General features: G+C 34.8%; 6 protein-coding genes and 1 non-coding gene across 13 annotated transcripts in view; 4 read left to right on the forward strand and 3 right to left on the reverse strand.

The window, feature by feature from the left end:
* Positions 1 to 3,243: 3,243 nt before the first annotated feature.
* LOC110825754 (serine/threonine-protein kinase STY13) lies at positions 3,244 to 7,264 on the forward strand. Of its 2 annotated transcripts, XM_022056254.2 has the most exons (7): positions 3,244 to 4,048; positions 4,508 to 4,640; positions 4,823 to 5,018; positions 5,966 to 6,090; positions 6,190 to 6,348; positions 6,437 to 6,781; positions 7,125 to 7,264. In XM_022056254.2, the coding sequence occupies exons 1-6, from the start codon at positions 3,918 to 3,920 to the stop codon at positions 6,749 to 6,751; spliced, it is 1,059 nt and encodes a 352-aa protein (XP_021911946.1). In that variant the 5' UTR covers positions 3,244 to 3,917; the 3' UTR covers positions 6,752 to 6,781; positions 7,125 to 7,264. The 2 variants fall into 2 exon arrangements, with proteins under 2 accessions (XP_021911946.1, XP_021911945.1); XM_022056253.2 differs by having other exon boundaries at positions 6,437 to 7,264.
* A 764-nt stretch (positions 7,265 to 8,028) lies between these two features.
* On the reverse strand, positions 8,029 to 8,100 carry TRNAD-GUC (transfer RNA aspartic acid (anticodon GUC)). The gene has a single exon. It is a non-coding gene; the product is annotated as a tRNA-Asp (tRNA).
* A 494-nt stretch (positions 8,101 to 8,594) lies between these two features.
* On the forward strand, positions 8,595 to 13,580 carry LOC110826428 (SUPPRESSOR OF GAMMA RESPONSE 1-like). Of its 2 annotated transcripts, none has more exons than XM_088214390.1 (6): positions 8,595 to 8,753; positions 10,096 to 10,228; positions 10,552 to 10,738; positions 11,322 to 11,803; positions 12,194 to 12,517; positions 12,971 to 13,580. In XM_088214390.1, the coding sequence occupies exons 1-6, from the start codon at positions 8,746 to 8,748 to the stop codon at positions 13,022 to 13,024; spliced, it is 1,188 nt and encodes a 395-aa protein (XP_088070516.1). In that variant the 5' UTR covers positions 8,595 to 8,745; the 3' UTR covers positions 13,025 to 13,580. The 2 variants fall into 2 exon arrangements, with proteins under 2 accessions (XP_088070516.1, XP_088070510.1); XM_088214384.1 differs by having other exon boundaries at positions 8,615 to 8,753; positions 10,090 to 10,228.
* Positions 13,581 to 13,724: 144 nt separating this feature from the next.
* Positions 13,725 to 15,441, reverse strand: LOC110806313 (uncharacterized). Of its 2 annotated transcripts, XR_015817373.1 has the most exons (3): positions 15,055 to 15,441; positions 14,655 to 14,915; positions 13,725 to 14,175 (listed from the first exon to the last, which is right to left on the reverse strand). XR_015817373.1 is itself a non-coding variant. In XM_022031133.2 (2 exons), the coding sequence occupies exons 1-2, from the start codon at positions 15,439 to 15,441 to the stop codon at positions 14,760 to 14,762; spliced, it is 543 nt and encodes a 180-aa protein (XP_021886825.1). In that variant the 3' UTR covers positions 14,566 to 14,759. The 2 variants fall into 2 exon arrangements, 1 of the variants encoding a protein (XP_021886825.1); XM_022031133.2 differs by lacking the exon at positions 13,725 to 14,175 and having other exon boundaries at positions 14,566 to 14,915.
* Positions 15,442 to 15,714: 273 nt separating this feature from the next.
* Positions 15,715 to 19,814, forward strand: LOC110826437 (RNA-binding CRS1 / YhbY (CRM) domain protein). Its single transcript, XM_088214380.1, has 4 exons — positions 15,715 to 16,041; positions 16,476 to 16,767; positions 17,114 to 17,515; positions 18,314 to 19,814. The coding sequence occupies exons 1-4, from the start codon at positions 15,968 to 15,970 to the stop codon at positions 19,472 to 19,474; spliced, it is 1,929 nt and encodes a 642-aa protein (XP_088070506.1). The 5' UTR covers positions 15,715 to 15,967; the 3' UTR covers positions 19,475 to 19,814.
* A 5,591-nt stretch (positions 19,815 to 25,405) lies between these two features.
* On the reverse strand, positions 25,406 to 28,102 carry LOC110816842 (uncharacterized). Of its 2 annotated transcripts, none has more exons than XM_022045186.2 (2): positions 27,684 to 28,102; positions 25,406 to 26,972 (listed from the first exon to the last, which is right to left on the reverse strand). In XM_022045186.2, the coding sequence occupies exons 1-2, from the start codon at positions 27,744 to 27,746 to the stop codon at positions 25,875 to 25,877; spliced, it is 1,161 nt and encodes a 386-aa protein (XP_021900878.1). In that variant the 5' UTR covers positions 27,747 to 28,102; the 3' UTR covers positions 25,406 to 25,874. The 2 variants fall into 2 exon arrangements, with proteins under 2 accessions (XP_021900878.1, XP_021900868.1); XM_022045176.2 differs by having other exon boundaries at positions 25,406 to 26,975.
* Positions 28,103 to 54,604: 26,502 nt separating this feature from the next.
* The window catches only part of GC6 (golgin Putative 6), an 8,533-nt gene continuing 3,968 nt past the window's right edge, over positions 54,605 to 59,169 (forward strand). Inside the window, exons 1-14 of one of the 3 annotated variants that reach the window (XM_088214430.1) lie at positions 54,605 to 54,866; positions 54,964 to 55,024; positions 55,481 to 55,533; positions 55,655 to 55,782; positions 55,901 to 55,953; positions 56,603 to 56,749; positions 56,844 to 56,917; positions 57,006 to 57,075; positions 57,354 to 57,407; positions 57,545 to 57,640; positions 57,926 to 57,976; positions 58,052 to 58,138; positions 58,271 to 58,384; positions 58,474 to 58,545. In XM_088214430.1, coding sequence (XP_088070556.1) covers positions 55,001 to 55,024; positions 55,481 to 55,533; positions 55,655 to 55,782; positions 55,901 to 55,953; positions 56,603 to 56,749; positions 56,844 to 56,917; positions 57,006 to 57,075; positions 57,354 to 57,407; positions 57,545 to 57,640; positions 57,926 to 57,976; positions 58,052 to 58,138; positions 58,271 to 58,384; positions 58,474 to 58,545 — 1,023 coding nt within the window. In that variant the 5' untranslated portion in view covers positions 54,605 to 54,866; positions 54,964 to 55,000. Of the gene's footprint in view, positions 54,867 to 54,963; positions 55,025 to 55,480; positions 55,534 to 55,654; positions 55,783 to 55,900; positions 55,954 to 56,602; positions 56,750 to 56,837; positions 56,918 to 57,005; positions 57,076 to 57,353; positions 57,408 to 57,544; positions 57,641 to 57,925; positions 57,977 to 58,051; positions 58,139 to 58,270; positions 58,385 to 58,473; positions 58,546 to 59,169 lie in introns of those variants that run through there. The other 2 variants (XM_088214422.1, XM_088214433.1) reach the window with 2 other exon arrangements.

Below are 59,169 nucleotides of genomic sequence, written 5' to 3' on the forward strand. Positions count from 1 at the left end.
ACGGTAGGGTTCCTTATGTACCAGGCCCGTCCGTCCTTTCTCGGGTACCCAGTAAGTCTTTTCTATATAGATTTCCATCAGCATAACAATCAATCATATAATAACCATATCTCATTTTATATTCACAGTTCACTTAAACAGTAATACAGTTCAATACAATAAAATAACTAATGACTAAGATACCGACATGCAATACAGGGAAAACAAATAACAAAATAACAAAAAAGATCATAAAAATTATTAATTAAGTTATACACAGTATAACAGTAACTAAATATAGACAATATAGAAAAATAAACAAGAAATTGAAACAACTGTGAACTAATCGGTTCTGCTTATACTAGTGACCTGTAATTATTTTTAAGGTTCTCTAATTTTTTATAAAACACACAATTATTAATTATTAAGTCTTAAATTGCCGTAACAGAAAAAAATGTGAGGAATCCTTACCCGAATCGGTGTTTTGGAACGTCGTACTGTCTATTACGTTTTTTAATAGGTACCAGGTTTCTTGAATTATCTATGCGAAATTCAAAACACTTTTCATGTATCTAAAAATACCATAGGAATCCAAAATCGATGTAAAAAATCATTTCCGACCAATTTTCTGGTTCCAGCACGGTGGTAATGTCGTGTTCTAGTGACGACATCACCGCCTGCAGCAGCAGTTTTTCTCAATCTGGTTGGTTTTGACCGGCTTTATACATCTAATTGCGAAAAAATACGTTATGGGACCTCAATTGGTCGAAAAAAAAAATCAAAAAACATAAACCTACCAGTGGTGGAGTTTTATGGGTGCGGCGGCTTCGCTGGCTCACATTCACGGCTGGGATGTTTTATTCGGTCAATTAAAACAGAACGATGAATACAACGGTAAAAAAATCACGTGAAACGAGAATTGGGAAGAGGCTCGTCGGATGAGTTTTGGGACTTTGGCCGCCATGACTTCGTCAAGCTTCACTCGTAGTTTTCGACTTATTCGCTGTCCCTTTTACTCCGATTTGGCTATGGGGGTGCTCGAAATCAAATTTCAAGCAGGTATGAGAATTTTTACTTTTTTTAGCAGTCGGAGGTGGCTCCGGTGCGGTGGCGGTCGGCAGTCGACTCCCTTCTCCGGCGAGAGATTAACTGTTAAGATTTGAGTTCAGTATGATGTAAAATATTTATACTCATATTGCGTTAATCTGGGTTATTCATCACGTTTGATCTCTACCGTTCGATTGCGTATAAGAAGGAAACGAATCTAGACTGTTCATCGTATTTGATATCGACTGTCTTATTACGTTTAAGGAATAAATGAATCTGAACCATTCATCGCGATTTAATTTTTACCGTCCGATTGCGTTTAAAATGGAAACAAATCCGGACAGTTCACGCGTGCGATATTGATCCTTGACCGTTCGATCGCGCGGCACACAGACCGTCTGCGTGGCAACGACATCAGCATGTCTTGCCACGCAGTGTGCTTCGGTTCGTCGGAATTGCTGACTGAAAAGTCCTACGTGGTAAAATTTTACTTATTGCACTCTGACTCATAGTTTTTAATTTTTCTTTTAAAAACATCTCCTAAATTTATTTTTTTCAAAATTATTTTTAATTTTATTAATAATCTATTTTTTCAATAAACTCAACAAAATTTGAAATAAATTAAATTTAAAATACATTTTTTATATATTTAAAATATTAAAATTAATTTTAAACTAAATTCAGATCCGGATATTATATATTATATATACATATTTATTTTCGGGGTCCTAATTTAATTTTTTATTTATTTATTTACATTAAACAAAAAAGAGAGAGAGGGTGGAGGCTGGTTGACTCGATCGAGCTTAATGAGGCTGTCGGTGGTGTGGAGGTGGAGGAAGAGTAGAAAGATGCCTCAAAACCCTTTAAACATACGCCGACTCAAAAGTCAACGCTATGACGTCACGCCAAAATTAATAGAAAAATAATAAAAATAACAAAATTATTAAATTAGTTTAATATTTTTATATTTATTACAATTTTATCTTTAATAATTTTTGTTTAAAATTTAATCAATAACACCTTCTATCATATTAAGTTTTTTAAAATATTAATTTAATTAATTAATTTATAATTATAATTAAAATTTTAACATTATTTTGACTAATTGATCTTTCAGTACGTTAGTTTCAATAACTCTCATTTTTTACTTTTCTTCTTAGATACTCCGAGTTGTAATACATATCTAGTCTACTGCTTTAGGTATTGATATTATGACTTTTAATTTAAATAGTTTTAATTTCAACTAGTCTGTAATTAATATTTAAAATTATATAATTAATATTTTAACTGTTATTATTAACTGTATTGACTTTGATATGAAAATCATATATGAATGTAATACTCACAATTTTTCTCTATACATAACTTATTTAAGACTAATATATAAATTGATAAGATAATTAAAGTATTATAGCAAATTTTTATTCAAAAAAATAAATAAAACAAAAAGATTTATCGAAATTGTAGCATTACAAAGAATAATCTTATGTCATCGAGTCTGTTCATATAAAATAATATAATTTGTAAATACGATTTTACTCTTATTCGAATAAAAACAAATAAATTACTTTCATAAAAATTATTATAAAATGGATAATAAATTATATAATTTATAAATAATACATTTTGTTTGTTTGGTATAAAATAAAATATATTAGAGAGCATGATTGATTAAAAAAAAATGAGACAATTATTATTATACAACATTAAATTAATAGTATTAATGAGAGTAGAATCATGGATGTATACATCTCCTCCATGACATGTTAGATTCTCACAATCCTTTCATATTTATATATATATATATATATGTATGCATATGATTTTTAGATATACAAATAAGTTTTATAATACAGAGTAAGTTGGCATCAAATGCCCACATCATAATTATTTTTTTATTCATCAATATATGCATAATTAAAAGAAAATAGAAAATTTAATTTAAAATAAATTATATTTATTATATAAATCAATTAAATCATTTGAATTTAAAAATGTATTAGATAAATTAATAAAATTTTAATTGAATAATTGATATATTTATTTATTTTTATAAAAGATTGTAAGGTGGAATGAAAAAAGAAAATATTAACAAAAATTATATTATGATAAATCGGTGTCTAATTAAAAAAATTTATAATTTTAAATTATATTTTATTTTTATTTTTGTTGAAAAAGACACTATGGCTGATGGAGACTTAGTTCCTTCCGCGGCTTTATCTGCAGCAGATCGGCAGAACGAATAGAGACTTGCAGAAGCCATACGCGGAAAGAAGAAAAAGAAGAAGAAGAAGAAGAAGAAGAAGAAGACGAAGAAGAAGCTTTAATTAATCTCTCAAACAAACTCCAAATCCCTCACCACTCCATTTCTCTGTCTGTCTCCATTAGTTCTAGTACTGTCAGCTTCTTCAACACCTCCTCTGTTGCTTTCTTCTGTTATATATATATATATACACACACATATATATATTCTATTCATTTCCCTTTGCCAATATCTCATTTAAAATTCAATCTGCTACTGACACGGCCTGGTTGGGTTCAGTCCATTTCCCCCATTTTTTTAATTCTCGTCTTGTTGGGTTGTGTCTCAAGAAGAACATGTGGGTCTTTATCTTTTGCCTCCCATTAATGGACACTCCTTGATTGCTTTGGATCTGCAGAGCGTGATTTTGGGTGATAAAAAACTCTTTGTTTACATACCTTTATTGGGTTCAAAATGGAGCATGTTGTTAATCTGCTATCATTCTCTTATGGGTACCATTTTGAATTTTTTCTTTAGTTTTACTAAACTAAGCTAGGGTTTTGCCATTCTACTTGCTTGTCAAACTTAGTTTTTTTTCACTAAATTAGATGTGTTACTAGTTTGGTTGTTGAGGAGGGGGAATAAAATGGGATCTGGGAATGGATTCTACTCAGCTGAAGAGTTCAATTTGGAAGAAAAATGGCTGATTGATCCTAAGTTGCTCTTTGTTGGACCAAAGATTGGTGAAGGCGCTCATGCCAAGGTTTATGAGGGAAAGTAAGTTAAATTTTTTGGATTTCTAGCTTTTCATTTCTGGAATATCTTTATTCTTGCCCCCTGAATTTTGAGAGCTTGCTCAATTTGGGGTTTTTTCTTGCTGATTCAAGAAAAAAGGTTATGGGTTATCTTCTGATTTTTTGATTGGTGGGAAGGAGTTGTTGGGTTAGATTTCCAAAAGTGGTGCTGCCCTTCTGATCTTTTTTAATATGGGACTCTCTGCGGATATGAAAGTGAAAAAAATTTCAGTTTTGGGAATGATTTGGTTGTTTATGAGGGTAGAAAGTAACTGTTACACTCCTATTCTATCTGTATGGGATTTCCAATGTTTAGCAAATGCTTTGTTTGATCGATGATTGGTGTTTAACTTTCTGGACATATATGTAAATAGATGTATCTATGTGTATAAATATAAATAGAAAGGGTATTTGATCGTTTATGGTTTTGCTTCTCCTTCAGATACAATAATCAAACTGTTGCTGTTAAGGTTGTATATAGAGGAGAAACACCAGAAGAGATTGACAAGAGGGAAAAAAGATTTGCAAGAGAAGTTGCCATGTTATCTAGAGTTCAGCACAAAAATCTAGTGAAGGTAATTCAATTAGCACACCCACAAACACATACATACATATATATATATATATGTATATAATCACTAGCTTTTCTGTCTGATGATTGGCCATATTAGTTTTTTTCGGATGTCATAGTTGCATATGCAATATGATAAAAGAGAAAGATAAGAGGTCATTGATAAACCTCTTTGTGTACTGCCAGTTCATTGGAGCTTGCAAGGAACCGTATATGGTGATCGTAACTGAGCTCCTATTGGGTGGGACATTGCGAAAATACTTGCTGAATTTGAGGCCAAGGTGCTTGGACATGCGTGTGGCAGTTGGGTTTGCGCTTGATATTGCTCGGGCTATGGAGTGTTTACACTCCCATGGTATCATCCATCGTGACCTGAAACCCGGTATGATTTTGCTCGTGTACTGGTGTTTCTCTATATTGGAGCTAGGTTTGGTGTAAACTTCATGATTTAGTTGTTCGCTAAACCTGTAATCTTTGAGATTGTGGAAACATTCTTTAATTTTGTTGGGTATAGATCATCAAAGCCATTGCTTTACTCTCTGCTAGTTCTTGCCTACATGGTTGTTTCTGGTTCCCATCCCTTAGCATGGTTGGAGAGGGATTGCCACCGTGAATATAGTGTAAATAATTGTTCTAGATTGTTTTAACTGCATTCTCTCAAGTTCCATATCTGCTGCTAAAAGTGGCTTAGAAAGGAGGATGAAGTTCTAATATTCTTAACTGTCTGGGAATGTCTGGCTACAATTTTGGATTAGACTGATACTGGATGCAGATTTCAGTAACAGTTCCGCAGCTTCCATTTTTTTGGAAAAAAATCTTTGATTGATCCTTATATGATGCATAATTCATCTTCTTCAAGACACAGCTATGACATTATTAGTATATAAGCAATCGATTAGAACATTTCCCATGAGTTTAAATTTTTGGGGTAATTAGTCTCAATTAATTATCTATATGATATCTAGAGCCGGAAGTCCAGTTAGCCTGTGCATGATTCAGGCTTTTAGCCTGGTAGACTTTCTCGGGAGGGGGCATATTAAGATAAGATATAAATAGAAAATTAGGTCTTTTCTTATCATCTAAATTTTTTTGAAAAACTGATTGAAATCTATTATTTACTTACAAACATACCTGAAACTAGACCTCTCTGTATATCTTGTTTAATGATTTTAGCCTAGAATTTTTATGTACATGTTGAGTTAAATAGTGACATGGGCATATGATATTTGATACTTCTTACTGAACCATACAAAAGGATGTCCGTATTTGATACTTCTTGCGAGGAAGAATCAAGGATAAGTCTGATATTCATTCTGTTTTCCTGGGCAGAAAACTTGATCTTAACTGCAGACCACAGAACAGTTAAACTAGCAGATTTTGGTTTAGCCCGAGAAGAGACGTTGACAGAAATGATGACTGCTGAGACTGGGACATACCGTTGGATGGCCCCAGAGGTAAATTTAAAAAAAAAATTATGGAGTTCAAGAATTTAGTTTTTATGGTAGCTGGTCATGTTATAGTATTTAATGTTCAACTTGCATTTTGCGGGCCAGCTTTACAGTACGGTAACACTTAGGCGAGGAGACAAAAAACATTACAATAATAAGGTGGATGCCTACAGCTTTGCAATCGTATTGTGGGAGCTCATCCACAATAAGTTACCTTTTGAAGGCATGTCAAATCTACAAGCAGCATATGCAGCTGCTTTTAAGGTATAGCGTATATCATTATACCAGCTTCTCTTCTTCTATACAGTTATTAAGCAAATAATATCTGAGAGGTGTTTTAATGTCTGTTTAGAATGTGAGGCCCAGTGCTGATAATCTCCCAGAGGATTTAGCTTTGATTGTGACTTCGTGTTGGAAAGAAGATCCAAATGATAGACCCAACTTCACGCAGATTATACATATGCTGCTTCACTACCTCTCTACTATATCACCACAACAGCCTGTCATCCCTGCCCGGATATTCTCTTCCGAGAATGCTGTGTTTCCGCCAGAGTCTCCTGGTACAAGTTCGTTAATGGCTGCAAGAGACGGGTCAGAGGAGATCCCGAAAACCAGCATGGAAGGCAAACCGGGAGGCTTCTTCTCGTGCTTTAACCAATGTTATTAACTCCTCCAAAGGCAGAATGCACCCTTGGAGGTACCCAAATATACTTTTTCTTTTTCCCTAAACAGGAATAAAATGGTTAGTTGCAAATATTACAGAATATATATTGGTAAGAAAATGTTCAGTGTACTTAGATTTAGATTTAGGCAGTCAGTCCAGGTGCTATATAGTAAGCTTCCTAGTCTAGTGTCTTATTTTGCTTTAGTCTGCTCTAACTAACATGGAACCTTTAGAATTTTTGGAGATGGGGTTTCTGTGATGTATTCTCATTGTAAAATAAGGTCCATCCAAAGGCTTCGCTCCCGGTTTTCAATTCGAACGACCCACTTGAATTTGCTTACGATACTTATGCATCGGTATTTGATTCTTCGTGTAGGTTTATCCAGTTCAGTTGGTAAGAAAGTGTGATTTCTGTATCGACTATTTGAGTTTAAGCTTGGTAGGTAGCTCCTAAATGTACTAAGTCAGATACATGGAAATGCAGTCTTAACATCAATAAAAAAAGATTTAGTCTTATCTTAACGTGCAAAAAACTGGTTCGAGAATAGTCTCTCATACTAACGAAGAGTATAATGAGACGAAGATGGATGATGTTTTTATCGGAAATGATATTCTCCGGCAAAATTCAGAGTTGGTGGATCAAATCTGTCAAAGCATGAGGAGAGTGTCAGTCTTACTTTCACAAGTTTTTTGGCGAATGTCACAGATGAATAGGCATAAACCTCAACTTAAAACTAGATGCACTTTGTTGCTTTTTTTGCTTGAATTTTTGGTACTTTCGCTTTTTATATAAATTCAAATCGGATTGTACTTTCTTGTATATTGATTAGTGTATACGTGTATTAGTTAATATAATATATGAATATTGTAATTTTTATATGATAATAAAAAAGAACTTATATTTTCACAAATGTATTTATGTAAGTATTTTTTTATTTGCTAAAACAATAAACTCTCGAGATTTAATTAATAAAATTTAAATAAAATTAATTACGGCTACTAGCTAAGCATACTGAGTATTTATTCAAAGCACAAATTAAATTCAAAATAAATTTTTTATAAAAAATCATCCCAATTTATTATTATAATCAAAATATTTGAAAAATAAAATTTTTTTTCTATGAGAATTAATATATATATATATATGAATATTTTAATTCGGTTTCCAAAAATGTTTACTCAAAATTGGGTAAACTCCAGTTCACCAATCACTCTTCCTGTTTGGAATTTGGGCTGGTCTTACAGACACGGGCCGAAGCAACTTCGCTTAAAAAACAAATCGCCGTTGCCGGGGATCGAACCCGGGTCACCCGCGTGACAGGCGGGAATACTTACCACTATACTACAACGACCTTGTTGATTATATGTACATTTTTATTATCCATCTCATAGTGCCAATGCAAAAATGTATTAACGATTACATTATTTTATCTTATAAATAAATTTACTTATTATTGGTTAATTATCAATAAATTAATTGAAAATAAAAAAATATAAATTTATATAATTATAGAACTCCTGCTGTACCGTAATAATTACAAACTTATTTAAAATTAAAAAAAAAATTAAAAATGAAAATTTCAGCGAAATTTTCCATAATTGGCTTGGGGAGCAAGGTTTCGGTGTCCCTACCAAATTAAATATTATTACACTAATGCCACTGAACTCGGTTAAAGTGCTTGACGTTCTTTGACAGACTTCAGGTTCGAATCCGAACCAACAGGTTAAGCGTCAGGTTCAGTCAACGGTAAGCCTAAGGAAACAGCGAGAAACTATTTCCGAACCTATCGGTTCGAGAAACGAACCTATCATAAACGGCTCCACATCTATGTTTTCCCGCTCATATACATCCTTCTCCCTTCAGCTCTCTCTCTATGTTCCTTCTCAGTTCACTTGCTTAGCCTAGTGGAGAAACGGCCAAGATTTAAAGCTTCTTCTTCTTCTTCTTTTTTCTTTCTTTCTTTCGTCTTCTGCTTCTTTCTTCTTCATTGAAGTTCATGGCTAGGTAATATTAAACCCAGAATTTAATGGCGATTAAAGAGCTGAAATTTGATAGGATATTATCATTTTAAGGGTTTTTCTTTTCATGTCTTGTTTGCGTATTAAAGACTGAACTTCTGAAATCTAACCGAGTGTCTTTGGAGATATGAGGCATTACCCATTTCTTCTTTTTTTGTCTCTGTGTTGTTTTTTTGGCTTCTGGGTATGGTGGTTTTGGGTTCGTTGATATAATATATAGATCTCTCTCGTCTGGGGTTCTTTTCTTCTTTTGCGTCTGAAACATATGAACAGATTCATCAGTTGAAATCCGATTTTATGTTGTTTGGGATAGAATTTCTAATAATGGGGGGGTTTAGTCGATCAAGGAAATAAAGGCAGAGAAAGAAGAGAATGGTTTATTTTGTAATGGCTATTGTAAACGGTGAAGAATTTTCCATGACGTTTATGCCTTTGACTCCTTTCTGAGTATGTTCTGTTGCTTCAGAATAGATTGCTTTTATGGTATATCTATTCTAAACATCTGGAAGAATAAATGTTTGTTTTAGAGTTGGGTGGGTAAGACTTCAACTCGAGTCATGTCATCTGCGGCTGAAATATATGTTCTTGGCTATTTGAGATGAATGTGTTAGTTTAATTTCTTTTCTTGACAGAAAAAATTAACTAAGCTATAATCAATTACTAGTTATGGTTTTACTGGTAGAGTTATATGGAGACTGGATTCTTTTTTGGGTTCAAAAAAGGAAGAAAAAATTCGTGCATTGTTGAAAATAAGTCTTCCCTTAGGGCATTGGTGAAGGTGTACCATGCACTAGAGACTCCTTCCATTTGGATCAGCTCCGCATGATTTACATATTAAGACTTAAGAAAAATTATTTTGTAAAACGGTATACATTGTTGTGGATGTGGGTGGACATTTTATGATCTTGATTCTTATTTTCACTTCTTTCTTTTATGTACTGCTTTTGGGAATTCTGTCAAAATGTTGCTGGATATATGTTCATACCTATCTTTTATGGGCAATATATTTACCATTATGGTTACTTGGACTTGATTTATGTAGAAGGAATTTCTAATTTATAATGTCTGTAAATTGATATTTGACGGGAGATTGATCAAAATTACTATGTCAATTGCTCTTGGCGACATGATTGTGGATTGTCCCTGTTTGCAGCAAAAATTTATTTCTTCTGCAATGTGTTTTAATAAGTTGAAAGCCTTGATTCTTGATGTGTGTTTAATGCTCCATGCCTGGTTACAAACTGCTTTTCATTTGTAAAGTTTTTCTTTGTTTCGGTTTTCTTTTCCTCACCATTGAACTTCGAGCTTATAGTTCATCATAGCTGCAGGGCTTGGATTATTGATGGTCGAGGATTAGCAAAGAAAGTAAGCAGCGCCACAAAATGTTTGGCTCATCAAATTAGAGACAGCGGGGCAAATCGTGAATGTCCTAACTGCCACTATCTTATTGATAACAAAGATGTAAGTTAAAGAGTTGCAGTTTTACTTAGTTACTGTGACAAAATCTATCATTGCAATTCTAAAAGTAGTTCTTAGCGTAAGGTTGTTTCACATTGACGTAGAGATTGAAGATTCAACAGATCTTGATTTTTTTCCTACTTACAGCTAAAAAAGTAAGTTATCCGTGTAATCAATTCTCCATCCTCATGGAACTGAAAAGAAGAATAGATGAATTACTTTTCATGGAAGTTTATATTGCATGTGTTTGATTTGGTTCTTATATATATCTGTTGTGTTTATGTCTCTGTGTTATTCATATGTTATCTGCACTTTATCGAATGTAGGTTTCTCCTGAGTGGCCTGGTCTACCAGCTGGTGTAAAGTTTGATCCATCTGATCAGGAACTCTTAGAACATTTAGCTGCAAAATGTGGGGTTGGGAACTCGGAATCCCACATGTTTATAGAGGAGTTTATCCCAACACTTGAAGGGGATAAAGGAATCTACTATACCCATCCAGAAAATCTTCCTGGTGAGGAACATATTGGTCCATGCTCTTATGTTTCTTCCTATTAGAACTATTCCCGCTAGTTTCTTGATTATTATATCTGTCATGAAATCGAAAGAACCAAATAAAAATGAATTTAGTAAAGAGAGTAATATCTTTTTGAGTGAAAGATGAAAAAGAGATTTTGGCACCCTTGTTCTGATAGAGGCTTTGTTCTGTTGCATCTCAAGTCTACTCTATTCTTACTCCATTCTTAGATGTTAATCACTTGATATGTAAAAATTGTCATAATCTGCATATTTGATGCGTAACGATATCAACTACACTAAAAATATATGATGCATTTGTATTCCCACTTTTGTCAGAGGAGTGATAACAAAAAAACTAACTTGAATTAAACAGGGAATGAACTTGAAATTAGAATACTATTTGTATTCAAATCTTTATTCTATCTCTATCATAGTCTCTTCATTATTTTCAAATTTGAACCAAACTGAGTTTTAGTTCTTTTGAATATTGGAATTCGTTTTTGGGTTTGATGAGCATGTTCAACCTTGTGAAGGTGCCTGCCTAACCGTGATCGTCAATATGTGACTTTTTGTTTCAGGTGCTAAGAAAGATGGGAGTAGCATTTATTTCTTTCATAGAACAGTTAATGCTTATTCCACAGGGCAGCGGAAGCGTCGCAAGATCCATTATCAAGGTAGTTTGAGTGAGGAGCAAGTCCGCTGGCACAAGACTGGTAAGACCAAACCTGTCATGGAAAATGGGGAACAGAAGGGCTGCAAGAAGATCATGGTTCTCTATAAAAGTTCAAAGAAGGGGGCGAAGGCTGAGAAGACTAACTGGGTAATGTATCAGTTCCATCTGGGAAAGGAAGAGGAAGAGAAGGACGATGAACATGTGGTTTCGAAGATTTTCTACCAGCAGCAGAAACAAACTGAAAAGACTGATGAAAATATAATACGTGAGGACCCTCGAACTAGTCCAAGGACCCCAAAACCTAATCCTCCTGATCCACCTAGGCCAGGGAATTCGGTGGTGTATGACGATGTCTTTGATGACATCATACTCCATTCATCTGCACAGGTACATAGTTTTTGGCTATCTATCATTTTTTGCTGGCAAAGGTGGTAAATGAAGATCTTTGTTTAAGCAGTTTGTCTGTTGGAATAGGCATATTAAACTTAACAAGGGGAATCACTGTGATGCTAAAAGTAGATTCTAGAGTTAAACTCTATGCTAAGGTTTTAAACACAGGATATGTGCTTTAATGAATTGTTCATTTCTTGGAGTGATCAGGATCCTTTGGTGTTGCCATATGGAATTGGATATTAGAATTATGTAAAGTGCATTTGTGATCTGTTGTAGCCCTGGTCATCCTGCTCTCTGCCTTCTTAAAAAAGAAAAAATTTGTGAAAGGAAAAATTATGTTAAGTAAATTTATCTCATTGCTGAAGTTTTACTTTTGTGGATCAGAGATCAGAGAATGTTGAAGTATCTGAAGTATGTAAGGATCCTGCACCAACTATTAAGCATGAGGATAGTGAGGGATATTCATTATGGTTGGCAGGCGAATCTCAAGCTCTCGAAAACTCCAATATCGATGGCATAGACGAAACTTTGTTGTGTCAGGAGATTTTCGATTCTTCTTCTTTATCTAATAATGCAGGCCTGAATTACGCTTCATGCACCGGCACTCCACACAACACAAATGAGATGATAGGAAATAATAATGCATCCTTCGGGATTGCTGACCTTGAAAACCTCGAACTGGATACTCCACCGGATTTTCTCCTTTCTGTAAGATTCATCTCATATTCTTCTAGTTTCTTCCTTTACTGTCTATGTGGTCCAATTCCTTCACTAAATTAAATACAGTAATCTTAGTATATAGATTTGATTACAATTCCTGTGTATGACTATTTACCCTAAATTTAATGAAAGTAGATTTCTTGCTGGCTTTACATACTACTGATATTCTAATAGAAATTGAATATGAATCAAACCAAAGCAAATTATTGCACTGCATTTGGTTTAAATTCTCACTCAATTCCTAATAACTATTTAGTTCTAATTTTAATATTAGTCTTCGATATTTATAATTACAACAAAATTTATTGTGTTTTGAATTAGTACTATTTACTTTGAATTCTTTGATGATGGCAATTCAATTTCTATTTTTCACTTGGAATTGAAAATGCTGATTGGGCCAAACACGATCTTAATGTATCTGGATTTTTATCTACTTTGCAGGATTTGCAATTTGGTTCTCAGGACAGTATATTCGGATGGTTGGACCGGTTGTGAAGATTGAATCAACCATGAATCCTTTCGAATAAGAACGATAAATTCCCAGTTTTGCACCATCCCACTTGCACTGAAGCTGTGTTACCAAGATTTTTCTTCAGCAGCGTCATAAGTAAACTTGATTGCTTCAAGGGATATATAGGGAGTTTGTTAACTTTCAGTTTTTTATTAGTTCAAGAATGCTTAGACGAGGGCTCGAAGGCATAAAAGGATGTAGAGGTTTGTCTGCGTGCAGGTGCTTATTGTTGGAGATTGGTGCTCGGAGTTGACGTTGCAACTTTTGCTTATTGCTTAGCGGGAAAAGAAATGCCATTGTCTTGTTAGTAACAAAGAAGTGCTTTGTTTCTCTAATGGCTTTTTCTAAGTGCTGTGTTTGGTAAAATCAAAATAACACATGTTGGAAGCCATGGAAGGAAAGCAACAGCTGAAATCTTTGGTAATAGCATCTTCGATACGAGAAGAAACTGGTGTGTCTATTTATATTTGAGTTGTGAAGAAAGTGACTCTGTGTTAATTGAGATATATTTGTTTATTAAATGGTTTTTTTAAATTAAAAGTCGTCTTGTTACAGTTATGTTCATATGGTATTCTGGTTATTAGAACGGGAAAGCCGTTTCATGTTATTGAGGTTCAGCTTGAGCTGAATATAATATGATTTATATAATAATATTCAAATATTTTAATGGGATGAAAGAGGGTATTAATAAGATTCGAGAAAAATGGTTTCAGACCTTTGATTTTTTTAGTTATAGGTCAACTATTGTACTCTATAGAGGAAATGAAAAAACTAATTGTAGTACCGTTCGTTGTCTCGAAAAGCTGCAGCTTTAACTACAAGCATGAATCTTCTGACAGTAAGCACCTGCACGCAGATAAGCCTCTACATCCTTTTATGCCTTCGAGCTATCTTGCAAGCGTTGTTGAATTAATAAAAAATCGAGAGCTAACAAACTCCCTACATGTCCCTTGAAGCAATAAGTTTACTTTGTGATGTTGCTGAAGAAAATTCTTGGTAACAGAGGTTCAGCCGAAGTGGGATGGTGCAAAACTGGGAATTTATCGTCCTTATTTGAAAGGATTCATGGTTGATTCAATCTTCATAGCTTGTCCAACCATTTGAATATACTGTCCTGAGAACCAAATTGCAAATCCTGCAGAGTAGATAGAGATGCTTCTCATCATCATCACATTTTGAATGAAATATTCTTCCAATGCAGGGGCATTAAGATCGTGTTTGGATCAATTCGCGTTAAATTTTTATTCAATTCCAAGTGAAAAATAGAAACTGAATTCAGAGTAGATAGTATTAACCCCAGAACACAATAAATTTTGTTTTCATTGTAAAAATTGAAGATTAATAAGAAAGTTAGAACTAAAAAGTTATTAGGAATTGAATGAGAATTATTAAACCAATAATTTGTTTATTCAATTTCTACTAGAATATCAGTAGTATGTAGAGCCAGCAAGAAATCTACTTTCATGAAAATCTTCATGAAATTTAGGGTAAGTAGTCATACATAGGAATTGTAACAGAATCTATATACTAAAACTGATGTATTTAATTTAATGAAGGAATTGAACCCTATAGACTGAAATTGAAGAAATTAGAAGAATACGAGATGAATCTTACAGAAAGGAGAAAATCCGGTGGAGTATCCAGAGATCCCGAAGGATGCATTATGGTTTCCTATCATCTCATTTGCATTGTCTGGGGCGCCTGTATATGAAGCATAATTCAGGCCATTATTAGATAAAGAAGAATCGAAAATCTCCTGACATCGTCTATGGTATTGGAGCTCTCGAGAGCTTGAGATTCGCTTCCCAACCACGATGAATATCCCACATATTCCTCATTGCAAACTTTAAATACTTCTTCAACATCCTCTAATCTCTGATCCATAAAAGAAAATTTCAGCAATGAGATAAAATTACTTTAACATAATTTTCATTTTATGAATGATTTCTTTCTTAAGAAGGCACAGAGAGCAGGAGCTGGATGATAGATAGATAGCCAAAAGCTATATATATACCTGTGCCGATGAATGGAGCAAGATCTCATCAAAGACATCATCATATGCCATAAAATCGCCTGGCCTAGGTGGATCAGGAGGATTAGGTTTCGGGGTCCTTGGACTAGTTCGAATAGTATAAGTATCAGCATCCTCACGGATTATACTTTCATCAGTCTTTTCATTTTGCTTCTGCTGCTGGTAGAAAATCTTCGAAACCACGTGTTCATCGTCCTTCTCTTCCTCTTCCTTTCCCAAATGTAATTGATGCAAAACCCAGTTGGTCTTCTCAAGGTTGAACATTCGGGAGGCGACTTCAAACGACATCGTTTCCATTCCAAGAATCAGAAAACCAGATAGGCATAATTGTAACAAGACAAACTTTTGAGGGCATATTCGTAACTTCATCTTGTTGTTCTAAGTTATATCCCTGTCATCACTCATCGGTCTGAGGACCTAAAACTAAAAACCCCGAATAAGGGGAAAACCCTAAGTCCTTTGTCGACGTAGTCTTCTCCAGAGCTATCTGTACTTGGCAAATCGCCATTGCTATACTCTCTCAGTATTCCATTATTCGTCGCATAGAAGCAGAACACGATTTAATTTTTTATCTAAGATACCTGCTGCAAAGGGGTCCGAGAGAGATTGAAGAAGGCGTGAGAGAGAGAGAGTGTGGGAGGGATAAATGGAGGTTGGGGAAAGAGAGAAAGGGGAAGCGGGAGAGGAGTCTGGATGATGAGAAAGAAGAGAGGGAGAGGGTTAAATTTGTATTTTCATAAGTTTTAAGTAGTAAAAATTCAATAAGTTTTTCCAATTTTCCCGCACTAAAACCCTCGAAAAACCTCTTGATGCTCACCAGAATCCTTGAACTAAGAAAGCTAACAGTGGTCCGTTAGAGAGGGGGAGAGAGTCTGAGATTTTCTAACCCTATGAAATGTTTGCCGCCCGGAATCTTCAAAAGCGTGTCTTCAGGATCCTATCCCCTGTTCTCCAATCAAATCCTTCCAAGTACGTATCCTTCTCTTCCACAATTTATTTGCTTCGCATTTTGATGTAGAATTTCTTGATTCTGTTTTTAATGGCTTTGCTTTTTTCCAACTTCTCATGTTTCGTTTCTCCAGTTTTTGCTTGTTCGCTTCAATTCGTTTCAGACATGAAAGTTTAGTCGGTGATGTTCAAGGTTTCTGTTAGTCCCATTTGTAAATCTTGCTAAATTTTTGATAGTTTCCATGTGTTCAGCTAGGAAACAAACATGAATTGTGGGATTTCTTCTTTAGTTAGCTCATATATTCAATTTGTTAAATTGAGCTAGATTACTTAAAGGGTTTTGCTTTCCGATGAGGAATCCTATGTGTAACTGGAAAATACTGCATTCCAGCTTTCCAGGGTTCTAATTTTTCAGTCAATTTTATGGATTTTTCTTCTTCTTTTTTTGAATTCAGTTGCAGGAAGGGAGTGCTACTAAAACATGTCTGTCCAAGTTTAGTCTCAAGCAATGTGATGCAACCAAGTATTCTTTATGAAGATAAATTCACTTCATACCCTTCACTGGATCATCCCTTAAGTGGATGGTCACGGGGAATGTCAACATCAAAAGGGAGGAGTATGCGAAGCAGGGTGGAGAGGCGAATGCGAAAAGAGTCTGGTAAAACTCTCAGAGAGGTTCGGAGAGCGAAAAAGTTGAAAAAGAAGCTCATGACTGATGAAGAGAGGCTCGTTTACAATCTCAAAAGGGTATATTGTCCCACCTTCATGAAATGGATAGTAATATGTGTAGACAGTATGGTATACATTCCTCTTATAATTTGAAACTTGAATTGAAACTCACTGCCTTCAGGCTTAAACTGAATTTAGATGTTACATGATGGGAACTCCAGAAAAATTTTATCTAACTGAAAACATGCAATAGAAATGATAAATTCTGGCAGGTTTGATATGGCTGTAAAAATGGATAATATCGGCATTAGTATTTGATAGTACGTCAAGGTAATCTAACTTGAAAAAACTTGAAGCATGATATCTTGTTCTCCTGCCTGTAACAAAATGGTCTCATGAACTATAAACTATTTGACTATTGCAGGCTAAGAAGAAAGTTGCACTGCTGCTACAAAAGCTCAAGAAATATGAGCTACCAGAGCTACCAACCCCTGTTCATGATCCTGAGCTGTTGACTCCTGAGCAGCTTCAAGCGTATAAGAAGATTGGTTTTAGGAATAAAAATTATGTTCCTGTTGGTGTTCGTGGAGTATTCGGAGGAGTTGTCCAAAATATGCATCTACACTGGAAGTTTCATGAGACTGTTCAAGTTTGTTGTGATAACTTCCCCAAAGAAAAAATAAAGGAAATGGCTACCATGCTCACAAGATTAAGTGGTGGTATAGTTGTAAACATTCATAATGTGAAAACCATTATCATGTTTCGGGGCAGAAATTATCGCCAACCGAAGAATTTGATCCCTATCAACACCCTTACAAAGAGGAAGGTGAGTAAACCTTTTATACTGTCTCATGTTGTATTTTATTTGTTGCTGTTTTTTTTTGTCTTAATCACAATAGCAGGCCATAAATTCCCCTTTGTATTATGGGTTTTGAACCCAGAAAACTAGAAAGCAATTTTCATTTGTAGCAATAGAACCCTAGCACCCAAAGTATGTCCATGTAATGAATGTGTTAAAGAACTTGATTAGTTTTTAGGTTTTTTCAATTGAAAAAAGGCGGTAAAAGGGTGATTACTGTAGCCAACACTCCTTGAGTGTGATTATATATGGGTTCCTGTGCATTGCGAAATGTTCTTTGAGTCATAACTGTTTCTCGTAGGCTTAGCCTGTTACCGCAGTCTAACTGGAATCGAAATGAAAAGTCTCCCTACTCATAATTGTTCAGAGCATGGATTCGAACCCCTAACCTCCCGGGGGAAAGAACGGATGGAACACTTTCCCACTCAGGCTACTTTTCTAGTGGGTAGATAAGTTTTTGTAAGTACAAAACTGCAGTTGGCATTGACCTTCAGCTCTTTGCATGTCTAACTTAAAAAAGAAATAAGAACAACTGCAGAAAAGAACAATCATACTTATCAAAAGTTTTCATCTGAAAAGAAAGTATATGGACATTTTTCATTTTTTGCCTGATTATCATCTGCTAAACACAATTATTTTGAAGTGGGTTTCATTGCTGTTAGTTTATGATGCAGGAAGTAATGTGCTTTGTTTTGTGAAAAATATTTATACATTAGGTTAAATGAGGTTTTATTGGATGACATTTGCATTTGTTTGTATGTGCAGGCATTATTTAAGGCAAGATTTGAACAAGCTCTCGAATCTCAGAAGCTAAACATAAAGAAGATAGAACAGCAACTTCGACGGATGGGTGTCAACCCTGAAGATCCAGTTGCCATGGCTAGTATCCGGAGGGTGGCTTCAACGTTCTTCAATGCAATTGACAAGAGGGAAGGAAGCCCTTACATTTTCCCGGGAGACAAACAGTCAGGACCAGAGCCTTACAGTAATATAGGACAGGCAGAGGAACCTCCTGCTGATAGTGACCAGGAGGAGCTTGACAAATTCATCTCTGAGATAGAGCATGCAGCAGACCAGGAATGGGCAGCAGAGGAAGCAGCAGAGAAGGAAGAGTTTGGTAGACTAAGGTATTGGAACAGAGAAGAGTTTGGCGGAAGATACAGAAAATTTGAAAGATATGATGACTCAAATGACAATGATGTCAAGGGAGCAAGGGGTTGGAAGAATCCACAAGGCAAGAGGAGGCCAATTGATGGTGAAGATGAAGAAGGTGATTCCAAGTGGGATTCCGACAATGTTGGAGATGCCTGTGATTTTGATAGTGGTGCTGATGGTTCTGATGAAGCTCTCGGGGAGTTCGAGAGATCTAGAGCTGACAGGAGGAAGCTGAATAACACCTTCGAGTCTAGTAGTGCTGGTGGTTCCAACAGAAACTTTGGAACTAATTTTAGGAGGAAGATGGTTGAAAAAGATTCTGAGTCTGAAAGTATGTTTAGTGATCTTGAAAATGCAATGTGGGAATCTGATCCCGAGGAGAAACATGATTCTAGATATCCAAGAACCGACAAAATTTGTAATTACAGAAGCAGCAGTAGCAGCAGCAGCAGCAGCAGTAGCGAAGAAAATGATATTTATGCAGCAAAATCAAATAAGAGTATGGCAAATCATCATGAGAATGATGCCGATGATTCTGATGAAGCCTATGATGAGAAAGATTCAGATTCAGAAGTCATGTATGGTGAGTCTGAAGCTGCCATGTGGGAATCTGACAGTCAAGAAGGCTCAAGAACATCAAGACCCGGACAACATAATTACCAGAGTGACAACAATGACGAACACGATGATCATATACGTCTGCATAAGGAGATGAATCATGGGAGAACAAAGACGGTGAAACAGAAAGATGAGAATTGGGATAGTGATTAATCCAGATTTGCATGACCCATTTTCAATATCTGAGGTTGTACGACGCGGTGAGTTAACCAACTGAAACCCATAAAGATGCAGATTCTTGATGGGCTATTTTGCCCAATTCTAATCTTTTAGGGTTTAAATTTGATTCTTGCAATTCAATTTGCAGTTCAATTCCCATGGTTGATTTCTGAAATCCAAACCCTGTGAACCCTTAGACATCATAAAATCAAAATTCTAAAATCCAAAACATACCTTCTACATTTAAGATGGACTCCATTGGACTTGGATGATTGTAATGTGGGCTTGGGAATTGAGTATGTTTAATTTAATAATAAAACAGTTTATTTTTTTATTTTTATTTTTATTTTATAGTATGTATAAGTTCAAAATTATATTAATTTTCTGATTAAAATGTCTTGTGAAAATAAAATTATGATGAAATATTTTATCTTTAACTCCAAAAACATTCTAACCAAAATAAATAAATTGGAAACTAGACTTATGTACATAAAAAATATTATAATATTCAAAATATATTTTTTGTATTTATTAATTTAAATTAAATAGAATATTCAGCTGGTCCAAGCACAGCCACATAAAACGGTGACGTATTGGTTTATAGCTAATAAGATGGTGACCGGCATTATGTGGAAGCCACCCTGGACAAGTCTAAAGCTAACGGCGCCATCATCAATTTATAGTCAAGGGTCCACGCGCTTTGTGATTTTTTTTTTTTTTTTACAATAAAATAATTATGGAATAAATTTAAATGTTTTTGTATTTTTTCTCAAAAATAATAAATACAAATTTTATTACTGAAAATATATGATTGAATTATGATATATATATAATTTATAATATTTAATTTAATAAAATTAAAAATATTATTCACTAGTATATTATTAAAATTATAGTGACCGATTTGAATTAAATTTTAATATTTTTAAATAAAATAAATATCTTATAATAATTAATTACCCTAATATAATTTTTTTATTTTAAAAAATAGTTAATAATGTGGCTTTCGTCTTTTAAAGTGAGATATTTTCAAATATATATATATATATATATATAATTTATAAACTACTAAATATTTCTATAAGATGTAGCTCAAACACTCACTATCTTCTTTATGTCATCTAAAAAGTTTAAAATATCTATTTGAATTTTGATATATATATATATATATATATATTTATAATTTTTATTGATTGAATTTAAGTCTTTATTTATCTTCTTTATATAATTAAAAACAATTTAAGATTTATTTGAATTTCTGAAAATAATAATTTTGACCTTTTCTCTCTCTCTCTCTCTCTCTCTCTCACTTTTTCTTTGCTAATTAGTCAATCTTCATTTTGAACCATTGACGACGACATCGTCAATTACTACTCAATCCAATCCATAACACACGGCTTGTATTGAACCGGTCATGTTCTTGACTTGAATACATATATACATATATACATATATATATGTATATAGTTGATCTAATTAATTTCACCTTGCTTTTCAAAAATTAAACTATAAAGGGATTGCTTTTTGAAAATTTTCACAATACTTTTCAAATTATATGACATTAATTGACATATAATATATATACACACACACACACTCAATTTTTGGGGGCAAATTTTCTCTCCAAATGGGAAACCAATTCTAATTTCAAAGCCATTTTGACAAAAATGAAGAGAAAAAATACCAAATTCATTAAATCCATCGACATACCCACTTAACTCTTAAATGGGTTGAATATAATTTCTTAATAATTAATAAAAAAATCGTATGTTCTAATAATCGGATACACACGATATGTATAATGTAAGACAAACCCATAATTTTACAAGTAAGAATCAAAAGTATCTAACTTCATATATAAATAATTAAGCAACTTTAAGATTTAATACGAAATTAAGAGGGTTAAGAATTTAGAACTAAAAGACATTTTATGTGTTGAACTACCTCTTTCCCCTCACCTAAAAAAGAGTTTTTAGGTTGGAGAGAACAGTTAATGGAGTTGCCCTAACCCTAATTTTTTAAGGGAGAGATAGGAAGGTTTGGAGTGAATAGGGATTGCTTACAGAGAATTTGTTTATTTTGGAAATTAATGGTGGGTTTGATTAGATCTTTAATTATTATTAAATATAATTTTGAGTTTGTTCTTAATATAAACAATGTTAAGTTTAAATTTTAATTTTTACTATAATATACCTTAACTTTTTGGATTTATCTTCCTATAATTTAATTTAATTTTTTTGGGTAGAGTTTTTCCTTAATCATTTTGGTTAAATTTGATATTTTTTTTTTTTAGAGAATATCTATATATGTGTTTGAGTTTTTAAATCCAAGTATGTAAAAATTTAAAGTTAAACAAATCAAAAATTTTAAAAATATTAAAAATTATGTATACGAGTTAAATTACAATTGATTAAAATTGTTGAATTGTCTTAATTTTTTCACAAACGTTTCGTATAAACGGTTCATTAAAATTTTATTTAGAATATTATTTACAAGTAGATGGATGGAACCTAAAATTTAAAACTAAACAGTATTTACACACTAATAATAACACAATTTGTAAAGGCCCAATACTCAATGAAAAAGAAACTATTGAATTGATAAAATAATAGCGGAAGCAGTTATTGGTTTAGGGTTTACATTCATTTCACACTAAATCAGAATGTCCAATAGGGTTATAAGAATTTTATACTTACTTTTTAAGTTCTTAATTTGACTTGTGAAGATAACAATCAATATAACAATTCATTACACATTCCAAAGAACAAACTTTTTCACCTACCTACCGATATTTCTGGAGGTCCATAGGGGTTCTCCCTATTCGTGGACCTAATATTCAATTTATTGATTAAACTAGTCGTTTCTATACTCCGTCCGATAATGGGCGTCAAACGTACCATTACCTCAATACCCCATCCGTTATAAGCATAAATCAATACCTCCTAACCCCTTTCGGTATGAGACTTATCAGCCCCGTTCGATTGAAATAATGTCCACCGTAGGATTGCTCTATGCGCCGGATTCGTACACCTTTTTTCATGATACCTGGTAAACCCTTTAGCAAAAGATTCACATCATCTGTTAGTCACCATTCACACACAACCAACTCATTCCATATTTACAGCACAATAGAGCGATAATACACAGACAATATGAATTAATAAATTAACAACTAAGGGAGATATGATCAAGACATTCATTGCAAACCAATTTGCAATTAGAAACAAAACGGGTAGATGAACCAATAAACACAAAAGCAATGAAAATCAATCAATTAAAGTATACGATTGTAAACAGTAAGCAATTCATGCAACTTAGGAACAAATAAGCAACACAAATAAGATAGGACAATTGTACACTGATCGATTTCGTCTCCACTGATGACCTGTAATTAATTTAGAGATTTTTATTTTTTTATATAAAAAACACCGTTATTAATTATTAAATTTTAATTTACCGTAATGGGAGAAAATAGTGAGGAATTTTTACCCCAAGTCGATGTTTGAAATACTGTCTTTTTCATTGCGCTTCCGACAGTTTTCAGGTTTCCTGAATTTTCTTTGAGGAAATCAAAAACACGCGTTACGTATTCCAAAATATCCCAAAAAGGCCAAAATGAGCATTTTAAATTTTTTTTGACCGGTTTAGGGTTTTGGCATGGCAGTGCCGTCGCCTACGGCGGTGTCTCCTCTCAGTCTAGCTATTTTCAACTGATTTTAGTTAGTTTTAGCCGGTTTTGCATGAAAACCTACAAAAAAGGGGGTTAGGTAGCCTCTGTCGGCCAAAGAAAGAAAAAACTAAGGCCTTACTAGTGGAGGAGTTTTTCCTATGCAGCGACTCCGTTGTTTTCCTCTCGCGGTCAAGACTTCTCTTAGGCTAATCTGCACCAGAAAGAGATGAGGAACACAAGGATTAAAGAATCAAAGGATACGAAAAATGAGAAAGGGTTCATCGGAGGGGTTTTGGGTCGTACCATGGCGGCTTGGCCAAGCTCTGCTCATGTTTTCTAGCTTACCCTTGACCTTTTGGCTTCGATATGGATGTAGATAAGTTTAGAATTGAATTTCGAATGAGAAGGGGGGGAAAAAATACCTTCCTAATATCAGTGGTGGCTCCGGTGCGGTGGCGACGACGATCGATTTCTTTCCGGCTGCTCTTCTTCTTCTTCTCCAGCAAGGATTGGTGCGACTAGGATTAAGGTTTCCTAGAATGCGAAGTTTAAATATCCTCTCTGAGTCAATTTGGGTTGTTCGTGCAAAGACACATGGCTGTCTCTTGTCCGTTGGATCTCTTTTATTTAAGGAATAAATCTAGGTCATACGATCATATTGAATCTGACTGTTCGATTACACCTAAAAAAAAAAATAGATCTGGATTGTCCATATGTGCCGGAGGAGATCTAGGCCGTAAGATCTACTCTCACACAGATCGCCCGCGTGGACACATGCCCATGTGTCTGCCACATGACGCACGACGACCGACAATGTTGCTGATGTGGCGGTCCACGTGGTTAAAATTTCATTATTTTTACTTTTACCTCAATTTTTCATATTTCTTTTCAAATTGGTCATCTCTTATTTCTACTTTAACTATGATTTTCGAAAATGTTTTTAAATGCATGCAAAACACAATTTTCTTAAAAAATTCACCAAAAATTTAAAACTAAATTATTTTAATTTATTTTATTGTTATTATTAAATTATCCAAAGTCTAATTTTCGAACTGGGTATTATACAATTAACCGTCTAAAAAAGAAATAAACAAAATGCACAGTTCGATTCAAACATATTTCATAAAGAGTAAAAAATAAAGTCAGATATTAAAGAAGTAATAGCAGATTATGATCTTTTAGGTAATTTTCTTTAAAGGCTAAAAGTTGAAGCTTAAGCAGTTCATCCTTCTTTTGCTAACTTGAAGTTTGACTTTATAATTATTATAATTTATTTCAAATTCAATTTTAACATCACCAATCACTTCGTAAACTCTTATTCTAAGTATTTGTTTTTTTAACTCATTATAGTAAAAAGGTGAAAAAAGAAAGAAAGATTCATTCTTTTCACCCTTCTTACCTTTTTACTAATACCCAGTAAATTCCTTTTCAACTCAAGAATCTTTCAGCCAGCCAAAACAGGCTCTTCAACTCTCCTATTCCAGAACCAAACACAGCCTTTATTTTTTAAGGCTCCCACAGACTCCCACAGTTCCTAAACAACGGAAAAGACTATATTAGCAACACACCCACCAATCAGCAGATAAGCAAATTATGCAGAATGTAAGTCAAAATGTTTTCAAGTGAGAATTCCTTCAGCTTTTGGCTGGTGGAGAGTTGAGCACCATGATCAACTCTTAATCATGATAAAAAGTTATTCCCCATATGCTCAATTGCAAATTCCACTCAATCCGAATAGCCCGAGCAGTATCTGACCAAGTCAGTCAGCTTGTGCTTTAGTACCAACATGAAAAGTTGAAGAATTCAACTGTAAAGCCTACTCTTTTCAGATATAACGATAAGAAAGTTCAGCAAAAAATTTGTAACTTTCAAGTCAGCTCATGGTTTTGTACCGATATGAAAAATAGAAGAATTCAACTTTAAAGCCTACTCTTTCAGATATAATGATAAGAAAGTTCGGCTAAAAGTTTGTAACTTTCAAGTCAGCTCATGCCCATATTTAGAGAGTTTGTAAAATCATGAACAATGAAAAATTTGCCTCGAATATCATTCTTTTCTTGTGTATTAGAAAGAAGTTTCATAGTACTTATTCGTTACAAACATAGTTCTGGTTCCTTGGACATTCCCACATGACATACAAGAAACAGTAAGTAAAGTAAATAGATAACAAAAAATAAGTCAGGAGTGAAGTAAATAGTGAATAAAGAATAAGTCAGCAGTTTGAATCAATGTAACAACTAAAGATAGTAATCAGATGGTACAAATCAAGGAGATAATGAACTGATTAAGATCAAAGAAGAGTATGTGAATAAATTAGACCGAGACAGCAAAATTCCCATCATGGAAAAACCTGGGAAATGTAATTCTAATCATTAAATTTAAGGACTAAGCCATACCGACAAGGGGGATGGTATGTTAGCTAGCCACTGTGATACACTATTGTATTCCTCTAAAGACAAGCAAGCTCTCCCACATGGCAAACTGGATATGTGCGAAGAAGCCCAAGCCAGAACGAGGAATTACACAGAATTTCCCCCCACAAAATTCAGGATCCCATCTACTTCTTCCCAGTAAAGAATTCCCTAGATTTTCTTCTGGTTATAGAATATACCATTAGCAGTGTCACACCACTCTCATCAACTATTCCAATGTAGCTGCCTTTCGTGCGAAGCACAATTTGAATCTTTGAAGCTATACAGTGAATACGGTGTGTGGATTAGGAACTCAGCCACTTTCTCTTTTACAGTTACCAGGCAATAGGTACTTGTACTTCTCTGCATTGGCCAATAAATATGCTGGTAGGTGAACAGCTGAATAAGAACGCGGGATAGGTCCCATCTTCCCGATTATTTCCTTAAATGTGTATTCTTCCGGAAGCATGTCAAATAGATCAGTTCCTCGGCATATTACATCCTGAATCCTCTGTGGATTCAGAAAATGAGAAAACCTCACCCGATCATAGTGGCTATATGCCTTCATCTTGAATGTGAACTCACTGATACGTCGGAAGCAAAAGCTACAATGCCAGCCTGCATCTGATAAGAGAATATCAGTCTGACGATAATGTGCATATCTTGTCTTTCCTGACTTATACCTATGAACCGAAGCTCTCCAGCTCTTATTGTCTATATAATACTCAAAAGAGTACAAGTAGTTCTTCAGCTGGAGATGAAGTACAGGGGGGATATCATCACACCAGCGTAAGAGATTGATGGTGTGGGCACTAGGGATTTCGTCAACATCAGACATTATCAGCAAGTCGTCATCTTCTATACCGGCTATTCTAAGAAGCTGGTCCAGGGCAACTCTCTGATATGCCTCTTCAACAAATGGATTTTCACCTTTCTTGAACCTCCCTCCAATCATCCCATAAGTCAGCCGAGGTTCCACAAACTTGAATTTGTTTCGATTGCTAGCAAAAACCAATGGTTTCGGTAAGCCAGTGAACGTTGAATTTGATTCAAGAATCACAAACTGAGTTATGTAGGGATACAACTCTTTCCACCGAACTGTCAGAATGTCCACTTCATTACTAAATAACACAGCATCATAAACTCGTCTAGGGGATTCACGAATTCCCCATCCGTGCAACTTGCAAAGATTCTGCATAGACATGTTCTCGTGGTAGTAGTGTGGAATTGCACGGAAGGGCTTGGGAGGAGATTCCCATATTGGCCTTAAAAAATAAGAGATCTTCTGTCCATGTAAGTACATGGCAAAGATGCACAATGGCACAACCACAAACAAAAAAATCAGAGCCTTCATATCAAACCCGTGTAAAATACACCGGAGTCTTGACAAGCTCAAAGCTGCTCGAGATCCCTGCTGCAATAAAAAACCAAACTTTCTAAGAATTAAACATATCCAAGTCAACCCCTTTTTTCATATTCATACCACTAGTTACGCAAATTCAACAACACAATCTACCAAAAGATGATCCCAAAAACTACAAACACAAATTTGGGATTATAATGAACAATCGCAGGAAATTAAAGTCAAAACTCATTTCTATTCAAGAAACTCAAATGTGTTTGTGTGTGTGTATACATATATATATATGCTACAATATAAATTGGGAGAAATTCAACAGTCAATGAATGGGTAGAATCCAATGCATTCTGTGCTCCCCACTCTTAAAACATATCCACAAAGCCACCCTTAATGCCACAAAGAAGGGAAACATATCCATAAATCAACTCCATTATAACTTGATATATCCATTCTTATCCAGTAGATTGACACATGAACATATACATACATATACGTATACATATAAAAATGAAAAGTAAAAAGAGAGAAAAATCAATCTTCCAAAGAAATAATAATTAACAAGAAAATTTCTGAGTTTTCAAACGGCTAATAATCACATAAACTCCAAAAATCCAATTTTTTTTACCGAGCACAAAAGCTGAAAAGAAAATTCAAAATAGTAAAATACCCTTTTGTATAACCTTCCAAAAAAACCCAAAAAACATAAACAACAACCAGGCAAATTCTTCAAAATAATTAAAAATTAATTAAAAACCCAAGTACCTGGCCGCAAACATCCTCGCAAATATCATCAGTTTTCTTGGAATTATAGTACCCATCCGCCATGATTATCACCTCCCCTAATCACAATCTTCAAAATTCTATAATACCCACTAATCAAAACAACAAATGCAGACCCAAATCTCCTTCTCTGTTTTCAAAAACGAAAACGAGAAGATCCCTCAAACCCAGATCAACAATAATCACCCTCCTCACAAACCCAAACCCATAAACAAAAAATCTGGCAAATAAACAACCAACAAAACGATATCTTTTTTCTTCTTCTTCTTCTTCTTCTTCCTTCTCTGCCTATAAAACTAATTATAGCCGTTTGCTGGTTTTTCGCTCTTAGACAGACAGACAGCTATGGCGTCCCTCGCTCTTTCTCCCTCTCTCTCCTCGCTTTATTCTAAATAACTGGAAGAATAGACACAACCCATCAAAACTATATATACAGCTTTATAACCCTTCAAATTTCGGGGAATTTCCGAATTCCCTTATTATTCTAACTCACAAAAAATATTTCCTTTTTAAAAAATCAAAACTTTTTTTTAAAAAAATAATAATAAAAATAATCAGCGAAATCTAATAGAATACAGCATATACCTTCTCCTACTTGAATTTTAATTTTATTTTCCAAAATTCTCAAAGTCCTCTAATCGGACGGCTGATATTCGGAGTGAGTAAGTTCCAATTTATCTAGAGCTCCAAATTTACTGAAAATCTCTGAAGTTTGATCGGACGGTTGAGAATGCACACGCGTGGAGTTACTGTGTGAGTGGTTATGCCCGTGACCGTGTCTCTAAAGCAGTTAGCAAAAACATGCTTGAGCCCACCTTAAACACGGTGAAAAGTAAATCTTTGTTTCCTATGTTGTCCGTTTACTACTTTGCCCTTACTAATTATATAATGATCTGAGGGTATTTTGGTTATTTAAGTCTTACTCAGTGTAGCCATCGTGTGGGGTCAATTTTCTGGCGCCCAGTTTTGACGTGGTCAAAATCTTAATTTACTGTAATTATACGAGTATAAATGATAAATTAAATATTAAAATTGTTAAAATTATTTTTTAAAATGTTGTAAATTTTAATTTTAGTTTAAATTATAGTTTTATCCTCCGTGATTTAGTTTTTTTACGGCTCAAATATATATATATATTTATATATACTTTTTTGACAGTTTTGTATATTCTATTTTTTTAATTTCCATAAAAATTATTTATTTTATATTATTTTATTTTCCTTTAATTTCAACTTTGAAGTATTTAATTTTGGATTTATATGTAACGACATCGAAAATCCAAAAATAAATATATAATAACTTAAGTGTGGAATCGAAATAAAATATTAAAGTTTACATTTCTTACACAATAATTTAAAATTACTAAACAACATTACGAAATTAATTCTTTGAAATAAATACGAGAAATAAAGAAACACATAAAAAATAAAAAATATCTAGCATTTACTCGCAATCTTCTTGCGGATCGGACTCTAGAACCTGATCCTCTTGATTTGAAATGGTTAAATAAATGATGAGCTACACTAACCCAGTAAATATATCACACTATATCACAAACAAATAAGTAAATGTTGGTATACAATCGAAAACTACTAATAGAACATTAAATTTAGTTAATTCATTTATCAATAATAAAATCATTTCTCATTCACTTACCACAGTAGAATTTATGAAAACAACCTATAAAAAAATAATATCATACAGATCATAATTTCATGAACAATCAGTAACATAAAGCATATTATAAATTCATATCCATTAACAATAACTCAAACCATAACTGTTTCTCTTTTCACAAGCCTACTAGTATCAATGAGGGTTCATAGAGATGTCCCTGCTACACGTGAACTATTTCCTTTAACAATCTCAATTATAAAGACATCCTCATACCCCGTCCGGTATGAGCGCTAAATCATTAAATCTCAATACACCGTCCGGTATGGGAGTGAAGTAGGCTGTCCCCATACCCCATCTGGTATGGGCGCTAAATTATCAGGTCTCCATACCCCGCCCGATATGAGACAGCATCTACGGTAGGGTTCCCTATGTACCCGGTCCGTCCACCATCTCCCAAGATATCCAATAAGGCTGTCGTTCAATCTATTCATTTAAATCATACAATTTCCTTACCATTTAACATTATATTTTTTCCGATTCAGCAGTAAACACATCAATTAAACATACATGCATTCAAGACCATAAAATAAATTAGATACCATCATGCATATAAACTGTAAAATCAATCAACAAACAGCAGTAGATAATTTTCGATTCCGGCTCCATTAGCAATCCGTAATTAATTATGCATAATTACTAAAATCACAAGAAATACCATATTATTATTTACTTAAATTTAACTCTATAATAGGGAATAATGTGAGGGATCTTTACTCGATTTGATGCCAAAAAGCTAAACAGTTTACTGCGCCTACAGGCGGTCTTTGGGTTCCCTGAATTTTTTCTTCGGAAACTAAAACGCGCTTATAGTACCTACAAATGTTCCAAATAAACCTAAAATCAGTCATAGGGTCCACTCGGCCAATTTAAAAAATCCGACATGGCGGCTACGCCGTGCTCCGGCGACGGTGATCCGCCTCGGACTGGCTGTTTTTGGCCGTTTAATGTCGAATTCAACCGATTTTGCTTCAATCCCTGCGATAAAACACACTTAGAGGCATTGGTTGACCAAAAAAATACAGAAAACTGAAACTCACCGGCGACGGGGCGTTCCAGTGCGACGGCTCCTCTGGCTCACATTGCGGTTGGGTGTTTTGCTCCGGTCAACCTGTAGAAAAAAAAACGGTGATCACAACAGTGGAAAGATTACGTCGAACAAGAATCGGGAAGGGTCTCATCGGAGGCATTTTGTGAAATTCTTCGCGACGGCGCCGCCAAGCTCCAACGGTATTTTTCGACCAATTGGCCAGTCTTTTTACTCTGATTTGACCATGAGTGAGTTTAAAATTGAATTTCATGCAAAAAGAAAGTTTTTACCTTTTTTGGCAGTCGGAAAGGGTCCCGGTGCAGCAGCGGGTGGCAGCGGTCGGCTCCCTGATGACTGGGTTGTCTTCTCCGGCAAGGGGTTCTGGTGGCTGGTGCGGATGGGGGGTTATTTATATCCATCCACTTTTGATCTAAACCGTCCATCGCGTTTGATCTGAACTGTCCGATCACAATTAAATAGGAAGTGAATCTGGACCGTTCATCGCGATTCAATATGGATCGTCTATTGCGATTCACTTTAGGCGATCCTATCGCGTTTGAATCTAGCCATTCGATCGCGTTTAAGAGGGAGTGCATCTAGGCTGTCCATGCGCGCGGGAACGGACCTCAGTCGTTCGATCGCGGACACGCGGATCGCCCACGTGCCCCCCCTCCCACGTCAGCGTCTCTGTTACTCGGCGCATCCTGGTTGGTTCGGGTTGCTAACCCGACGCCTGACGTGGTAAAACTTTTTAAAATTGCATTTTGGCCAATGTTTTTCGATTTTTCTTTCAAAAATACCCCTAAAACCTAAATTTTCACCTCTTTTTCCCAAAATTATTTTTAATTAAATCTTCTTTCAATTTTATTTCATTTTTTACTCTAAATTAAATAAAACAAAATATATTAAAATAAAGTAAATTAATAAAATTTATATTTATTAATTATTTAATCACCATAAAAAATTTGTGGTGTTCACATCTAATTTTTTTTTAGTTTTAAAAGCACTTTTACAAACAAATTTGTAATAAATAAATAAAATATACCTTTATCAAATTTTAACACAAAAAATATAATTTGTAATCTCCAAAAAATTATTTTAGTTTTTAATAAAAAAAATTAACTTGAATCTTGATAATTATTTTTATTAAAAATATAAATTTATTTTTTATTTAAGTATTCTATTTAGCACGCACAAAATAATTTTTTACCAAAAGTATTTTAGTAAAATATTATTTTAACATCAATTTTGAAATTCATAGAGATTGCATGTAACGGCCCCCGAAATAAAAATGAGATGTATATATTAAAAAGTTCTAAGTGCGAAAGCGAAATAAAAATTCTGATTAACATCCCTTACACAATAACCAAAAAAATATATTCAACGTATGAAAGAATAAACTAACTAAGGTAAATACTAGTAATGAATGCTATAAATAAAACTATGAAATCCTTAGACGTCTACTCGCCGTCTTCCTGCGGAACGAGCTCAGGAACCAAATCCTCCTGATCTGAAATGGTTAAATAAGGAATGAGCTACACTAGCCCAGTAAAGACATCACACTATCTCACTGTCACATAAGTAAAGGTTGGTAGAAAATAAAAACGACCAATCGAGCATAATTCATGATAAATTTATTTATCAATAATAAAACCATTTACTATCCATTTACCTCGGTGAGCTTCATGAAAACAACATAAGAAAATAATAACATTATAATATCATGAAATTATACACACTTTATAACATAACACATATCATACCTATGCATTTCTATCATTAGACAACAGATTTTCCTCTTTTATCAGCCTACTAGTATCTATGGGGATCCATAGGGGTTCCCACTACACGTGAACCATTTATATTGATAACTTGATTCAGGGCTGTCCCCATACCTCGTCTGGTATGGGCGCCAAAAATCATAACCCTCAATACCCTGTTCGGTATGAGGGCGAAACGGGCCGTTCCCATACCCCGTCCGGTATAGGCGCCAAAACATATAAGGTCTCAATACCCCGTCCGATATGAGAGACCACGTTCTCGGTAGGGTTTCCTACGGACCCGGTCCATCCACCATCTCCCAGGATATCTAGTTAGGCTGTCGACATCATCCATTTATCAATTCACATACCTTTTTCTATTTTTCTTGGTCTCAATTATCCAATCAAACATAAACACGTAAACTAGTAATGAACACCAAACAAGACAACCACGGGTTCACAATAATTCAAACCATAATAAACGAAATCGTAATTCATGCACAAGAAGCCATAAAATAAATACATCAAATACCATACTGCATTTAAAACTGTAAAATAGATCAAACAACAACTGACCGAAAAATATATTAGATTCGGGCTCCATTACCAACCTTAATTAATTATACACAATTCATGAAATACCGTTTTATAATTTATTGAGCTTTAATACCATGATAGAAAATAGAGTGAGAAATCCTTACTTGTTTCGGAGTTTGAAATCGGCTTTACACTGCGCCTATGGGCAGTCCCTAGATTGCCTAAATTATTTTTCGGGAACTAAAACACACTTCCGGTACCTACATGTGTCCCGAAAAAACTCAAAATCAGATCCAGGGCCTACTCGGCCAATTTCAGAATTCCAGCATGGTGGCTTCACTGTGCTCTGGCGACGGCACTGCCGCCCGCGGCGGTGTTTTCGGCCGAATTTGGTCAAACTTGCATTGGTTCATATGATAAAACAATCCTAGGGCCCTCGGTGGGCTAAAAAATCACAAAAAACTGAGATTTACCGGCGGTAGAGCTCTTGGGTGCGGCAGCTTCTCCGGTGCGAGTCGCGATTTGATATTTTACTCCGGTCAACCTATAGAGGAAAGGACGGTGATCATAGTGGTGTAAAAATTGCATTGATACGGGAACCGGGAAGGGCCTCATCAGAGGCAAAAACTAAGGGAAACTGCGGCAGCGCCGCTGGACTTCAGCGGTGTTTTTCAGCCGATTGGCTGGTGGTTTGGCTCCAATTTGCCCATAGGTGGATTCAGCATCGAAAAACGATTTAATCTGGGTCGTCCGATCGCGATTAAAATGGGAATAAATCTGGACCGTCCATCGCGATGCGATCTGGGCCGTCCGTGCGTGATTTAATATGGGCAGGCCGTACGCGTGAGATCTGGACCGTCCGTGCGCGTGAGATCTGGGTCGTCCACACGCGTGAATCTGGACCGTTCGATCGCGTGCATGCGGATCGCCCACGTGGCTCCGTTCCACGTCAGCGTTCTTGCCACGCAGCGTGTCCTGGTTGGCCAGGACTGCTGACGTGGCTGCTGATGTTTTCGATTTTCTTTTCAAAAACACTCACAGAATCCAAATTTTCACTCATTTTCTCCAAAATTATTTTCAATTAATTCCCAAAAATAATTTTACACAATTTTATCATTATTATTATTTTTATTTCTATTAAATTAAATTAAACATATAATTATTACAAAATAAATTAACTATTAAAAAAATAAAATAAAATCAAAAAAAAATTCAATACAAAAAACAAAAATAGTTTTGGGGTGTTACATCGCACCAAACAACATCTTAAATTATTTAATAGTATTTAAATAAATAACTAACAAAATACTGATATCATAAAAATAATAAATTTTTAAATAACAATAAAAATATATCGATTACAAAATTTTGAGAGTTATATTATGTTATGCTTGTTATTTTTATTTTAAGAAAAAAACTCAAAACGCAATTTAATAAAAAAAAGTAGACAAATTTATTAATAAAATCCTTGCTTTTTACACTTTGAAATTTAATTTTAAAACCTTGATCTAGCACTATATCCTTCTTATATTTATAAAATAAAGATTATAAAATATTTAAAACTCTTTAAATTTACTTAATGTTCTAAATGTTATAGATTTATCTCGAGTCTTTTATGGTTTAAAGTAAAAGAGTTGCTCTTATGCATGATAATAAACCATAATGCCACTCGAATAGATGCACTCCTAAGTACTATCAAATATTATAAAATATTTAAAACTCTTTAAATTTATACTTCATCCTTGTTTTTATGAGCATGAAAATTTGAATTTTTTTTAAAAAGGAGTTTTTTATCGATATTCTTTAAAAAGTGTTGCTTTACTCTTACCATGTAGTGGGTTTTTGGCTCCATCTAGTCATGTATCTTGTTCTTTTTGTCTCTAACTTAACTTGTTGTGGATCTTTATTGTAGAGTTGTATCTTCGTGGTACACATAGAGCCTACAAAATATTACTTATAGGGCTTAAGGAACTCTCAATATGAGTATTTACTTGTTAGTCTCTATCCATGTCATCGCTTAAAAATTTATAGTTAATCTTACATTAGGTCAGTCAACTAACATATATAAATATATAGTTAAATATAAAGTCTGATCTTATAAATAACAAACGGTCATGTGCATTGATTGGAAAAAGTTTATCCCCTACGTTCATCTCTCCCCAAGTAATGTCTTAAGTTATCTAACATATTTGGAAAATAACCCAATTGATTATAAAAGCCCAAATTCCTATCAGGAATTTCAAGCATATAACTCAATAATAGTAAAATAAACAATACGAAATTTATAATTTAGAATAAGCAATTAAAGTTTGAAGATTACATTCCTTATACATTTAGTTAAAATGTCTAATAGGGGTATAGGAATGCCTTTGAAACTTAAAGGGGAAAAATATAGAAAAAAATAAATATGATTAACCTCTACTCGAAACTGACAAGCAGAAGAGGTAATCTATTAACTAGTCTCTTGCTGTTCAGGATATGAGTCTTGATCGTCTTGATATAAAATGGTTAATAAGAAAGCAGTGAATTACACTAGCTCAATAATAATATAAATGCGTTACCACTAATACAGAAAATTAAAGGGTTGTAGAAAATATAAAAGCAACCAATGGAGTCTATTATTAACAAAACTCGAATGTTATTGCATTTATTATTTGTTTCACTAAAAATATTAGCATTTTCTCGACTAACATGTAACTTTTTAAATGTCATTCATTAAGATAAAAAAAAAGAATAACAATCTAATAGTATATATTTCAAAAGACATATAACAATTGACCTTTTACTATTTCCCAAAATCGAATTCCTTACCATAGTCATCTCTACTTTATAATTTTACCTTTTTCTACGAGTTTCACTAGGGGTCCATAGGGATCTCCACTACACGTGGACATAAACATTTTATTTGTAATCAAATGATCCTCCCTATACCCGTCCGATAATGGGTGCCACAACATATAACCATCTCAATACTTCATCTGGTATGAGCGTAATTAAAATATTTCCAATCCCGTTAGGTATGAGACTTTTTAACTACGTACGACTGAGGCTAACGTCCACGGTAGGGGTCACCCTATGCACTAAGTCCGTACACTCTTTTATATGACAGCCGGTAAGATATTTTATTCAACATCATTAGTTTATGCATATCATTTCTTCATTTATTATTTACCATTAAACAACATGTACACGAGAGTACGCAATTCATATTTCAGAGAATGAAATAAATATGCATTATGCTGACTGAAACGTGTTATGCACACAATAGAGCAACGAAAAATGTAGGTTAAGAAACCATATTATGCTAATCGTAGATTTAACGCGAATAAATTAGAGTAACTAGGACAGTAAATAGATAAGCACAATAAAGTAACTGGAGAAATAACTAATATAATAAACTAAGAACAATCATAGACTGACCGTTTACTAACTCCATCGACAACTTGTACTTAATTAATCAAGGGGTTTCCAAGTATCTAAAATTTTCATTTAATATTAATTCAGCTTTAATTTAACTATAACAGGAAAAAGGGGTGAAAGATTCTTATACTAGATCGGTGTCCAAAACATCACTTTTTTTTTTACTGCATTTCTCGACAGTTTCTGGTTCTTAGATTTCTTGAGTTTTTCTGATAAGATTGCAACGTACGTCAAAATGCCACAAAAATATGCAAGGAACAACGAAAAAAGACAAAAAAGTCTCACCAGAGGTCAGGTTGGGGTTCCGACACGGTGCTGACGTCGTGCTCCGACGCCTAGTCTTCCTTCTCCAGTGGCTCTTCCTCTCGGTCAGACCAATTTTGGCCAATTTTTGGTGAAAATATGTTTAAATCATGGTTAGGGGGTGTTTTTTGGCAAAATTAAGGGAAAAACATGTGTCTACCGATGGGTTTGGTCCTCTGATGCAACGATTTAGTCGAGCTCCATCGTCCCTCTCTTGCAATTCGCAGCTCTTCTCAGTTATCCTACATAGAAAACACGTTAGACGACTAAAGACGAAGAAACGGGAAGAACGAGAAGAAATTTTGAGTTTACTAGAGTGTTTTGGGTTTTCAACATAGTGGCGTCGACATTCCTCCAGTGGTTGGTTTCCTTTTCGGCTGCCCTTCTTCTTATTCTTCGATGGGTGCATCGGCTAGGGTTTTGGAGAGGCAGGCAAGAGAGGTTTAAATACTTATTCTTCTTTAATCGAGGTCATCTGTACGGCTCCATGTGGCACAATGGAGATTATATGATCGCGCCTATTTGGGAAACATATCTGGACCGTTCGATTGGAGACACATGGGTCGTTTGATCAAACCTATTTGAGGAATCGACCGGGGTCATCTGTCTAGGTTGCGTGGGGCGACAAGAGCCATTCAATCGAGGCCTATTTAGGGAGTCAATCTGGATCGTTCGTGTGCATATGAGCGGACACGGGTTGTTCGATCGCCCTAGCACGCGGATCGCCTGCGTGGCTCCCGCGTGGAGCTTATGTCAGCGTGTCCACCACGCGGCGGGTCCTGACTCGTCGTGCTGCTGACATGGCCGTCTTACGTGGTCTGTACTTTTTCTTTTGTGATTTGACCCCTATTTTCAAATTTTTCTTTCAATGATACCCCCTTTTATTTATAGTTTAATCATGCCTTCTGAAAATTATTTTAAAAACACCCAAAATGTCTATTTCTCAAAAAAAAAAATGTAATTAAAATTAAAACTTTTTAATTTTTATTATTAGAAAATGTATTAAAATTCACCATTCTGAGCCAAATTCTTGGGCTCAGGGTGTTATATTGATAGAAGTTAAAGGCATTTGGCCCAACTTATACCTTTTTGGCTTTACTCATCAGGTGTATAAGGAAACAATATTAAAACGAGGTCTTTGGTCAATTAAAGGCAATCCTTTTATCCTAAAAGTTATTCATTATTTGATGCTCTAAATGTTAAAGATTTATCTCGAGTATTTTATTGTAACACCCAAAATAATTTTTTCTATTTTATTTTTTTGATTTAATTTAATTTAAATTAATTTTTGTGAATATAAAAATATTAATAATGATAAAATTGGGTAAAAATGTAGCACCCGGAAAGGAGGAAAAAAAAAAAGGGGGGGCCACGTCAGCAGCCACGTCAGCAGGCCCGGTCAGCAGTCCCGGCCAACCGGGGCTTGCCACGTGGCAAGACCGCGTCACTCCGAAAGGAGCCACGTTGGCGATCCGCGTGGGTGCGATCCGACGGCCCAGATTCAATCGCGCGGACGGCCCAGATTCAATAAAAAACGAACGGCCCAGATTAAAACGAAATGAACGGCTGTGATCAAAAGGTAAGGGGTTATAAATAGAACCCCCACACCAGACCACAAACCCTAGCCGCCCGCTGCTCGCCGGAGAAGACGAACCAAAGGCCGACCGCCGCCACCCGCCGCCGCACCGGGGAAATTTTCGACCGCCGATTGAGGTAAATTTCATACCCCCGACTCGTTTTTCCCCGCTGATTCCTCCTATGGCCAAATCGAGGCCGAAATCCCGGCCAAACGGCCGGAATACGCGGCCGAAACCCAGCGGCGCCGCCGCGCCCCCTCTCGATTTTTGCCTCCGACGAGGTCCTTCCCGGCCTCCGTTCGATGCAATTTTTATATCACCGTGATCACCATTCTTTTCTCTACAGGTTGACCGAAGCCGAATCACCAAAACACGAACCTCGCCGGAGAGCCGCCGTACCCGAGAGCGCCGCCGCCGGTAAGCTCCGTTTTTCCGTAATTTTTTGGCCCCCCGAGGGCCCTAGGGTTGTTTTCTGACAAGGACCAATGCGAGTGTGGCCGAATTCGGCCGAAAACGGCCGAAAACAGCTAACCCGAGGTGACTCGCCGCCGTGCCGGAGTTGCGATTTGGGCCGAAAGAGGCCCTGGGCCTAATTTGGGTTTTTTTTTGGAACACGTGCAGGTACTGTTAGTGTGTTTCAGTTCCCCGGGAAAAATTCAGGGGAAAATTAGGGACGGCCTGCAGGCGCACTGTGAATCGTATTCGGATCTCGAAAACAAGTAAGGACCCCTCACCCTATTTCCTATCACGGTATTAAAGTTCAAAATGATAAAACGGTATTTCTTGAATTAACGAATGTGTGAAATTGCTTAAGGTGGCTAATGGAGCCCGAGTCTAGTGTGATTGGTGATTTACTGTTATTTGGCCTGTTTACAGCTTTAAATGCAAAATGAGGTTCGATGTGTTTATTTTACAGATTTGTGTGCATATACTACGTTTTTATCAATTATGGTTGAATGACTGAAAAACTGATATTGTATGTTGTTTGTTTGGCATGAATTACGATTTGTTTGTTAAAATGTGAATTGATGATGCTGACTGAGGAAAAGAAAAATGAAAGATTGTGTAGACTGATAATTGTATTATGGGGGTCAGCCTGACTAGATATCCTGGGAGATGGTGGACGGACCGGGTCCGTAGGGAACCCTACCGGGATTGTGGTCTCACATGCCGGACGGGGTATGGAGATCTTACGGTTTTGGCGCCCATACCGGACGGGGTATGGGGACAGCCCGTTTCACCCTCATACCGGACGAGGTATTGAGGTTTATGGTTTTAGCGCTCATACCGGACGGGGTATGGGGACGGCCCGTTTCACCCTCATACCGGACGGGGTATTGAGGTTCATGGTTTTGGCGCCCATACCGGACGGGGTATGGGGACGGCCCTGGAAACTGATTATGAATGTTAAAGGTTAACGGGTAGCGGAACCCCTATGGACCCCCACGGATACTAGTAGGCTGGTAAATGAGAAAAAGATATGTTGTACAATGATTGAATTACAAGAGGCGTGATAAGTGTTATGTTTTACAGCTTATATTATTCAATGATTATGATAATGTTATTGTTTTTCTTATATTGTTTTCATAAATTCCACCGAGGTAAGTGGAGGGTAAAGGTTTTCATGTTAATAAACGAGTTTGTTGTAAATTATGCTCCATTGGTCTTTTGTGTTTTTTTACCCACCTTTACCTCCGTGACGGTGAGATATCGTGATGTTCTTATTGGGCTAGTGTAGCTCACTCCTTATTTAACCATTTCAGATCAGGAAGACATGGTTCCCGAGCCCGTTCCGCATGAGGACGACGAAGGGGATGCCTAGAGACTCTGTAGTCATACTCATAGTTTTATTTTCGAGTTTCTCTCTTAGTTAGTTTAATCTTTTGTATTTTAAGTACGTTTTTGGTTTTTTCGTGTAAGGGATGTTAACTGAAATTTTGATCTCGCTTCCGCATTTGATATATTTAAATACTCATTTCATTTTAATATTTCCGGGGCCGTTACAAAAAATATTATTTGGATTTAATTGAAATTGATTTTGGAAAAAAAGGGGTGGAAATTTGGATTATGGGGGTATTTTTGAAAAGAAATTTGGAAACCGGAGGTCAAAACGCAATTAAGAAAAATTGTACCCCGTCAGCGCCACGTCAGCAGCCACGTCAGCGGCCCAGTCAGCAGCCCTAGCCAACCAGGACCTGCTGCGTGGCAAGGCCACGCCGACCCGGGAACGGACCACGTAGGCGATCCGCGTGCACACGATCGGACGGCATAGATGCGTCCCCGCGCGCACGGACGACCCAGATGCACGCGCACGGACGGCCCAGATGCATGCACACGGACGACCCAGATTCAATCAAGTACGGATGGCCCAGATTTAATCGCGATGGACGGCCCAGATTTAATCCAAATTAAATCGCGATCGAACAGCCCAGATTAAATCAAGATGGACGGATGTGATTAAAAGGCAAAGGGTATAAATAACCCCACCCACACCTGACCACAAAAACCCTAGCCACCAGCCCTCGCCGGAGAAGACGAACCAGACGCCGGAAGAGCCGGCCGCCGCCGCACCGGGGAGTTTTCCGACCGCCAATCGAGGTAAATTTCATACCCCCGGCTCATTTTTCAATGCTGAGTTCCCTTGTGGCCAAATTGGAGCCAAACTCCCGGCCAAACGGCCGAAACCCAGCGGCGGCGCCGCGCCCCTCCTCGGTTTTTGCCTCCGATGAGGCCCTTCCCGGCCTCCATTTGATACAATTTTTATATCACCGTGATCACTATTTTTTTCTCTACAGGTTGATCAGATCCAAATCACCAAAACACGAACCACGCCAGAGAGCCGCCGCACCCGAGAGCACCGCCGCCGGTAAGCTTCGGTTTTTCGTAATTTTTTGGCCCTCCGAGGGCCCTAGGGTTGTTTTATCGCAGGGACCAATGTAAGTGTGGCCGAATTCGGCCGAAAACGGCCAACCTGAGGCGAATCGCCGCCACAAGCGGCGGCGCCGTCGCTGGAGCACGGCGGAGCTGCCGTGCCAGAATTGCGATATTGGCCGAAAGGGGCCCTAGGTCTGATTATGAGATTTTTGGGGACACGTGCAGGTACCGGTAGCGTGTTTCAGTTTTTCGGAAAAAATTCAGGAAATTTAGGGATAACCCGCAGGCGCTCGGAAAAGCCTATTTCGGGTCCCGAAAATAAGTAAGGATTTCTCACCCTATTTCCTATCATGGTATTAAAGTGCAATAAATGATAAAATGGTATTTCATGAATCAATAGCTGTGTGAAATTATTTAAGGTTGCTAATAGAGCCCGAGTCTAGTGTATTTGTCGGTCAGTTGTTGTTTGTTCTATTTTACAGTTTTAAATGCAGTATGATGTCTGATGTTTTTATTTCATAGTTTTGTGTGCATGTATCATTGTTTCATTGATTATGGACTGAATAACTGAGAATCCGATGTTGTGTGTTGTCTTGTTGGCGTGAACTATCGGTTTGCATGTTTGTGTGTGACTTGATGATGGTGACTAAAGAAAAAGGGATAAAAAGTTATGTGAATTGGCAAACGGATAATGTGGACAGTCTGACTAGATATCATGGGAGATAGTGGACGGACCGGGTCCGTAGGGAACCCTACTGGGAACGTGGTCTCTCATACCGGACGGGGTATGGAGACCTTATGTGTTTTGGCGCCCATACCGGACGGGGTATGGGGACGGCCCGTTTCACCCTCATACCGGACGGGATATTGAGGTTCATGGTTTTGGCGCCCATACCGGACGAGGTATGGGGACGGCCCTGGAATCAGGTTATAAATGTTAAGGGTTCACGGATAGTGGGACCCCTATGGATCCTCATGGATACTAGTAGGCTGGTAAAGAGGAATTATGCTGTTTAAAGATTGAAATGCAAACGCGTGATAAATGTTGTATTATAAAGTCTATGTGATAACGTGATGATGATAATGTGTTGCTTGTGTATTGTTTTATGGATCTCACCCAGGTAAGTGGAAAGTAAACGTTTTTATGAACAAATGGGTTTATTATAAATTATGCTCCATTGGTCGTTTTTGTTTTCTACCCACCCTTACTCCTGTGGCAGTGAGATAGAGTGATGTCTTTACTGGGCTAGTGTAGCTCACTCCTTACTTAACCATTTCAGATCAGGAAGACGTGGTTCCCGAGCCCGTTCCGCAGGAAGACGGCGAAGGGGACGCCTAAAGATCCCATAGTTATAATTGTAGTTCTTACTTTCGAGCATTTATTTTAATTAGTTTATTCCCTCATTTGTTGAACACGTTTTGGTATTGCGTAAGGGATGTTAATTGCAATGTTTAATATGCTTCCGCAAATTCAGATTTTTTATCTATATATATGCCTTTCCAATATTAAATTTTTCCGGGGCCGTTACATTTATGGTTTAAAAGTAAAAGAGTTGTTCTTATGCATGATAATAAACCATAATACCACTCAAATAAGCGCACTCCTAAGCATTGTTAAGAATATATAACTCATTGGCAAAACAGGGAGTTTGTCTAACTACGTTCATATTCAAATTGACTTTTAATTTTTTCAATTGCTTAATGTTGGGTCTATTTCTTACTATAGCCTTAGGGAAGAAACTCTAGGTCAATTTTCATAATGAAAGTTCATGTGAATTTTGTTATACTTATGATTTTATTTGCCATTTTTCTTCTTTTTTTCTATCTTTAAATCTAGTATTTACGCTCATATATATAATCCCTATGTCTAAAGAAAGTTTCATCGTCAAAGCTATATTTTATTAAAATAGCTAACACATGACAACATGTAAGAACTACACAACATGTATAACGACCCTCCATAACTGTCAAATTGGTCTATGTATAAGTCCTACAGGCAAAAAAATCATGGAGTCAACATTTTCTTACATGCAAATAGTGCAACTCTCCATGGTAGCTAAAGAGGTCATCGAAGAGAAATTTGGTAAAATCAGAACCCTAGGCATTAATCGACTGCGTATATATATGGATATGTATTTATATGGCTAGTTGGGATACTCGCTAGGTCGATTTTTATGTGTTGGGCCTCCCTGTCAAGCTCCAAGCTTCTCTACCCAAGCCTAACTTGAAATTTGCTTTTTCTATTTGAATTATGGGATAATTTTGTGGCCCAAATTTGTTAAATAAGATTATATGTCTTAAGTTTCCAATCTAGTTCATGTAAGATATTTCCATATCTGTAATATTCTGGAAATACATATATCTATGTACATACTTATAGGATGTTACAATATCGATATATATTACATTTGCATTAAAAAATATCATATTAAAATATATCTATTATAGAAAATATTTTTTTTCTCCATGATCATGTCAATTATAAATGTAACACCCAGGCCTGGAATTTAGGCTCGAGATAATTAAATTATAATAATAAAATAAATTTTAAAAGAATTAATTTTAATGTTTTATTGAATTTATGAAGAAAAATTGTGTTTTGGATGGATTTGAAAATATTTTCAAAAATCAAGGACAAAATAGAAATAAAAAAGACTTATTTAAAAAGAAATTTGAAAAACTTGGGTAAAGTGAAAACAATGAAAATTTGGCCACGTGGACCACCACATCATCAGCACAGCCGATCTTCGTGTGCCATGTGGCAGACACGTGGACACGCGTCCACACAGGCAATCCGCGTGCCAACAGATCCAATGGCCTAGATCTCCTCCCACTCGCACAAACGGCATATATTTGTTCGCTCTTCAAGTGTGATCGAATGGTCAGATTTAATCTGATCATGCAGTCTAGATTTATTCTCTAAATAAGAGTGATCCAACGGATAAGAGAGGGTCACGAGTCCCTGCACGAACAACCAAGATCGACTTGGGGAGGGTATTTAAACTCTGCATTCCAGGAAACCCTAACCCTAGCTGCACCTACCCTCACAGGAGAAGAAGAAGAAGAACGGCTGGAAAGAAAACCAATCGCCGTCGTCACCGCATCGAAGCCACTGCACTACAGACCGGGTCCATAGGGAACCCTACCGGGAATGTGGTCTCTCATATCGGACGGGGTATGGAGACTTTATGTGTTTTGGTGCCCATAACGGATAGGGTATGGGGACAACCCGTTTTACCCTCATACCGGACGGGGTATTGAGGTTCATGGTTTTGGCGCCCATACCAAACGGAGTATGGGGATAGCCCTGGAATTAAGTTATTAATGTGAATGGTTCACATGTAGCGAGGACTCCCTATGGATCCCATGGATACTAGTAGGCTGATAAAAGAGGAAAATTATTGTCTGATGATTGAAATACAAAAGCATGATATATGTTATGTTGCAGAGTGTGCGTGATCTTATGATATTTATGATGTAATTATTTTCATGAATCTCACCGAGATAGGTGGACAGTAAAGAGTTTTATTATTGATAAATGAGTTTGTTATAAATTATACTCCATTGGTCGTTTTTATTTTCTACTAACCTTTACTTATGTGACAGTGAGATAGTGTGATGTCTTTACTGGGTTAGTGTAGCTCATTCCTTACTTAACCATTTCATATTAGGAGGATTTGGTTCCTGAGCCCATTTTGCAGGAAGACAGCGAGTAGAAGTAAAAGAATTTATTAGTTTTCCTTACAATATTCTTTCATAGTATTTCTTTTAAGTTAGTTTATTTTTTTATACTTCAATTCGTTTTGGTTATTGTGTAAGGGATGTTAATCATAATCTATTTTATTTCGCTTTCGCACTTAGAATAAATATATATACATTTTCTTTTAATTTTCGAGGCCGTTACATGTATTCCCTTATGCATGTTTTTTTGTCTGTGTGATTATTGTTGATTTAGAAAATAGAGACTAACAGAAAACGAGAAAGTTGTGTGAAGATGAATAGATGAAGACGGCAGCCTTACTAGATATCCTGAGAGATGGTGGACGGACCGGATACATAGAGAACTCTACTATAAATGTTGTCTCATACTTGACGGGGTATGAAGACATGATAATTTGGTGCTCATACCGGATTGGGTATGGGGACAATCCGCTTCACCCTTATATCGGACAGGGTATTGAGGTTTAATAATTTGGCGCTCATACCGGACGGGGTATGGGGACAGCCCGTAATTGATATTGTTAAAGGAAAGGGTTCGCATGTGGCAGGAACATCCCTATGAACCTCCATGGATACTAGTAGACTGATAAAAAAGTGACAGTCATTGTTTGGTTTATTAACGATGTATATAGACTTGTGATATGTGCTATATTGCTGATTTTACATGAAACTATGATCTGTATGATATTAATTATCTGCATAGGTTACTTTTATGAATCTCACCACGATAAGTGAACGGTGAATAGTTTTATTTATGATAAACGAATTTATTTAAATTAAGTGCTCCATTAGTGTGTTGATTTTATACCAATCTTTACTTATGTGTCGGTGATATAGTGTGATATCCTTACTGGGCTAATGTAGCTCATCCCTTATTTAGCCATTTCAGATCAAGATGACCAAGTTCCAGAGCCCGATCCGCATGAAGATTGCGAGTAGATGCTCGATTTCTTTATTTTCCGTTTATTTCCTTATTCTTATATTTCTTTCAAAAGAGTGAATTTTATAACGTTATTTGGTATTTTAAGTTATTTGTGTAATGAATGTAAACTCTGAACATTTATGATACTTTCGCACTTTAATTATTTTTTATTTTCTTTGAATATTTCTGAAGTCACTACAGGAAGGGGTTGGGAAGTGTTGTTCACCCTCATACCGGACAATGTATTGAGTCGGTGATACGTTTGATGCTAATTACTAGACAAGGTATGGAGACTACCGGTTAACTGATAAATTGAATATTGGGTCCAAGCATAGGGAGAACCCTTATGGACCCCAGAGGTATCGATAAACAGGTAAAAACATTATATTTATTATTATTGTTCCTTTAAATGTGCAATAAATTTCTATCTTGATTATTGTCTTTCCAAGTCATGTTTGAGAATCTAAAAGGTGAGTATAAAACTAACGTTTTTTGAAATTAAATGAATTTACTTAAAAAGAAAAATGGCTCCACTGGTTCTTTTACAATTTTTATCAACATTTGGTTTTCCAAACCGGCGTTAAATTTTGACATTCTTATTAAGTTAGTGTAGTTCATCCCTCTTATTTCACCATTTCAGATCAGAAAAATCAAGATTCGCATCCTGAACAACAAGAAAATTAGCGTCTGTAGGTTGCCTCCTGTATCACATCAGAGTTACTAAGTGGAGGTTGACATTTTAGGATTTAAATTTCATTTTTGTTTTCGTTATTTTAATTTAAAGGAAAATTCTCATATCTCAATTTGGCATCCTAATTTTTTGTGCAATAAATGTAAACCTTAAACTTTTAATTACTTTTGCTATTATTTTACTAATTTAATATCTTCATTTCTATTAAGTTTTGGACTTTTACAATAAATATTATTTACCAATACAAAAATAAATAAATGGGTAACTTGTAAAAATTGAAATTCTATATATTTGCTTGTATAAGTTTGGGAATAGTTGTATGTGGTTCATTGTGGAAGTCCTTACAATCATGAAGGTATATGTGGTATATGATGGGTAATTACGTTTGCCCATCATTAATATATATATCCAAATTTTTATCTAATAACATTTTTATTTAAGAAGTATCTATAAACCAATTTACTAAGTACTGTTAAATTGAGAATGATTAGTTAAGAACTTCATTTATAAAAAATTGTGAATTTTAAATTAAATTATGGTTTTATGTGGGTTATCGTTATTTTAATTGATATATGTGTATGAAATAATTACAAAATTATATGAGTTTATTAAAAAAATAAATAAAATTATCTCACTTTACTAATTGCTTATGCTTTAAAACATTGAAAATATATTTAATATATAATTAAGTTAAATCAAAAAGTAATACTACATGAATTTTATTCATATAAGTTGAGATAGATACGTATAATAGCTAACATATAGATATACTCAACCAACACTATCACATCGTATTGAGATTTTCAAAAACAATAATATTCTCAATTCTACTCAAAGACCATGTCTTTTATTACTTTCCCAATTGGTTATCCTTCATACATAATTAATCTTTAATTTTTTTTATAATAATATATATCTGAACATGGTTGAGATATATATATAAGGTGCGATAATCTTTTTATAATAATTTTTTTTGTTGATGTAAAATTATGCTTATAGTTTTTTTCAAAATTATATCATGTTAGATTGAAAATTTATTAGAATTTAGTGATATAAACAATATAAAATAGGAATATTATATATATATATATATATATATATGACCTAAATTTATTGCATGATAATTTTGGAGAGGGGAAATTGTAAAACCGAGTCAATCATGCCGAGTCAATTTGAGAGTCATGATTGGTGTCTATGACCCAAATTAAGCTTCCAATTGACTCAAAAAGCTAAAAAGAATGGAAGGGGTCCAAGTCATTTAAGGCATACATTAAGGGCTTGAAGTGTATAACATATATATATATATATATATATATATATATGCATAAGGTGTATGATTTATAATCAATTAAAAATAGATCATATTTTTATGTTTTAAAAATTAAAATAAATAACTATTATTTTTATATTTTAAGAGTTGAGAGAATAATATTTTTATATAATATTTAATTATAAGTATTATGTTACTTTTATTTGTATATTCTAAAATTTGAGCAAATGATAACTAAAATTTTATTTTTATATAATTTATATCTACAAAAAAAAAAAAGGCCATATGAGGTATTACTTATAAATATATAGATATTATTTGTATGGAAGTTTCTTGGTAGCTTCCTAGAAAATTCTTTAATTTGGGATTTAAAAAACAAAAAATGTTTTGTTTTTTTATTCATAAAGGGATATATAAATAAAATTTTAAATTAAAAAAATAAAAAACAATAATTAAATTTATAATTATCAAATTAGGTTTTAAATTTGACATTTATTGTAGTATGATTTCCTAATATTTTTCGTTATAATTTAGTATTTGATGTTTTTTTGTTTATATAAATATGAATTTTTAATATAAAATTATATATAAATAATATAATAAAATATTGGTGTTGGTTAACAAAAAATCTAGCCATTAATATACTGACAAAATACATACTTGAAATAATTATTTTATTTTTAAATAAAATATCATATTTTTTATAATAAAAATTAAATATCTTTTATTTGAATAAATATTTCATGACTTGGTCTTTTTATTAATTAAATATTCTCTTTATATCAATAAATTTGAATTTATAACTTCATATAAAGATGGCTGGTGGTGTAAAACCAAATTATAATTGAGCGCATATCTGAGCAACGCAGTCCTCACAAATATATTAGTGAATTAAATAAATAATTTTATTGAATTAAATATTATTTACTATTCATCACTAATTTATAAAATACTCATAAAATGTTAATAAATTTTAAACTCGTAACATTTAAATATAATATAAAGATTTTAACTATGAAACTGATATATTATTAGTTATGAAAGTTTGGTATTTTTTGTACAAATGAATGATTTGGGTGGGCAGCAAAATTATCAAATTATCCAAATTTTCAATATGATATGAATACATGTTGACCTTTTCATCTATTGATATCACTTCTACTTTTATGTAGAAATGAATAATTGGGTGGAGACCAAAATGACCAAATAACCCTTTTACTTCAATTTCATCAAAATGTATATTTTCACCTTAATTTTTCCCTATTTAAATGAATAATTGGGTGACCAACAAAATTACCAAATTACCCTCAAAATTTTACTAAACAAATATTTTTAATTTTTTTTTAATTGACCCATCAGTACTTAATTTAATATTTGATACGTTTAAAAATAAAATACGACGAGTTTCTATTCGGGTTTTTTTTTTATTTATTTAATAACTTAAATATAAAAAATTAATAATTTTTATTGAATTAAAAAAAAAAACTTAATTATTATGAAAATCTAATTTTTTTAAGCAAAATTTACCATATCCTATTTTTTTCCCACTTCTTTTTGTTATAGCAAAGAAAATGGCAACCCAAATGAATCAAGAGTGGATACAACAACTTGGATAATGTTTGGAACTCCAAATTTGGATAAGACAACAGTACACCACAGTTTGTTGATCTAATTTTAGATAAATGTGTGTATATATATATATATATATATGTATCACCAAAATAATTCCCCCACTAGCACCTCAATAAGACAATAAAAATAATTACATTAATTAGATAATAATAATAATAGTAACAATAAATCAATTATTTTTTATCGTATAGTAAATATTTCTACACTATTTTTTAATGAGACTGTGAAATTGAATACGGTCGTGTATTTTGTATATATCATGTTATTAAATATATATATTAAGAATGAATTTTTAAATTTTGTGTAGTTTATTAATTATTTACATATATAAATTTTTTAATATTAAAAAATAAATAATTAATTATAAATACCATAATTTTATATTTTAAATCGTATTTGTTTGATCGCTAATATTTCAATTTATTTCTTCTCTAGCTCCCTGGTTTTTCTTTCTAAGTCTTTAACATCCTTATTTTATTTTATATTTTATATTTAATATTTTTGTTTACTTCAATTTTAATATTAATTTATTTTCTCTCTAACAAAATATAATTCAAACTGTATATTTTGCATATATTATAATTAGGATATTATAGTATTATTGATTATATTGTTATTTAACGGTACATATACCACATAATTATTGAGATATATAAATTTTATGTTATATATCTATATATATATATATATATATATATGAAAGATTGCTTTCAAAATCTTTGTCTATTCTCTTAGATTAGAAGCTATGAAATTATTTCTTCTTGCTCACTAGTTTCTTTTTATTTTGCAACCATTGGAATTGTAAGAGACATGTTTGGCAACTTCTGCTTTTTGGCTTCTTGCTTCTACTTGTATGGCTTAAAGTGGGTCCCACACGAGGACATGCAGAGAAACTTCCTGATGGGAAATTGACAGAGGCCTCGTTTGGATGTACGTTAATTTACCCAATTAAATGAATTAATTATTTTTCTTATTTTTTTTTTTTAAAAAAAAACAAGAGAGTTATTTATGTGAAGAAAAGGAGAGGGGGAAAGGCAGACTTGCCTTCCTTTAAGCTAATATTGTTTCTAAGGAGATTGATTTTGTTTGGTTAACCATTTTCCTACTTTTATATATATATATATATAAACACGATACCAAAAATATCACATCAATTTTTTTTTTTGAAATAAAAAATTGATATATTAGTATTAATTATAATCATATATATTATATCAAGATAAGATTTCAAATATTATTATTAAATCAGCTTTTAGAATATAAAAAAATATATATATGGTAATATATATATTAATTATCTATTTGAAAATTTTTAAAATATATAATAATTATTGGTGCAAAATTTTAAATATAAACACAATTTATACCTTTAATTAAAGTATTACACATTGTATAATTAATGTTTAAAATTATAAACCATGTCTAATACGGGACAAATATCAAATATATATATATATATAAGATATAAAATAGACACAAGTTCGTGACACAAGGCTCCATGCACACACACATGCACATATATATATATATATATATATATATATATGCACACACACTAATGGGCCATTATAAAATAATTAAATTTTAAAATTTAAACCCAATGTCTTCTTTATATATATATATATATATGCATACACAATCCGGTTGGAGTACCAAATGGTGCATAGAGCTCCATGCTCCAACAACTTTTGGATTATTTCTTTTGGTGATTTTCCGTAGGCTATAAATTAAGCATAAAACGACACGTCGTTTTGACATTTATTAAAATTTACCGTACGAGCGCCCAATTTTTAGGATATAATAATTAATGCTCGATTATTTTTATTTACTTATTATAAATAAATAAGTTATATTTAGAGCCTAAATTGAGTTATACGAAAAATAAACAATTCAATTAATGATTCAATAAACCAAATATAATTAATAAGTATAAAATCCAAACCAAACATATACACTACGTAAGTTAAATATCTAAAAAAGTTAAATTATCTTAATTTAAAAGTAATATTTAATCCTTAAATCAAACATAATTATATAATAATTAAAATTATCGTGTCTGGTTGAATATATTATAAGTCGTGAGTTTAAACATATAACATATCATATTATGAATATATTACAAATGTATTGACGAGACTATAGTAATCAAATTGAGTTTAATATAAATAAATTAATTTTATTTTTAAGTAAAATAGATATTCTAGATGGATGAATTCATTTAGTTTGAAATAGTAACATATTAAAAAAATTGAAGTTAGTCTTTTTTCGATAATTAAAAAAAAAAAAATTGAACCCTAAAATGAGAATCAAATTAGTTTAAACTTATAATACTTATATAAGATCGATGATTTAACTTACTGATGTATTAACGAAACTCTAATGATCAAGTTGAGTTTAGTCTCGACAAATTTATTATATTTTTAAGTGAAATAAATATTTTATACATTTATACATGTAAGTTCTCCTATTTTGGAGTAGTCATAACATATTAAAAAAATCGAATATAACTTTTTTCATTCACAATAAAGAAAAAAGTATTAGAACCCTAAAATATGAACCAAGTTAGTGGGGTTTCCTGAATTTAATGGGTTGCAACCCATCAAGGTTGGGCTGACCTATATGGGCTAGATTATTGAACCAGCCATATTGTATATCATGACTATCAAATATAAATATACCAAAGTTTACCCAAAAAAAAAAAATTATTAATTTTTTAGAAAATATTTGCCTTTTTTTTTTTGAATTTCAAAACAAAAATGGTAGAAATTTAAGATAAACAAATTAAAATTAAAAAATTAAAAAAATAAATTAATAGCTTAAAGAACTAATGAAATTATTTGCAATGATAATAAACAAAATCAATAAATTATAAGTAAATGGATAATTAATTATATTAACTCTATACAATGATATAGCATGTACAATGTCTTCACATGTTATTTATAAATTTAATATGTAGCACCCGGAAAGGAGGGAGAAAAAAAAAAAAAAAAGGGGGCCCACGTCAGCAGCCACGTCAGCAGGCCCGGTCAGCAGTCCCGGCCAACCGGGGCCTGCCATGTGGCAAGACCGCGTCACTCCGAAAGGAGCCACGTTGGCGATTCGCGCGGGTGCGATCCGACGGTCCAGATCAATCGCGCGATCGGACGGTCCAGATTCAATCGCACGGACGGCCCAGATTCAATAAAAAACGAACGGCCCAGATTAAAACGAAATGAACGGCTGTGATCAAAAGGCAAGGGGTTATAAATAGAACCCCCACACCAGACCACAAACCCTAGCCGCCCGCCGCTCGCCGGAGAAGACGAACCAGAGGCCGACCGCCGCCACCCGCCGTCGCACCGGGAAAATTTCCGACCGCCGATCGAGGTAAATTTCATACCCCCGACTCGTTTTTCCCCGCTGATTCCTCCTATGGCCAAATTGAGGCCGAAATCCCGGCCAAACGGCCGAAATACGCGGCCGAAACCCAGCGGCGCCGCCGCGCCCCCTCTCGGTTTTTGCCTCCGACGAGGTCCTTCCCGGCCTCCGTTCGATGCAATTTTTATATCACCGTGATCACCATTCTTTTCTCTATAGGTTGACCGAAGCCGAATCACCAAAACACGAACCTCGCCGGAGAGCCGCCGTACCCGAGAGCGCCGCCGCCGGTAAGCTCCGCTTTTCCGTGATTTTTTGGCCCCCCGAGGGCCCTAGGGTTGTTTTCTGACAAGGACCAATGCGAGTGTGGCCGAATTCGGCCGAAAACGGCCGAAAACAGCCAACCCGAGGCGACTCGCCGCCGCCAGCGGCGGCGCCGTCGCCGGAGCACGGCGGAGCCGCCGTGCCGGAGTTGCGATTTGGGCCGAAAGAGGCCCTGGGCCTAATTTGGGTTTTTTTTTGGAACACGTGCAGGTACTGTTAGTGTGTTTCAGTTCCCCGGGAAAAAATTCAGGGAAAATTAGGGACGGCCTGCAGGCGCACTGTGAATCGTATTCGGATCCCGAAAACAAGTAAGGACCCCTCACCCTATTTCCTATCACGGTATTAAAGTTCAAAATGATAAAACGGTATTTCTTGAATTAACGAATGTGTGAAATTGCTTAAGGTGGCTAATGGAGCCTGAGTCTAGTGTGATTGATGATTTACTGTTATTTGGCCTGTTTACAGCTTTAAATGCAAAATGAGGTTTGATGTGTTCATTTTACAGATTTGTGTGCATATACTACGTTTTTATTAATCATGGGTTGAATGACTGAAAAACTGATACTGTATGTTGTCTGTTTGGCATGAATTACTGTTTTGCTTGTTTGTATGTGAATTGATGATGCTGACTGAGGAAAAGGAAAATGAAAGATTGTGTAGACTGATAATTGTATTATGGGGGTCAGCCTGACTAGATATCCTGGGAGATGGTGGACGGACCGGGTCCGTAGGGAACCCTACCGGGATTGTGGTCTCACATGCCGGACGGGGTATGGAGATCTTATGGTTTGGCGCCCATACCGGACGGGGTATGGGGACGGCCCGTTTCACCCTCATACCGGACGGGGTATTGAGGTTCATGGTTTTGGCGCCCATACCGGACGGGGTATGGGGACGGCCCTGGAAACTGATTATGAATGTTAAAGGTTAACGGGTAGCGGAACCCCTATGGACCCCCACGGATACTAGTAGGCTGGTAAATGAGAAAAAGATATGTTGTACAATGATTGAAATTTCAAGGGGCGTGATAAGTGTTATGTTTTACAGCTTATATTATTCAATGATTATGATAATGTTATTGTTTTTCTTATATTGTTTTCATAAATTCCACCGAGGTAAGTGGAGGGTAAAGGTTTTCATGTTAATAAACGAGTTTGTTGTAAATTATGCTCCATTGGTCTTTTGTGTTTTTCTACCCACCTTTACCTCCGTGACGGTGAGATATCGTGATGTTCTTACTGGGCTAGTGTAGCTCACTCCTTATTTAACCATTTCAGATCAGGAAGACATGGTTCCCGAGCCCGTTCCGCAGGAGGACGACGAAGGGGATGCCTAGAGACTCTGTAGTCATACTCATAGTTTTATTTTCGAGTTTCTCTCTTAGTTAGTTTAATCTTTTGTATTTTAAGTACGTTTTTGATTTTTTTCGTGTAAGGGATGTTAACTGAAATTTTGATCTCGCTTCCGCATTTGATATATTTAAATACTCATTTCATTTTAATATTTCCGGGGCCGTTACATAATATACATATAATAGGATTTAAATATAATGTATTACTCATGTAAGAGTATTCTTCAATTTAAACTTAAAATATTTAAATTTTTCGTTATATAATTATAAAAGTTGTTATATTAAATATATTTTAATTCATAATACATGAATATTTAGATAAATATATCATTAATTATTTATAGATAAAATTAAAAAAAAAAACTATTTATTAAATTAAAATATTAATTTTAATTAATTTAATTTATTAATCTTAATCTATGGAGTTTAATATTAGTTCAGCAAATAATTTAACGGCATGGTGTATCCAGAAAAGGGGGAAAAAAAAACCAGAAACAAAAAGAAGAGACAAATCGTGGCAAACACAAAAATTCCACGTGAATTACAGATCAAGGTGAGAGATTTTGGGAGGGGATCGGTCCTTTTCGTTTCTCTTCAGTTCAATTCCTTTTCTGTCCCTGTCTCATTCTCTCGCACTCGCGATATCCAAACAAGCTCGCGGTACTGTTTTCGATTTTCTTCACTTCTCTGCTTATTTTCATCGGAGTTCTTGTTTTTAGGGTTTTGTATTGTTCTACTATTCTCAATCGATTATTTTTTGTTGTGGCGTTCTAATTATTTCTGTTCGATTCGTAATCGTACTATTTTGGTGTTTCAGGATTTTCTTTCGCGGTGATCGTTGGTGAGTGTAGGAGATGGATTTGGTGTCTGGTTACAAGGTAATACTCCTCCCTCTACCTTTCCTTCTCCATCTCTATGATTGTTTTTCTTTTTATTCCTCGTCTGCTGCTAGTTTGTGTGTGTCAACTTTTGATATGTTTGTTTGCATTTCTGTGTATAATGTGTTTCATCTTCTATTTGGTAGTACGGGTTGATATTGTTGCCGTTAATACTGTGATCAGGTGTTCAATTGGGACAAATGTAAATAATGCGTTTTACAAGTGAAATTTCTCGAGTTCTGGCTGTGTTTATGCTAACACGTCTCTTCTGATATGGCATGGAAGGATAATTTTGGAATGCATCAAAATGATGATTGAATTGCTACATTTTGTGTGTAGTGACCCTTTGGACTGGCTCCTTTTTGTTATTTGATCATTGCATTCTAGTTACGACCTAGTCTAGTTTTGGTTTTTCATTTTACATTTTTATGTATTGGGTGAGGATTTCTTGTGCAGGGGGTTGTTGGTCTCGTTTTTGGCAATGAGAATTCTTCTTCAAATGAAGATAGGTAATCTTTCTGTTTATATTTGTGTCTCGGGGTTGATTGATATGATTATGCTAGGTAATCTTTCTTTTACACGATGTGGAATTATTTCTTTCAAGTAATTTGTTCTTTGGCTTCTATCCAGTTATGTTGAACGCTTGCTCGATCGCATAAGCAATGGTGTACTGGCAGAGGATAGAAGGACAGCTATTGCAGAACTGCAAGCTGTCGTAGCAGAAAGTCATGCTGCCCAACTTGCATTTGGAGCAATGGGTAAACTATCTCTTGTCTATTTTTTTTTTGAGATAAAAAATATAAACACTAGTGTCTGTTAAATCAAGATTGGTTGTCTGAAAAATATCTTGTGATATGATTAATCATCTATTTGCAGGTTTTCCTGTCATTTTAGGAGTCTTGAAGGATGAACGGGATGATGTTGAAATGGTGTCAAATCTTCTGTTCCCTATTATATATTCATAATACATATATATGTATATACATATTATTACTTCAATCACCTCTTTTTTTATACATATTACTCTATATTGGGAGACACAACTGAGGAGCATAAGTGGATCCTTTTGACCTGTCTGTATGGTACCTTTCTTACAAGTTTTCAATAAAAGCTTGGGTTGGATTTTCTCTCACGCGATCTTTTACCACTTGTAATTTGTTCAATGTCCATTTTAATCTGAACAATTTGAAAATATGGTTTTCGTGCCTTTCGTCTCTTGCAAGGATTTTGTAATAGAATTTGTTTTATATAACTTGATTATGCGCTCTGTTATTAATATACAGCACTAAGTTAATCTAATACATTAGAGATATTGGTTTGGAAGGAAAGAAATGCGAGAGTTTTTGAGGGTACAGAGACTAACTTTGTAAACATTAGGGATAGATGAATTCACACTTTTGACTCTATTTTGTTGGATCATGACATTAATAATTGGGAAGATATTGGTTTAGTCATGAACCACTTGATTGATGTGTAACTATTTTGTATATGGGCGGTACCTCCTTCGTACCTATGTGCATAATAATACCTTACTTACATTTCAAAAGAAAAACTAAGTTAATCTAATACATGTGGCAGGTTCGGGGTGCTTTAGAAACCCTTTTTAGTGCTTTGACTCCCATTGATCATGCGAAAGGACAAAAGAACGAGGTTCAACCAGCTTTGATGAACACTGATTTGCTTTCCCGAGAAGCAGATAGCATTTCTCTTCTGTTAGGTTTATTGGTGCGGTTCATTATATGGGTTTAAAACACTTTTTATGCATTATTTGATGGATTTTGTGCATAGCTGAATGTCATTTTGCCTGGAATGTCACCAGTCTGAGGATGATTTCTATGTACGATATTACACACTTCAAATTATGACTGCCCTTCTCACAAATTCACCAAACAGGTATGAGAGTTATTAAGCAAACATTTTTTATCTAGATTTAGTGGATTTTATGAGTTATATTGGACAGATCTTCAGAGTTTCTCTTCAGGTTACAGGAAGCTATTCTGACCATCCCACGTGGAATAACACGGCTCATGGATATGCTTATGGATCGTGAGGTAGATGCACACCCATTCACTGAGTGGTTATTCCGCATGATCTATTGAAACTGTATATCGGACTTCACGGCCAGCTCTTCACAACATCACCTTTCGGGAATTTAGGGGTTTTCCTTTCTAAACATTTGGGACATGCATCAATATGAGAATCCTGGAGATTTTTGATGAGTGGAGTTTATGTGGAAGAGAAAGATTTTCGCGTCTGTTGTTATTTGGCTTTCCCCCTTGTTACTGGCTAATAGTTCTACATACGAAAGTAATCATGGTTTGCTTTTCAGGTCATTCGGAATGAGGCCTTACTACTTCTTACTTACTTGACCCGTGAGGCTGAAGTGAGTTTTTTCTTCAGCAAGATCTTTTTCCCATTCCTTTTAGCTGTGAATTGGTTGAACCTGTACTTGCAATCTGCTTTATTAATATTGTTATTGATTTTTTTTTTCTGACTAATTGATTGATTTGATGATTTTAGGAGATTCAAAAAATTGTGGTCTTTGAAGGCGCGTTTGAGAAAATCTTTAGTATTATTAAAGAAGAAGGAGGTTCCGAGGGCGGTGTTGTGGTGCAGGTATGCCTGCCTTGTTTCCTAATGAGTTTAACTTTTCAGCAAAGTTGCTGTAACTTTTTCGCTTCCAGGCCATTTATAATCTTACCTGAAATTATTTTGCATTGAAATGCAGAATTTTCTGCATCAATGCTTTAAGAAAACATGAGAAACAATGTGAAATCTCCCGACTTCTGCTTCTCTTTTTGTAAATTTTCTTTTTAATGCATAACCAAATCTGGTATATCTTCAAAAGCCTAGGGGAAATCTTTGAATTTTTAATTGACTAATATTCTTGGTATTTTCCAGGATTGTCTTGAATTGTTGAACAATCTTCTTCGTACTAATGCATCTAATCAGGTTTGTATGTCTGCTTTGTAATTTATGCATGCGATAGGTTTATCACCAGCTGTTGATTTTTAGTCTATGTTTTAGATACTACTTCGGGAGACTATGGGCTTTGACCCCTTGATAACAATCTTAAAACTTCGAGGAACTACATACAGTTTCACCCAGCAAAAGGTTGGATACTCTAGTACTTGTAGCTTGATATGGTCACTATTCCTTCTAATTATTTTGGAAATTTTAGTGTTCCAATGCAAATATTTGGTGATTTCTTGGTTTTTTTTTTGGGATCAAATACCATGCCAGTAGACAATCAATTTACTCAGTGCACTGGAGACCATTAATTTGTTGATTATGGGAGGTTTAGAGGCTGAGGCTGCAAAAGATGCAAACAAAATGACTAATAAAACAGTTCTGGTTCAGGTTTGTTAAATCATTTTTGCTGTGGTATTAATCTCTTAAACGGTGGCATTGGGCTACTTCTTATCCTGCTCGATCGTTTGAGTATGCAGAAGAAAGTGTTGGACAATCTCCTTATGTTGGGTGTTGAAAGCCAATGGGCTCCTATTGCAGTTCGTTGTGCGGTAAGTTAGCTGATTTTAATTTCTCTGTCATTAGTTACCGTTCAGAACCTCTCTACGTCTTGCTGCCATAGACATCCCTTGCTTTATTTACTTATTTTTTTAATTTGATTCCTAAGGAAAAGGCTGTGAATATGGAGCTGGACTATATATACAGTTAGTCATGTCCCCAGTGTTAGGTTCTTCCCTGTTAGTAACAAGTGTGAGAAAGAGGGCAGGTAGTGTTCCACTTTCTTCCATAATCAGAGTTATTATCTTTATTTTAAGATATCAAAAGCAATGAATGTCTTCTTTGCCCAAAAAAAGAAGCAATGAGAATGTCTATGTTGTATAATCAAAGTAAGCACCGATTCTTTTCTAGCATGCAAGCTTCTTCCTCACCTAGCCTGCTCATTTTTTATGGCATATTGATAAGTCGAGCCAGTATTCCTCATGATATCTGTTGGATGATGAAAATATTTCCTGTTTCATCAGTGGCAGGTTTGTGGTGTTAATGTTTTCCTGAAACAGTTAAGAGTATCTGCTAGAATTTCTAGCATTTTTCCTTAAAGAGCTTTTGTTATTTAAAATAACATTGATTGATTTTCTTTCAATTTTTTTTCCTTATATAGTTTATTCACATTGCCA

This window comes from Carica papaya, chromosome 1 (assembly GCF_054855325.1).
Source record: "Carica papaya isolate Zhongbai chromosome 1, ASM5485532v1, whole genome shotgun sequence".
NCBI lineage: Eukaryota > Viridiplantae > Streptophyta > Magnoliopsida > Brassicales > Caricaceae > Carica > Carica papaya.

What these genes read in the sequence shown, in the direction of transcription:
- LOC110806313 (XM_022031133.2), bottom strand. Translation starts at nt 15,441, where the DNA reads ATGAAGTTACGAATATGCCCTCAAAAGTTTGTCTTGTTACAATTATGC. An exon ending in TGCTCCATTCATCGGCACAG is followed by an intron (nt 14,916 to 15,054) that starts GTATATATATAG and finishes TTTATGGATCAG; the next exon opens with AGATTAGAGGATGTTGAAGA.
- LOC110826428 (XM_088214384.1), top strand. An exon ending in TACTCCATTCATCTGCACAG is followed by an intron (nt 11,804 to 12,193) that starts GTACATAGTTTT and finishes TTTGTGGATCAG; the next exon opens with AGATCAGAGAATGTTGAAGT. An exon ending in CACCGGATTTTCTCCTTTCT is followed by an intron (nt 12,518 to 12,970) that starts GTAAGATTCATC and finishes TCTACTTTGCAG; the next exon opens with GATTTGCAATTTGGTTCTCA.
- LOC110816842 (XM_022045176.2), bottom strand. Translation starts at nt 27,746, where the DNA reads ATGGCGGATGGGTACTATAATTCCAAGAAAACTGATGATATTTGCGAG. An exon ending in GCGAGGATGTTTGCGGCCAG is followed by an intron (nt 26,976 to 27,683) that starts GTACTTGGGTTT and finishes TTTTTATTGCAG; the next exon opens with CAGGGATCTCGAGCAGCTTT.
- LOC110825754 (XM_022056253.2), top strand. Translation starts at nt 3,918, where the DNA reads ATGGGATCTGGGAATGGATTCTACTCAGCTGAAGAGTTCAATTTGGAA. An exon ending in AGCACAAAAATCTAGTGAAG is followed by an intron (nt 4,641 to 4,822) that starts GTAATTCAATTA and finishes GTGTACTGCCAG; the next exon opens with TTCATTGGAGCTTGCAAGGA. An exon ending in CCATCGTGACCTGAAACCCG is followed by an intron (nt 5,019 to 5,965) that starts GTATGATTTTGC and finishes TTTCCTGGGCAG; the next exon opens with AAAACTTGATCTTAACTGCA.
- LOC110826437 (XM_088214380.1), top strand. Translation starts at nt 15,968, where the DNA reads ATGTTTGCCGCCCGGAATCTTCAAAAGCGTGTCTTCAGGATCCTATCC. An exon ending in CTCCAATCAAATCCTTCCAA is followed by an intron (nt 16,042 to 16,475) that starts GTACGTATCCTT and finishes TTTTGAATTCAG; the next exon opens with TTGCAGGAAGGGAGTGCTAC. An exon ending in TCGTTTACAATCTCAAAAGG is followed by an intron (nt 16,768 to 17,113) that starts GTATATTGTCCC and finishes TGACTATTGCAG; the next exon opens with GCTAAGAAGAAAGTTGCACT.